Source organism: Melitaea cinxia, chromosome 15 (genome assembly GCF_905220565.1).
Source record: "Melitaea cinxia chromosome 15, ilMelCinx1.1, whole genome shotgun sequence".
NCBI classification, from domain to species: domain Eukaryota; kingdom Metazoa; phylum Arthropoda; class Insecta; order Lepidoptera; family Nymphalidae; genus Melitaea; species Melitaea cinxia.
In genome coordinates, this window is record NC_059408.1 from 7,846,083 (window position 1) to 7,918,171 (window position 72,089).

Below are 72,089 nucleotides of genomic sequence, written 5' to 3' on the forward strand. Positions count from 1 at the left end.
GGACGTAGTCGCGGGCAACAGTTAGTGTATTATAAAACAAAGTTCCCAAAAGCGTATGTGACCGATTCCCTCAAAATCTACTTAACGAATTTTCATGCGGTTTCACAAATGGAGAGAGGGCTTCAAGAGGAAGGTTTACGGAATGGCAAAGCCGATTTTGATGAGAGTTTCACTGGAAGTTTGCCGGGAAAACTTTGTGACAAACTAATTTGAATTTTGAATTTGAATTTGAATTTGAATTTGAATTTGAACAATTAATACTTCACTACACGGGCTAGAGAATTATCAACAAGGCAAGTAAATCTTTACGCATAGTTGTGTATGTCTTTTATAAAAAAATATGTTTTATAATTAAAGTATATGACGAAATTATTAAGACAGTCGTTGTCCAATCTATTATGTATATTTTTTTTTAATTGGTAGAAATAATAAAATGACTTATTCAAGTTGCATTTTAGTGTAACAAAGCCAACGTACCGTGCCACTTTTTAACCGACTTCCAAAAAAGGAGGAGGTTCTCAATTCGACTGTATTTTTTTTTTTTTTTTTTTTTATGTATGTTACATCAGAACTTTTGCCCGGGTGGACCGATTTCGACAAATTTTGTTTTAATCGAAAGGTGGTGTGTGCCAATTGGTCCCATTTAAATTTATTTGAGATCTAACAACTACTTTTCGAGTTATATCTAATAATGCGTTTTTACTTGACGCTTTTTTCGTCGACCTACGTTGTATTATACCGCATAACTTTCTACTAGATGTACCGATTTTGATAATTCTTTTTTTGTTGGAAAGAGGATATCCTTAGTTTGGTACCATGATAAGGAAACCAGGATCTGATGATGGGATCCCAGAGAAATCGAGGGAAACTCTCGAAAATCCGCAATAACTTTTTACTGGGTATACCGATTTTGATAATTTTTAATTTAATCGAAAGCTGATGTTTATCGTGTGGTCACATATAAATTTTATTGAGATTTGATTACTACTTTTTGAGTAATCTTTGATAACGCGTAGTTACTTGACTATTTTTTCGTCGACCTACGTTGTATTACTCGTCGATGTAATTGAAGTCGGTTTTTTTTTTCGTTTGCGAGCAAACACAATTATTCAATTTGTTCACAAGTTCATTTCAAAAACTGTCAAGAAACTATGGCAGACCATAATTTGTAAGCAATGGCATAAGTATTAAAGTAATTTTTTAATCCCGCTGTAATATGAGCGCATAATCGACTGTGCGTCTTCAATGTAAAAATTATTGGAAATTACCTTATCATTGGCTTATACGAATGTCGAATAAGCTGTCTGGCTATGGAAAGATTACGTGGTAATAATATATGTTTAGAATATGTATTAAAAAAGATAATAAAAAGGTAAGAATTAAAAATTAAATAAAAATTATCGTTCTATTTTCACTGTTAATTGCATGTTATGTGTGTCTCATTTGTCTTCATCAAACTATCGTAAATTTACTGCAAATATATATATATATATATATACATATATATATATATATATATATATATATATATATATATATATATATATCGTGTAATAAGGGTTGTGAATATTTAATTACGCATTATAATATAAAAAATAGTATACATTTGAGTCTGATATCTTAATGTCAATTTTTTTTTTTTTTTTATATAATTAACATTATCTTAAAGAGTGTTTGTAGTTATTTAGTTTTATTTGTTTCTTTTACTGTAGAATACTAAAGTATATTTTGTTATGATATCAGTGTTGTTATAAAATAATATACAAATGCCTTTCTTTGTCAGTTTATTTTTGAATAAACATGTTATTTTTAAAGTTATAGTATAATACAAACAATTTGATATACTAAATAGGTGTGCAGTACGTAGATAACAGATACGCCAGTTAAAATATAGCTAAAAAAAGTTGTTGTCTTTATAAAGCTTTATACTATAGGGATTGAATTTTATCTCTCTCTAATTTTCTCAAATTTCAAATTCTCTAATCTTAGTAATTTAGTCTCTTTCTTATATGTGCAGATAAATTATGCTTGTCCTAAAGTAGAGTAATAATAAGGACTACTATTTTCCTAAAGTAATAAGGACTACCATTTCATTTTTGTTTGAAATATGACGTGATAGAGACTATCGACTACTTTATTTTTTATTGGGCTTATATCAGAAGACGGTTTGTATGCAGGGAAAACTTTTGGTAAATTAAAAGAAAAAAAAATTGGTTTAAAAATTAAATAAAATATCTAAAATATTTTTAAGAAACAAAAGACACGCACAAGAAAACGCCCTTATTTTTCTTTTTCTTATGTTTACCATATACTACTATTTATCTACGCGACGACGCGTTGGCGCAGCTGACGACGCGTTGGCGCAGCGGTCATAGCACAGGCTGTTACGCTGACGGTCGCAGGTTCAATTCCCGCTCACGACAGACATTTGTATCGGCCATACAGATGTTTGTTGTGGTCTGGGCGTTGTGTTTGTGTATTGTGTGTGTTTCCGGACCCCCAATACAGGAGAAAATCCTACTGGGGGATCCGTTGAGTGTGAAGCGTGTATTAATAATAAACTGTGTATTAATTTTTATATTATTTATATAGATTATTAAATATTTGTTGTTATTCACTCACACTTCAGGTTATCTCAGTCCATTGCTGAACATAGGTCTCCACAAGTTCGCGTCAAAAACGGCGTGAACTCATATGTTTTGCCCATAGTCACCAATGCTGGGCAGGCGGGTTGGTGACCGCAGGGCTGGCTTTGTCGTACCGAAGACGCGGCTGCCCGTCTTCGGCGTGTGTATTTCAAAGCCAGCATTTGGATGATTATCCCGCCATCGGTCGGCTTTTTAAGTCCCAAGGTGGTAATGGAAGTGTGTTATCCCTTAGTCGCCTCTTACGACACCCACGGGAAGAGAGGGGTTGGCTATATTCTTTACTGCCGTAACCACACAGCAGTTGTTATTGTTAATGGATATTTAAATGTTGCAGTTTTCACTAGCTGTGATGTTTGTACATTACAATAAATTAAATAAAATTCTTTTTATATTTCAAACAATCTTAGAGTTCGTTATTATTCATACCCTAAAAGTATATTTCTTATTCTTGTGTATTTTTTTATATTGCAGTCAAAAAATCAAGTCTAACTATATATGACGACGGTTCTGGTGTAGTACTTGCGAGTGCCGTGTAGGCGCCTAAATGCCGGCGGTCGCGAGGTCGATTTTCATTCAGAAACTATATTTGGATTTCTTAAAATATTTATTTCCGGTCTGGGTGGCTATTCTTTTGGATCCCGGTCCCGGTTGCTATTAAAGGCACTTGATAGCGATCGCTACTTATAGTAGGGAATATATCCATATAAATAATGGAGTCTGCGATTGTTTTAGAAAAATGAGAGTGGCCGTCGACAATGCGGTAAATTAACAATGTAAGTCACACAATGTAAATTATAAAGCATGTAGTGCATTATAAAATTAATGGAGCATGTAGGAAAAAAAAAAGCTAAAAAAAACCATAGTCGTAAGTGATTATTCTAGTTATTATTATTTTATTTAATTCTAATAATTATTCTCATTATTATTATTATATAATTATATATATCTCTCATAGTCAGTTTTGGACTCACCATCGAAATATAGAGAAAATAAGATTTAGTTCGTAATTCGAATGCAATGTTGAAAATAATACGCCTCAACGCTTGAAAATTAAAAATTAAATAATTTGAACAAAGTAAACGTTTACTAAATAATTATGAAGTCGATGAACATTTACAAGCATTAAGTAGCTAAAATTGGTTTTATCGAACATTTATTATGTACTAGCTGTGCCCGCGGCTTCGCCCGCGTTGAAATTAGTGTGTCACAAAGTTTTCCCGGTAAATTTCCAGTGAAACTCTCATCAAAATCGGCTTAGCCGTTCCGTAAACCGGACTTTGTTTTATAGTACACTAACTGTTGTCCGCGACTAAGTCCACGTGGTTAAGAAGATATGCATTACTATTAAGATGGTGAACGCAAATTATTTTTTTTATTTCAGTCACTTGAAATGCTTATCAAACTGAGTAAGTTTTTAAAAGGCACAATTTAGTATAATTTAATAGTTATTTTTATAAAATATCTCTATACACCACATTTTTAGTTTTGTTTTCAGGCTGTATATCTTTCATACAAACTATCAACCCTAATTAAACCACCTTAGCGGTGGAATATTGTAAAATCCGTTCTTGGCGGACGTCTGCTAACTATAATCTACCTCCCTGCCAAATTTTATCTTTGTCCAACCTGGATGGATAGACCATCCAGCGGTTTTTGAGTTCTCGTGATGCGTGAGTTATTTACCTTTCTCTTTTATATATATAGATAACGATGCATTATTTGGACACCTTCTCACCATCTAAAGAGCGTACATTTTATATTTCAAGTCTCTTACTTCAAAAATATAGGACTTTCATACAAACTTCCAACCCCCGTTTTACCCCTTTAGGGGTCGAATTTCGTAAAATCCGTTCTTAGCAGATGTCTACGCCCTATAAAGAGCCTTCCTGCCAAATTTCAAGTTTGTAGGTGTTATAGTTTCGGAGATTTCGTGATCAGTGAGTCAACCTACCATCCCCCGTTCTAACCCCAAAAGGGGGTTGATTGAAACTCGACCCTAGTTTCGTAAAATCATCTCTTAGCGGATGTTTACGCCCTATGAGAAACCTACCTGCCAAATTTCAAGTTTGTAGCTGTTTTTTTATTTCAAGTCTCTTACTTCAAAAACATAGGACTTTCATACAAACTTCCAACCCCCGTTTTATCCCTTTAGGGGTCGAGTTTTGTAAAATCATCTCTTAGCGGATGTTTACGCCCTATAAGGAACCTACCTGCCAAATTTCAAGTTTGTAGCTGTTATAGTTTCGGAGATTTCGTGATGAGGGAGTTAACCTACTATCCCCCGTTTTAACCCCGAAAGGGGGTTGATTTCTAAAGATACATTATTTGGACGCCTTCTTATCATCTATAGAGCATACATTTTAAATTTCAAGTCTCTTACTTCAAAAATATAGGACTTTCATACAAACTTGCAACCAACATTTTACCCCCTTAGGGATCGAATTTCATAAAATCCGTTATTAGTGGATGTCTACGCCCTATAAAGAGCCTTCCTGCCAAATTTCAAGTTTGTAGGCGTTATAGTTTCGGAGATTTCGTGATCAGTGAGTCAACCTACCATCCCCCGTTTTAACCCCAAAAGGGGGTTGATTTCTAAAGATACATTATTTGGACGCCTTCTTATCATCTATAGAGCATACATTTTAAATTTCAAGTCTCTTACTTCAAAAACATAGGACTTTCATACAAACTTGCAACCCCCGTTTTACCCCCTTAGGGGTTGAGTTTCGTAAAATCCGTTCTTAGCGGATGTCTACGTCCTATAAGGAGCCTACCTGCCAAATTTCAAGTTTGTAGGTGTTATAGTTTCGGAGATTTCGTGATGAGTGAGTGACCTTTCGCTTTTATATATATTATAGATTAAACGATAGTATTATGAGACAGTCATGTTTATATTTAAAACTAGAACTGAGTGAAGAAATATAGAAAAAGGCATGGGCACTCAAGAGCCTATGGATGTTAAAATTTAAATAAAAAAAAAAAAAAATAAAAAAAAAATTGAGTCTGCGATAACTTTGTGTATTTTTAGACTTTATTATATTACGAAGATCTCGTAATTAATACGATTTTCTAATTATTATCGTTACTTCTAACAAAAACATTTGCATAGATAATTATATTTATTTTTATTTTTTTAAATCCTCCTTCATTTGTTCTATTTTTAGAATTACAAAAAATAACCATTTACCAATTTTCCTCTAACGTTTTAAGGTTTCAAATCTTTAACAGATCATGTATTATTCCAAATTAATAATAATTTTCGCACTTTTTAACAATTGAGATACAAAATTATAGTTTAAACAAATATTTGGCTCATCAATTTAGGTTTTTTTTTTAAATTTCAAAAAATTAGAATTATTTAAGTTTGTGTGCGTAAGTAGTTGCTCAAAGAATTACGTAAATAAAATATTTTCTCCACTGCGCTAAGTTATTGACGATAATACACGTGAATTAAAAAACATACTATAAAGTTATCACAAATATGTAATAGGTCAGTTTTATTCGATACTGCACAAGTATAAAACTGAGCTGCAGCGAGGAGTGAGTACAGTTTTCGGCACAACGATGAAGGCGGTGGCGTGCTTCGTGTTAGGTCTAGCGGCGCTAGCCGCGGCCCGACCCGATGTCGGCGATGATCAAACATTGGGTAAGATCTATAAAATTGTTATTTGGGTTTTGAAAAAAGAAGATCATATTTTTATTTCTTTTAAAACTTTATCATAAATAATATTAATAGTCGAAGTGAAAAAAACTCAGATTATTTTTGTTAATAATAAACAATTTAAAATTGATCAAATTAAAAAAAAAATTTTTTTTTCAAAAACCTAATTGCAACGTAACTTTAACTGACGTAAAAACATAAAAATGAATAGAATTTTCGTAAGCATAAAAGTGATATTTTACTTACAGCAAACATGGACATTAAACAAAAGCAGGTCTTCATCTTGAAGCTGCTTAACAACGTTATGGGACCTGTCATGTACAAAGATATTGAAGACATCGGCAAGAACTTTAAGATAGAAGACAATATGGAGTTGTATTCTGTAAGTATTTAGAAAAAAAAAACATTGGAGGTTTTTTGTTTCGAAAAACTTTATGTATACTGTCGTCTAAACTATTTTTGATTTTAATTTACAGAAACCTGAGGTAGTCAAAACATTCCTGAACAACTGGGAAATCGGATTTTTACCCAAAGGTGAAATATTCACAATTCACATTGACCGTCAACTTAAGGAGGTTGTCACCATGTTCCATATGCTGTACTATGCTAAAAACTTTAGTACCTTCTTAAGAACTGCATGTTGGATGCGTCTCTACGTTAACGAAGGCATGTTTGTGTATGCCCTAACCGTAGCTGTCAGACATCGCGAGGACTGCAAAGGCATTATTCTTCCCCCACCTTATGAAATTTATCCATACTACTTTGTTCGTGCCGATGTCATTCAAAAAGCTTACATGCTCAAAATGAAGAAAGGTCTTCTCGATAATAAATTGTGCGATTTCTATGGTATCAAAAAGACTGACAAGGACATTTACATCATTGATGAAAATGTATTCGATACTCGCGTCTATTTGAATGATGAAGACAGGCTCAGATACTTCACAGAAGATATTGATCTGAACACTTACTACTACTACTTCCATGTTGATTATCCATTCTGGATGAAGGATGACCTTATCATGAACAAATTCATGATGAGACGCTGGGAGTTTACTATGTACTTCTATCAACAAATTCTTGCAAGGTATTATTTAGAGCGTCTTTCAAATGGTCTCGGTGATATCACCTACATGTCATGGTACAAGCCTATTGAAAAGGGATACTGGCCTTGGTTGATGCTTCATAATGGAGTGCAGCTACCTGTTAGATTTAACAATCAACTATTTGTTGGTGATAAGGACATTGGCTTTGTCAAAATTTTAGAGGACTATGAGAAAATTATCACTGAAGCAGTGATCAAGGGATACATTGAGGTGCGTATGAATATATTTAAGGAAATTTTTTGAAAGCTTTTACTTTACAGTTGGTATTACTTTACAAAATATATAATTTACCAAAACTTTATATATTTTCAGATTAATGGCATGAGACTTGAACTGACAAAACCTAGCGATGTAGAAACACTTGGCAAACTTATTTATGGTACAGTGGAAAAGACCGATTTGACTAAACTGCAAGTGGATTCTTACCGTTACCTTCTCATCCTAATAAAAGCAGTTATTGGTCTTAACTACTGGGAAAATAATGAGTAAGTTACTAAATATAAAACAAATTTTTACTTTACGAAGATTTTATTATACAAATTATATGTCAAAATTGTAATTATACTTTTTTTTCAGGTATTTCGTAGTTCCTAGCATTTTAGACAATTACCAAACTGCTCTACGTGACCCAGTATTCTACCAACTTCAGAAGCGTCTCGTTCATTTACTGATTCTTTTCAAGATGCGCCTGCCTTCCTACACACGTGAAGATTTATACTTCCCTGGTGTCAAGATCGATAATGTAGTGGTAGACAAACTTGTCACCTACTTTGATGATTACTTAATGGATATGACAAACGCAATTACTTATAATGATGAGGAACTTAAGAAGTCAACTTCTGATATGATATTCTTTGTACGTAAACGCCGTCTCAATCACCAGCCATTTAAAGTAACTCTGGACATTATGTCTGACAAGACAGTCGACTGTGTAGTAAGGTTATTCTTAGGACCTAAGGAAGATCATTTGGGCAACTTGATCGATCTCAACAAGAACCGTCTTAACTTCGTCGAGTTAGACTCCTTCATTTACAAGCTCAACACTGGGAAGAACACGATCGTCAGAAACTCCATTGATATGCACAACCTGGTCCGTGACCGTATTATGACTCGTGATCTCTGGAAGAAGATGGATACAGTTACTGACCTTAAAGATCTTTGGGTTAAGGATCTTAAAAACTATCACACCGGATTTCCTACGAGGCTTCTACTACCTAAGGGTACCATCGGCGGAATGAAGATGATGCTTTACGCAATTGTTACTCCTTTGAAATTAGTTGACAATGTTGACGTTTCAATTCTTGACACCACGCGTAAAGATTACGTCGTTGACTTTAGATCTACTGTGCTTTTAGATAAGATGCCCCTTGGTTTCCCATTAGATCGCCATATTGATCTTACTAAGTTCTTCACACCAAACATGAAATTCTTAGACGTCATAATCTTCCACAAGACACAAGTTTGCGATATGAAGACCCACTGGGACCGTTACGTACTAAAGAACTATGACATGGTTGGTAAATCTACAATGACCGACTATTATACTAATGTTGATATCAACACTAAAATTGATACTGACCAGTTTGATGTATAAGAAGTACATGATCTTTAAATACGACGATATGCTGCAAAACATTTAACGACTATGTATGAAATTTATAAATAAAATGAATTATTTATTTATTGGTTTGTTTTAATACCATTTATAGATAAACATGACAATCATTCAAAGTTACATATTTGTACTCAAGTTGAAAATTATTAATAAAACAAATGAAATTTAGCTGACAGTTTCTTCAAATTATAAAAGTCGCATTTTTGAAGATAATTTAGAGCATGATAAAATGCTTTGAAATAAATTTTATTAATAATTATTAATTACACATTTCTATACAGTATAAATAATTATTTTGACTATATCTTTTAACAACCTCATAAGTACAAATGTGATTAATTTTATAAAATGAAAGTTTAATAATAATATATTAAAATACTAACTGTGCCCGCGACTTTGACCGCGTGGAATTCAACAAAATTGTTATTGTTTAGTTGGCAATTTAAAAAATCTAAAACAAAAGTAGCCTAAGTTACTTCTTATTACATCAGCTATCTGCTGGTGAAAGTCCCATCAAAATGGGTCTAGCCGTTTCAGAGATTAGTTGGAACAAACAGACAGACCGACAAAAATGATAAAAAATGTTATTTTGGTATCATTACAGCCTATACAGTCCACTGCTGGACATAGGCCTCCACAAGTTTACGTCAAAAATAACGTGAACTCATGTGTTTTGCCCATAGTCACCACGCTGGGCAGGCGGGTTGGTGACTGCAGTACTGGCTTTGTCGCACCAAAGACGCTGCTGCCCGTCTTCGGCCTGTGTATTTCAAAGCCAGCAGTTGGATGGTTATCCCGCCATCGGTCGGCTTCTTAAGTTCCAAGATGGTTGTGGAACCTTGTTATCCCTTAGTCGCCTCTTACGACACCCACGGGAAGAGAGGGGGTGGCTAAATTCTTTAGTGCCGTAGCCACACAGCACGCATATTTTGGTATGCGTACCGTGTATACATGGATTTAGTAAAAAGTGGTTATTTTAATATTACAAACAATTTTATTTATTTATATAGATAGTATACATTTACGAAGTCCTAAGTTACTTTTTAATCATTTTTTTATTATTATTTATATGGCAGCTACATCTTAATATTTCGATACAAATTACTAATATATTTAATAGGAGTACAACAAAGGTTTAATACATTGTACATACGTGCCGGGTCCATCGTGTGGCAGAAGGAGAAAAAGGGAAAAAAATAACTTACTTAAAAGGACATAAAATAATTAAGGAATGTTCGGTATAAATATATTTGACAATGCTGCTGGCCTTGAAGTCTATGACGATTATATTCGTAGATCACAATCCTGTAATTTTGTTTATATCCAACTTACTTATTTTAAATATGGTTAAAATTTTACGTTCAAACATGTTACTACAGCATAAATAAATATATAAAGAGAATTATCACCCACAACATCAAACACTATAGTATATTAACTGTATTATTTAGAAGTATAAGGACAATTAAATATGGCTGCTGCAAGAAACATTAGAAAATGAGAGTCTAAGAGCTTATTGTGCTAATAACAAAACAATTTAGTATTACAATTATATCATTTTGAGGGCTCGTTGTGAGAGTGGAATGAATAAATACACAAACTATTGAATATTATTAAAAATTTTACTAATCTTCATTATTTTTTAAGTATACATTAAAAAGTATCGAAACTATAGTAATTAAATAAAATGTATGGTACTTAATTTTCTTTTAAAAATTTCACTCGTATAATGAAGTATCTTTCGTTTTTATGAAGTGTCAGATATGATCCATATTTTACTAATGTGATTTTTTCAAATAGCGCTAGCTCTGAGACTAGATTAAATTAATTTATCATTTCACTTATTATTCATTTGACAATGATTTTCCAGGCCATACATTAAATTCCCCTCCACATGACACCATGTCACGTCTCACAATTTGAATCAATAATTTTTCACAAGATAAGAGTGATGACAAAAATAAAAATATTAAAATAGATTTTGTGTCGAAATTTTATATCATATTCGAGTTTTTGTTGGGCTTAAATCGAATTTCCGTCCTTAGTAGTAAAAGAATTTATTACTCTGTTCTAATGAACTTTTATAATGTAGGAATTGTTATAGCGTTTGTTTATGCAAATTTCGTATCTTGTAAATCTAAATACTCCTATTTGATAATAGTGGATCTGGTTTCCGTTTTAATCTGCGTTCCAGTATATAGACTAACTTCTAAAAAATTATTTACATTTTACCAAACGCTAAATGATTTCGACGATAAAATTGGATTTAATAAAAGAACTTCAAAAGAAATACTATATACTCCTGTATTATTAATATTAATAATTACCTTAACGTTAATATTTTTCTATTTAGGCTCCTCTTCATTAAAACCATTATCGACTTTCAACATGCTAATGGTAACGTTAGTGCATTCTGTAGAACTGCACTATCAAGGGCATTTGTTATGTCTTTTAATTCAAAGAGTGAATTTAATAAAAAAATATCATAAGTTTTCTTTTTCTGCTAATAAAAAAAAATGATGACGTTGAAGTCAATAGTATTTCGAATAAAGATAATATAAAAGAAGGAAGAAAGAAATCTTACGTTCAAATGCACGTGTTACCGGATTTTTACAAAAAAAAATGATTATTGTTCACGATAACCTATACGAAGCTATTAAGTGGCAGGTGTGTATTATTTTATATTTAAAAAAATGTATGGAATTAAATTTGTATTCATTAACAATACTATTTCATAACTTTGTTTTTAGATGCTGATACTTATCACGTCGAGTTTCTTTATTACATTGTTTTTATTGTTCTTTATATCAAAAATTATGATTATGAGAAAGGTAAGAATTAGAATAATAATAGACTTATTAAAAATATTCTCAATTTAATTGAATCTCGAGTTTCTTTGTAGCTTCTGTATATTATATATCATTACAAGTAAATCAGCTACAGCTTACAATGGCTTTTTTAAAGATAGCAGTTGGGCCAAATATTATATAAGTCACGATATTGTGGTACAAGGTTTTATTACATGAATGTTGTTGAAAAATAGCAAAACGATTTGGAAACATTTTCAGTACAGTAACCTGTTTAGATTACGTCAATAAAATAAGCATAACAACTGAGTATTTACTTTAAATTATTAATGCCTAACAAGCGAATTTATTTTTCAGTATTCTACGCTCGTGTTTTTTCGGAATCTTTGCTACTTAGTTAGTGAACTATATTTATACCATGACTGGCTGACTTCAATTTAGAGCACGTCAAATAAGAGAATTACTTTCTGTCGAATTCTATTCGAATAAATTAGGTATATAAATAATTATTTTTATATTAATTTATAATAGTATACTAGATATATAAAAATTGCAACAACTTCCACTTAATTAAAATAGCTATAAGAGAATGTTAGACTCTTACAAAAGATCTAAGTGTTTCAGCTACTATATTACAATAGTAAACGAAGGTAACTATATTTTATGAAACTAATGAATAAGAAACCACAAACTGCATGACAGCATAAAGTAAGTTTGTTTAATATACGATCGACTTGTTTTACATACATGCGCTTTTTATTTACCTAAGCGATGTATGTTATAGGAACTATTTTTATGAAGTGCGTATCCAGTATTGAAGGATTTAGACATTTAAAATAGTAAAAAAATTGTTCGAAAAATTAAGGGAATTCAAAAATTGAATAAAAATACTCTTATTGACTTATTTTCTTTGTGCACATATTTAACTCTCAAACGTTCATTCATTTGTTATTTATTAGTGTTATGAAACGTCAATCTCAGTAGTCTCGCCTGTAAGGTAAAATAAACTCATGAGTTTTTGAGTATTAAGTAGCGGTGAAATAAAATTGGGATCATACTATTTTTACAATTTTACTAACGTTACTTGAGAAGTTACATTTATGAAAAAAAGTTATTTATTTATGTTAGAATTTTGTTTTGGATTGGCATATTTTTAAAATTTAACAACAATGATGTACCTACTTTTGATTATGATAATAATTTGTATGCGACAATGTAATTTAAATTACGCCTTTATTGCATAAAAGAGTTTGTTAATTTTTCTTGGATTATTTGTAAAATTAAAAAGAGAGAAAAGTTGCTGTATGGATACGGCAGTAAGAATATAGCCATCCCCTCTCTTCCCGTGGGTGTTGTGGTGAGTCGACTAAGGGATAATACAGTTTCACTACCACCTGGATGACGGGATAACCATCCAACTGCTGGGTTTGAAATACACAGGCCGAAGACGGGCAACAACGTCTTCGGTGCGACAAAGCCAGCCCTACGTCAACCCGCCTGCCTAGCGTGGTGCCTATGGGCAAAACACATGAGTTCACGTTATTTTTGGCGCGAACTTGTGGAGGCCTATGTCCAACTGTGGACTGTATTAGGCTGAAGTGATGATGATGATAAAAGAAGCATATATTTTTGAACGTTCTTTGTCGATAAAAAGTAAGTTTTTGTAGTTGCGCCTTTATTGATCTTCATTAAGCCGTATTAATATGATAACTGTTGTATATTTTTAGGTAAATCAGAATGCAGTACAGCCCGCTCGCTTTATGCCCTGATGGAGACATATAACCTTTCATTTACTCTTTTTAAAATTTTTGACGTCAACATAATGTTGCCTTTCAAATTTATTGCTCTGATTGTCACTTATCTAATTATTATGCTACAATTTGACAAAGCGTCGAAATAATGAACATAGATTAAATGTTATGTGTCTCGGTGTTTTATAAATAAACGAGTATATTGATTAGGCTGGCCGCATACGAAAAAATAACTGACCCCGATTTATAACGACTAGTAATATAGGATAAGTAGTCAAAAATGTAGTCAATGAAATACGTATTATCAAGAAAAACTCAAAAAGAACTCATCAGATTTCTATCAAATCTAAATGGGACCATACGTCACGCACCAGATTTGATTGAAAATGTAATTATCAAAATCGGTGCACCCAGTAACAAGTTACAAGGTAACATCCATACGAAAATACAATATTAAGAACATATTATTCCTTTTTTTAGTGGGTAAAAAAGTATGAATGCACGTAAGAGAGTCCAGTATATATTTACATATTGAATGACCTAAAAATATCATCAAAAAATTTACAATATTTCTTGGTCTTCTTTAAAAACAAGTCTTAAATGTGAGACGAATGTTTTTTTGTACAGTCGTATGTTTTAAGAGAAGTTTTAATAGCTTTCATAACATAATTAATGTTCTGATTATTGTAGAAGTTTAAAATGCTTACTGTGTAATTAAGTATACTGAAAAACTTTGGAGTATTTTGTGTGACACCTTAGAAAAGTAATAATTTTAATAAAGTTATACACAACTTTAATATAAATGAAAGCACGTTTTTGAATTTCTTACGTGAGTGGCAATCTTGATATTTAATAATAGTGGTCATTATTTATATGTAATAAAACTCTTAATTAAGTAATATCACACTACATTATTATTACTAAGTGTGCTCTTGACATTTGTTGCTGTTACTTGTCGTTCTAATACACTAATTTCATGTATTTTACAATGAACAATAGGTATATTCCTAAGTATAGTATATTATTGTATATTTTTTAACTACGCACGATTGCCGTTTTTATTAATAAATTAAATTACCACAAAGTCGATATTTTATTATTTCGCTTCAGCCTGTAATATCCACTGCTATAGGCCTCTTTCCCCTTGAAACATGAAAACCATTTACGATCGATTTATTTTATCTTTATTACAGTTCTATAATTATTCACTACAGTAAACAAAAATATAAGTATTGGTGATAACTTTTTCACCTGCAACATTGTAGCGAACAAAGATACTGTACGAAACTCAGGTCAATGTACTGAGCAACATAATAATATTTATAAAATTATGATGAGCTCATTTGGTAAAACTTAAAACAAAATGATGTGCACTTAGATAAACTATTTTAATCTATTTACCTTAAATATTAAGGAATAAAGTCATTAGTATTTACCAGGATCATCAGAACTGAACTTCATTCAATTCGTAGATGTAGGGCACAGCAGGAATTTCCTGCTCAAAATATGGAGCAGCCCGACTGGGGTAGTACCTCGACCTTACAGAAGATCACAGCTAAATAATACTGTTTTCAAGCAGTATTGTGCTCCTGTTGGTGAGTAAGGTGACCAGAGCTCCTGGGGGGATTGGGATTGGGTCGGTAACGCGCTTGCAATGCTTCTGGTATTGCAGGCGTCTATAAGCTACGGTAATCGCTTACCATCAGGTGAGCCGTACGCTTGTTTGCCGACCTAGTGACATTAAAAAAAAAAAAAAAACAACCTTTATTATTATGGATCTGAATTGAATTAAAATAAGTTTACAATTAAATTTATAGTTACTGTTTATAAGTATTATTTAATTCTTTATATCACTCACAAGAAGCCGTTTTAAGACTTAAAACTAGCAAAAAGTCTGTCGTTTTCTGAAGACTATAATTATTACATGTCGATCAAACTTCGACCTTTAGGAAATTCGATTTTCCTAAAAGCGATTGGATACGAATTGAATTGAGTCCAGTGAATCAAATTCTATTCCTCAATCCATTTGTTTCCTTAGCCAGCTTAAATATAAATCGTTTTGACTTAGTAAAAATATGTGTTATATTGTAAGAATTTCTCAATGATTCTCGAAGAAAAATCTATGCGGCTTGAAATATTTTTGTATTTTCTAATAGTAACATGATATAGTCTGAACCGATGAAAGCTTTACCTTAACAATAAAATTCGGTAAAGAATAGTAGTACTTTGTAACATAATGATTTTAAAGCCTATTTTTTTTTCTAATGTCTTCGAAAGTAACTCAACCAAAACAAGAAACAATAAAAAAACAAAAAGCTCTACCGGAAACATCGGTCATCATATACCGGTCGGTCATAACTTTGGGTGTTTTCTGTTAACGTATGTATTTTTTGCAAAAATATATTTTTCGTAATTTATAAATATAATTAATTTAATAAGATTGAAATTATTATATTTTTATTTACTTAACAATATAATACGAGTAGATAGGTATACTTCATAACCTAGTAACAAGCGTTTTTTCGTTTCCATTTTGTAATATATCCAATTTGATACCCATATGACCTACATATTCAAAATTTATTTATATTTAAATTTAAACCATGTGCAGCTCTTAAAATTTTATTCGTGTCCAAAATTTGTCAGACGAATGCAATAGCCTATATTACTGTATCCTGTGTATAGTATGTATTCCTTTGTGTTCCGAGTAAATCGAATTTGATAGTGCCGTCCTTGCGTCACTTTATATTTTCGATAGAGAACCGTTATCATTTTAAAAGTTGCAAAAATAAATATAAATTTCACGAAAGTCCGGCTTAGCTACGAAAATAAAGCACCACTATAATTACACCGGCACACAAAAAAAATGAAGTGGAATGTGCATTTGACCGGACCTACTTACGGGTACGTATTTTGGTCCGCTGAATCCGAATTTGAGGTCAGTTTGACCTGTACACCCTCAGAATTTCGAGAAAACTTAAAAAAACCGTAAAAATGATGAAAATCGACAGTTTTAATGATGTAAACAATTTTTTAGAACTAAACTAAGAGTGATTTTTGTGTATTTCGATCCGCTGACTACAAATCTTATGTGGAACCCACGCTGAATCCAAATTAGTAATTTGGCGACCAAAACATTCTTCATAAATTTGTTTGATCTTATCAGTTAACGATCTTCGATTCCTTTCCAAATTGAATTCGCCACAAATGTAACAAAATGAATCAGGATTTTTATTACACAGATGAGAATTACTTCTTGTAATAGTATACTCTCCAGTAGCCAAGTTGCCCACTTCTAAAGAGCTGCAGTCGCTTGATGACGACGCCTGCGAGCCCGCTTTCTCACTCTGACCAGACGCCGATACTGGGGTTCCGACTCCCTGCATCGTAAAGTACTTATCACTTGTACCTGCCATGACGGCACACACGCCGTTTACCCAGGGACTCTGCCAGATGGTTCTGTTGCCCACCGTCACCACGTGGAGGTGCCCTGGTTACAGGCACAAGCAATTAAGCCTTCAAAACCAACAAAAGTGAAAAAGCAAAAAAAAAATACTTTTTTTGGAATTTTCGAGGGTTTTCTGCGATTTTTTTGCATTTAAAGCGGCCCATGGTCTCAATAAAGTTTCGACACATATTCAGCGGATCGAAATACACAAAAATCACTTTTAGTTTAGTTCTAAAAAAAATTTTACATCATTAAAACTGTCGATTTTCATCATTTTTAGGGTTTTTTTTAAGTTTTCTCGAAATTCTGAGGGTGTACAGGTCAAACTGACCTCAAATTCGGATTCAGCGGACCAAAATACGTACCCGTAAGTAGGTCCGGTCAAATGCACATTCCACTTCATTTTTTTTGTGTGCCGGTGTTATGATATTTTAGTTAAAAATACTGCGACAGTATCAAAAAATAGCAAATGCCACTATAAGCTAACGTAACAACTTTAATTACTACATTGTAAAAAATAGGTAAATTATATTATACTGCACTTTATCTTACGGGTCTCTTAACTTTCTTAGCACTTTGTGATAGCTTTTAGCTCATTATAAATATAAATAAACCAATATAATTATCAACAATATCACAATTTATGGAGTAAATATTTTTATATAAATAGGGGTACTAATTTGCTCCACCTGTCAGTTGACGCTTGAGAACCAGCCATGAAGGCAGCCTTGTGCTTGCTTCTTGGCCTTGCGGCTCTTGCCGCCGGCCAGGATACTGTGACGACCATTGGTAAGACATTAAAACTTTTTACTTTCTTTAATGGATTTCCTCCATACCGTATTGTTTTTAGTATATAAAAGACTAAAATAGAAACATTTTAAAACTAAAAGAATAAATATTATAACAACAATTAATACGTGCGTTTTAATCTTAAAACATTTCTCCTTTAAGGAGACGAAATAGGAAATAAAAGTTTAATGGAAGTCGCATAATTATTTTTTAAATATTCATGTTTGAAACTTTGCTCTTACACTTAGACCTAAATAAAAATAATTTTATGCTAGTTAATTGACTAAAAGCATGAAACGTTATTTATTATCTTTTCAAAAGTAAAGCCGAAATTAAATTAAAAATATAGTATTACAGTAATAATAATTTAAAACGAATTTTCATAAAAAAAACGTTTTACTTTTCAGGTAACATGGGTATCAAGGACCGTCAGATATTCATTTGGAAGCTTCTGAACCATATTCTAGAACCAGTTGCATACAAAGATATAATTGACATTGGCACTAATTTCAAAATTGAAGACAGTATGGAATTGTACTCCGTAAGCATAACTATACAAAATATTTTCGTAATTTAATTGTGCACATAAAGATGTTCTTTTTTCAAGAATACATAATATACGAACAAATAAGCTTAGACAAAAATAATTAAATAATGAAAATTTATTTACAGCGACGAGATGTAGTCAAAACATTCCTCAACAACTGGAAATTTGGCTTTTTACCTCGTGGCGAAATATTCACTCTTCACGTTGACCGTCAATTGAAAGAAGTTGTCACCATGTTCCATATGCTATACTACGCCAAGGAGTTTGAGACTTTTATAAAAACCGCATGCTGGATGCGTCTCCACCTTAACGAAGGTATGTTCGTTTATGCTCTGACTGTAGCTGTCAGACATCGTGAGGATTGCAAGGGAATTGTTCTTCCACCGCCTTATGAAATCTACCCTTACTACTTCGTGCGTGCCGACGTCATCCAAAAAGCTTATCTGCTTAAAATGAAGAAGGGTCTAGTCGATCAAAAATTGTGCGACTTTTATGGAATAAGAAAGACTGAGAAAGATGTCTACATTATTGATGAAAATGTATATGATCGTCGCGTCTACTTGAGTGATGAAGATAAACTCAGATACTTTACAGAAGATATTGGCCTTAATACATACTATTACTATTTCCATGTCGACTACCCATTCTGGATGAAAGATGATGTTATAAACAATAAGGTCGGGTTCAGACGGTGGGAGCTTACGCTTTATGTATACCAACAAATCCTTGCTAGATACTATTTGGAACGTTTGTCGAATGATCTTGGCGATATTACTACTTTCGCTTGGTATAAACCAGTTAAGAAAGGATACTGGCCTTGGATGATTCTTCATAACGGTGTTCACTTGCCTCCCAGGCTTAACAACTTTGAATTCAAAGATAAGAAGAACACTGAAGTTATGAATCTTGCCCAAGATTACGAGAGGCTTATTAATGAAGCTATAATTAAAGGTTACGTCGAGGTATGTCGACTTTTAAACAATATTACAACTCTAAGCAATAAATTTATCTAATTATTAGATACAATTATACTAATAATATATTTTTATTTTGTTTTATAGATAAATGGAATGAGATTAGAGCTCACTAAGAGTGAAGACATAGAAATGTTAGGAAAACTTATTTATGGTACAATCGACAAAATTAACATTACTAAAAATCAAGTGGATGCTTACCGCTACCTCCTTATTTTAATGAAAGCTGCTGTTGGCCTCAACACTGTACATTCAGATAAGTAAGTATCCAATTTCAAAAGGCCTCTTTTCAAATAACACAATAGAAATTATTGATGTGTACGTATATTCGAAAAATGTTTATGATGTTTGAAAAACGTGGTTTCGTTTATCTTATCGTTAGCTAAATTATTAATGACTTTTTTTATATTGTTTTAGGTATTTCGTTATGCCAAGCGTTCTTGACAACTACCAGACAGCACTTCGTGACCCCGTCTTCTATCAGCTACAAAAACGTCTATCTTACTTCTTAACTCTCTTCAAAAATCGTCTTCCCAGCTACACACGAGAAGACTTCTCATTCCCAGGAGTTAAGATTGACAATGTTGTAGTCGATAAACTCGTAACATATTTTGACGACTATCTCATGGATATGACAAATGCGGTAACACTTACTGATGATGAACTTAAAAAGACTAGATCTGACATGGTCTTCTTCGTTCGCAAACGCCGTCTCAACCATGATCCATTCAAAGTAGTTCTCGACATTCAGTCTGACAAGGCCGTTGACTGTGTGGTCAGAATGTTCTTGGGTCCTAAAATGGACCACTTAGGACGAGTAATAGATCTTAACAAGAACCGACACAACTTTGTTGAAATTGACTCTTTCCTATACAAGCTTAACACTGGCAAGAACACTATTGTCAGACAATCTATTGACATGCACAACTACGTTCGTGATCGCATCATGACCCGTGATTTCTGGAAGAAGATTGATACAATCAACGACATGAAGGATCTTTTTACAAAGGATCTCAGAAACTATCGTACCGGTTTCCCAATTAGGTTGCTGTTGCCTAAAGGTAAAGTTGGCGGCATGAAGATGTTACTGTACGTCATTGTTACACCTCTAAAATTAGTGGATAATGTTGATCCCAATATCTTAGATACAACAAAAAAAGATATGGTATGGAACTTTAGATCTACTGTTTTACTGGATAAGATGCCTCTTGGTTTCCCATTTGACCGTCATATTGATCTGACTAAATTCTTCACCGCCAACATGAAATTCTTGGATGTTACAATCTACCACAAGGTGGATGTCTGCGACATGAAGACTCGTTGGAATAGGTACGTCCTGAGAGACTACAACTTGGAAGACAAGACATATGATGATCGTATGTACACAAATGTAGACATCAATATGAAAGTTGACCATAACGTAAATGTTTATGATTTGTAAGGACCACGAAAAATACAAACGGTACAGAGAAATATATTTATATAATAAATGATTTAATCAACTAATATGCGTTTTTTTTACTCTACACAAAACTACTATAGATTTTTAACGAGTAAAACTGAGGGGGAATTTTGTTTGAAAATATTTTTGAAGAATGGTTTAAGTTAAAAGTTCTTTTATAGTTAAAATTGACATTCAATATTTATTGATATTCGATTTTATTTGCAATTAAATTCTGCTTTTTATGAAATTAAAATGGATTAGAATGTAATAAATAACTAATAAATAAATAAATGTCTACACAATACACACACGGTCGTCTGTTCTACGGTTGTTATAACAAAGCATTAAGTTGCTTAACAGCCGACTGGTATAGTTACATATTGTTTTTTTAAGATAAACGATAAGTTTTTTTTAGTATTTTAAAGCTAAAAGATATTTATAAATAATACATATATAAATATACGCCGCGTTGGCGCAACGGTCATAGCCATGGATTGTACCCGTTCTGCTGGCGGTTGCGGGTTCGATCCCCGCACATGACAAACATTTGTATTGGCCATACAGGTGTTTGCCGTGGTCTGGGTGTTTGTGCAGTCCTTGTAGATCTCCCCACCGTTCCTCGGAGAGCACGTTAAGCCGTCGATCCCGATTGTTATCATATACACCTGATAGCGATCGTTACTCATAGTAGGGAATATATCCGCCAACCCGCATTGGAGCAGCGTGGTGGATTAAGCTTTGATATTATCTGTACTTAATATTAATGCTTAAGAGTTTGTTTGTACGCAGTAATCTCAGGATCATCAGATCTAAATCAAAAAATTCTTTAAGTTTTAGTCCATTACCGGAGAAAGATATATAAAGAAAGAATGAAATAAGAAGGGTATATAAGGGTACATAAAGTTTTAGTATGATTTTTCCTCAAATTAACGCGTGTGAAACCGCGGAACAGAGATAGTTAAGTTATAAAGAGTTACAGAAAATATTTATACTTATTATCATTTATTGTTTTATACTTTATTGCACATTCAGAATAACATTCAAGACAATAACAAAATTTTAATTAAAAAAATATATATATATTAATTAATTGTAATGAGATTTTTTTTTCGTTAACTTCAAAAAAATTATAAGCTCATATTCTTAGCCTGATACATGATATATTGATTATGGGTGTGTGTCTTTTATTGAGTAGATGTAGCCCGCGACATCGTTCGCATAGATATTTTCATATTGTTTCGTATTTTATGCTGTCAAATGGTAAAAATTTTCCAGTTTTTGCGATAGTTTTCATTGATTATCAGTAGGTACTTCCTGAGATTACTACGTTGAATCACATAAACTTTTTAACTTTATAATATTAATATTCAAAATTAATATAAAATTTTATTCAACTTCAATTTCCTTGCTTAGTTAAGATTTGATAACGCAATATTTTTAAAGTTAGAACAGTTTATCCTTTTACGAGTATTTATTACAAATGTATGAAACATGAACCAACAAACAAGTTTTATTAATACATGAATAACAAACAAGTTTTATTATGTTTGCTATCTAACGAAAAATAAAACCGATTTTTTTTTATACCTATAAGATATATGGTAAGAGATTACCGTAGCTTATAGACGCCTGCAACATCAGAAGCATCACAAGCGCGTTACCGACCCAATCCCCAATCCCCCCAGGGGCTCTGGTCACCTTACTCACCAACAGGAACAAAATACTGCTTGAAAACAGTATTATTTAGCTGTGATTTTCTGTAAGGTCGAGGTACTACCCCAGTCGGGCTGCTCCATATTTTGAGCAGGAAATTCCTGCTGTGTCCTGCCTCTAAGAATTGAATTAAGTTCGAAATAATAAATGTCCTTAGACGAAAACATAGTCAAGTAAATACGCGTTATCAAGATTACTCATAAAGTAAGTAGATCCGGAAACTACTTACTACTTGTGAACGCTTTATAACGTTTCACTTCAATTTTTATTTTCTTTTAGCAGACTTCCTACTTCTTCAATGATGTTTTGATAATTTAATCTTTGATTTAAGAGCAAATTTTTGAATTTAAACTTTTTTACGCAGCTTGACTTGAGGAGTGAGCTGGTGAATGCGTGGCGAGAGCGTTACCAAAAGTATGATCGGGCGAGGCGAACGGAAATTGAGATCCCTCTCAACGAAATACAAGTTAGTGAAGATAAAGAGTTTTACTTCACTCGTGTGGTCTAAAGCACACTCCTTTTGTTGGATATATCCATAAATCAGATACAACGTTATACACTAAACGACAGAATAATCCTAAATAATGTTTTTCTAAGTTTACTTTAAACGTGCATTGTCATCCAAACCTAACGTGTATACAAATTCTCAGCTCAATTAGTTAAGGATGTATGCTGCAAAATTGAGTTGAGAGAAAGAATTCTACACAACAAAAATATATACACAAGTACATACTTACATACATTACAATTTAAATAAAAGCTTTTAAAATGCTTAAATTTAAAGAAGAGTAAAAAATAAATGTATAATAGTGACATCTATATTTTAACTTATGAAACTGTAGGGTGACAGTTACAGTTTGATAATAAATGTACTAACTTGGCGGCGTACAATCCGTCTCTTCATATTGTAGTGCAATATGTTTTTAATAGATGGCGCCTATAAAATATATCTGTACTACTAAAATTTTAGACTAATAATTTAAGTTACTACTAATACTTAAAATTGTAAAGAAATATAATTCAGTAAATACGTAAATACATATTTAAAATTAAAATACTATTAAAATCATATTATTGAATCTTTTTTATCCTATTGAGTGAGATATCCTGCGCTCAAGCCTAAAGTTGGACTGTTTACTTCTTTTTATTTCTACTTCACTTTTACTAATTATAAACTAGTTAAAAATTCTGTCTCATCATCATCATTCAGCTTGCAACATCCCACTGTTGGGCATAGGCCTCTTGCCCCATGTAGGAAAAGGATCAGAGCTTAATCCTCCACGCTACTCCACTGCGGGTTGGCGGATATGTTGTCTACTATAAGTAACGATCGCTATCAGGTATTTATGATAAAAACCGGGATGGACAGCTTAACGTGCTCTCCGAAGCACGGTGGGGAGGCCCACAAGGACTACACGAATACCCAGACCACGGCAAAGGCTCTGCTCATGCTCTCCAAGGTACCCCACACCAACAAGGACAAACATACAAACCGGATAGAAATATGTGGTGTAAATCCGAGTGGGAATCAAACTCGCAAACCATCGGTGTATTAGGCGACTACTCGCACAACTTCACCAGAGCTTTTGCTTCTGGCTATCTATCAGAAAATCTTCCTCAAACTATTTTTTGTTTTTTTTTTACTAACAAGCTTGTTTGGTTGCTTGAAAATTTATTCCTTAAAGAATAAAATAGAATTTAGAATTATGGTTAAGTAAGTTTGTATTAAAAACCTGACCGCTATTTGAAGCTTACTTGTTTGAGAGATAGGCCCCTCCACTGTTTTCCGTCTTATTCACCTCTCTTTCTACCCTATATGTCTGTCTCTTTCGCACACATCCCCACCTACCACCAGGCAGGGCCACGACATTTGATGTAACGGTCGGAGGCCCGCTCGCGTCATTGGCGTCCTGTTTTCCGTCGAGAAAGGAAGTCAGATACCACCTTTATCTGCGTATTACAAAAGTGTTCAATTCTGGTTGAACGTAAGTGTAAAATATCTTCTGTGCTTCAAGGTGGGTTCATTGCGGTGAAATGTAAGTACAGCTTTGAGTTTTTGAGTGATTTTAGAATAATATAACGATTTTTTCGTTCGGTACAAATTAATTAGTCATTAATTTGCAAAAGTTAATTTGATTGTACATGTTACTTTCTACCCTCAAAATTTTTATTTTTATTAAAATGTTATAAAAAGATTTTTCAAGGCGATATTTTACTACCCGTCTCTTATTATTTTTTTTAGCCATACATGTGATTTTAAAGTATGTATTTAACGGAAATATTTGTATAGGATGGACGACTTTATCGATGAGCAGCAAAATGTGGAGTACGTTCCTGCATTGGCTTCGACAAGTGCAACGTCAACGCGTGAGACACGGCAACAAGCAGAAGATAGACGGTGTACTAAGCCCACGGATGCTTCAAAATCTAAAAGAGCCAGGTCAGTGGGTAGCGCGTCATCAAGAAGTAGTAGTAGTTCAAGTTTGTCTACATCATCTTCCGATGCAAAAGCAAAACGATCTCGTCGCCGTAAACGCAAGCATGGTAAAAAAAGGAAGGGAGGAAAAAATAGTTATGATAAGAACCGCCTGGATAAATTAACGCAGGATATAGACGAACTGCGCCGACATTTAAATTTTAGTGCTCCTAGCAACGAACAAAGTTCTTACAATGACCAAGAACCAATTTGTAGATTTAGAAACAAACGATGAAGTAAAATCTTATGATCAATTGCGTAATTTGTCATATAATGATAAAGCTTATGCGGCTCTTTCTTTTTGCATTCTTAAACAAAGGGAGGCCCTGCAAGCCAGCCTTAAAGACTTAATTTCCTGGGCTAGTAATGAAACGAATTTCAGTGTTGAAAATATGCATGATAAAATTAACGACTTATTCTCAAAAGGTGAATATGCCAAAGTTTCTGCGGATTTATTACAATTAGTCTGTGGACATCGTGCCGAAGCCATACAGATGCGTCGGCAAGGTTTGATTAATTCAGTACGTGACCCACTGCTGAAGAACACCTTACGTAAAATACCCCCTTCCAATAAGCACCTTTTTAATGAGGAATTATTCACTACATTTCTGCAAAAGAACAGCGGTGTCAAAAAAGTCTTTATGCCACTGAACAAGACCAATACTGGCCCTGTTTCGCAAGCAGGATCCAGCAGGTCAATACGCCACCACTCACAGGGGTCGGCTGCTTTTCATGGGTCCTCGCAGGGTACCACAAATCAAGGATGCTGCTCCGCCCGAGCTCATTCACAACATTTTTGTAATCAACAACCCTCGCAGGGTATTTTCTGTAACCAGCCCTCGCAGGGCTATCACTATAATCGTCCCTCGCAGGGACAACCTTCGCTAAATGCAACAAATCGCACAGCACAGGCGACTAGAGGTTCCTTTCGTTCGCGAGGAGGTAACACGAGCAGCAGAGGTCAAAATAAAAACGAACGTAAGCGCCCTGGAAATAGAACCGACTTCGACTCCATTAACAAAAGACGAAAATACTGACTCGACGTTCTAGGCCGGGCAACTGCTTCATTACTACCGCCAGTGGGAAGAAATGGGAGCTCCAAAGTTTTTACTACAGATAATAAAAGGGTATCGGATACCCTTTCGCAAAAAACCTCCCTTAGTCTTCCCCAGCATCACAAGCGTAGCTTATTGCACTCCAGAATCAGATGCAATGACGGAGATAATAGAAAAGATGAAATCTCAGAGAATTTTAGAAAAAGCTCAGCTCTCCCCAAGTTTCTTGTCCACGATGTTTCTGATAGCAAAGAGCGATGGCTCGAACCGGCCTATATTCAATTTAAAAGCCCTGAACCGATATGTTATAACCGAACCATTCAGATTGATAAATGTATTTCGAATACCAGAGTTCCTGCAACAGAACGATTGGCTGTGCAAAGTGGATCTTTCACATGCTTACTTTCACCTACCTATAAAAGAAAGTCACAGGCGATTTCTTCGGCTGATTTACAAGGGAGAACTGCTACAAATGACTTGCCTTCCCTTCGGCCTAAGTACGGCTCCGAAAGTATTTGCTTCATTGACCAATTGGATTGCTCAAATTCTGAGGCAGAAGGGTCTACGAATAATTGTGTACCTGGACGACTTTTTAATAGTCCATCAGGATCGATCCACGTTACGAATTCACGTACAAATGCTCCTAGACCACCTGCGTTACCTAGGCTGGCAGATAAATCTAGAAAAATGCTCTCTTGTTCCCGAAAAGAGTCTAGTCTTTTTAGGTATCCTTTGGGATCCTTGGAAGAACAAAAAATTCCTTCCAGAAAAAAAAATGAAGAATATAACAAGCAAGATACTTCCTTTGCTGAAAAGCAAACGAGTAAAACTTCGAGAATTACAGAGTGTTGTGGGGCACTTAAACTTTGCAAGTTTTGTTGTGCCCAACGGCAGGTTGCATTTTCGAGAACTCCTAATATTCCTCAACTCTTTACTGAACAAGCCTGCAGTAGCAGCACAGTTACCAGAAAAAGCTATAACAGACCTAAAATGGTGGCTCCAAAATTGTCATCAGTGTTCAGCAATTCACCTACCACCGCCGACCCATTTTATAACGACAGATGCTTCCGATCTAGCCTGGGGAGCACAAATCGACGGACATTCAATATCAGGGACATGGACCGACGAAGAAAAAGCCTTACATTGCAATATCAAGGAGATGCTTGCGGTCCTGAAAGTTCTAGAGAACCAAGGTTACCTACTGCGTCAGTCGACGACGTTACTCCAATGCGACAATCGCACAGTTGTGACTTACTTGCGGAACGAAGGCGGAACAAGATCTGTTCCTCTGTTGGAGCTGACGGCCAGGGTTTTTCACCTAATCAGTCTCAATCAGATTCAACTGTCGGTTTATCACATTCCCGGTCTCTACAACAGCCATGCCGATCATTTATCGAGGCACCGGCTACCGCCGGAGTGGCATCTCCTAGAACATTGCGTAGAAAAGATATTCCGCAAGTTCGGGACACCAGTAGTGGATCTCTTCGCATCTCGTCGGGCGCATGTAGTAGCCAACTATGTGTCACTGGAGATAAACGATACAATAGCCCTATATCACGATGCTTTTTCTCAAGTATGGAACTACAGCCTAGCTTGGATATTTCCACCACCATACATAATTCCGAAAGTCCTGTCTCATTTGAACTCGGCGATCGGAGTGTACCTGATAGTGGTCCCACGCTGGGAACGAGTTTTTTGGCGAGCCGATCTAAAGTCACGAGCGCTGGCAGCTCCGTACACGATATACAAACTGGAACAGAACCTCATAGATACAACGACCAACCTTCCACCTCCCAAAGTCCAGGAGATGACCTTGGAGGTCTGGAAGTGTGGGGGTGGTCAAGGAATTTAATCGAGTGGAGTAAAAATCAAAGGCAACTACTCTTATCTTCCTGGCGTCCTTCAACTCGCAGAACGTATCGAGCAGCCTGGAATAGATGGTTAAGCTGGTCTAAGAAACATAAATTAGATCCTTTTCAACCGGATGGTTCTATATTAGCTAGATTTTTAGCTGACTTGCATATAATTGAGAAATTGTCTTATAACACAATTTTACTACATAAATCCGTAGTTGCTACACTTTGTAATGCGAACCAGCCTACTGACTTAAGTTCTCATACATTAGTTAAACACATTATCAAGTCGATAGCTTTAAAGAAACCAGCTAATCGAAAGCCTCCTATATGGGACATCAACGTGCTAGTTGATTACATGCAGAGTATGCCCATAGATGAAAACAATACTTTCGATACGTCCAGACATACGGCGGCGCTACTGTTGTTATGCTCCGGTAGACGAATTCACGATCTAACATTACTTTCAATAGATTCACAGCATTTAGTCGAAAACAATAATAGTTTAGTGATGTGGCCAATTTTTGGGTCAAAGACGGATAGCTCTGAGCATAGGCAGTCAGGTTGGAGGTTGATTTCTAACTCTGAAAACAAAAAGTTAGATCCAGTTTTTTGGGTTAAACAAACTATGAAACTTCTTGAACCGAAACGTCAAGCTTGCAACTGTACAAATCTTTTCATTAATATCAGAGGCAAACCCAAAGCAGCCTCACGTACCGTAATTGCCGGCTGGTTTAAATCGTTGCTGAAAGAAGCTGGTATATCTGCCTCGGCTGGTAGCGTAAGATCAGCGGTAGCATCTAGAAATTGGGCTGATAATCTTCCTCTAGACGAAATTTTATCACGAGGAAATTGGAAGACATGTAACACATTTGCTCGGTTTTATAAGCGCGAAATCCAACCACAACCAGCTAACAGTAGTGTTACCAGTTTATTTAACCCAATTGACTGATTTTTTTGTTAAAATAATATTGTTTTAATTATTATAATTATTTTTAATGAAAATTACTGAATCACATTACTTTTTAAATACATTGAGTATTCTTTGTTTTGGTTATACATCGATTACAATAATTAAATACCAATTTTAAAGTTTATTTAACTATTAGCTTTCAAAAGAAGAACTTAAAAGATTTATTTTTGTAAAAGTTAATATGGTATAATATAGTATACTTGGTTTTCAATAAATATTTTTTTTATCACACATCCCATTTCGTGAACCTTTCTCTTGTGTTCCTTTTAATTTATGTGGCTATCATTCACATTGGCGTCCACTACCACCAGGCGATAACAAACAAATCTCAAACAAGTAAGCTTCAAATAACGGTCAGGTTTTTAATAGCAGCGTTTTACCTGAAAATAAAACGCTTATTAAATACTTACCTTATTTGAAGCTTACATTTTTAACTCTGCCTGGTGTTTTTCGATCCAATAACGCGAGCGGGCCTCCGACCGTTACATCAAATGTCGTGGCCCTGCCTGGTGGTAGGTGGGGATGTGTGCGAAAGAGACAGACATATAGGGTAGAAAGAGAGGTGAATAAGACGGAAAACAGTGGAGGGGCCTATCTCTCAAACAAGTAAGCTTCAAATAAGGTAAGTATTTAATAAGCGTTTTATTTTCAGGTAAAACGCTGCTATTTTGAAGCCTAACATAATTATGTAAAATTATTTTTTACCATCTTAGTTTATTTTTCTATTTTCGTTTTGTATTGTTTTTTTTTTGTCGGTTACAAAAAAAACAACAGCGAATAGCCTATGTCCCTCTTTTTAACCGACTTCCAAAAAATGAGCAGGTTCTCAATTCGACTGTATTTTTTTTCTGTATGTTACTTACTTCAGAACTTTTGACTGTGTGGACCGATTTCGACAATTTTTTTTAATCGAAAGTTGGTGTGTGTCATTTAGTCCCATTTAAATGTATTTGAGATCTAACAACTACTTTTCGAGTTATATCTAATAATGCGTTTTTACTTGACTATTTTTTGGTCAACCTACGTTGTATTACTTTTCGATATAATTGAAGTAGTTTTTTTTTTTCGTTTGCGAGCAAATACAATTATTTATAAAACTTACGAGCATATTAATTTTATGAAGTCAATTGTTTACTTACTATATTTCACTTTATCGACGTTTTTAGGGCCAAGTAAAATAGTATTAGACCTTTATGCAGAAGTACATTTCCAGAGTAGCTCGTCTATTTAAACAAAGTTAAAATTAATTGGAATTGGCTAGAATTTTTTTTCACGTGGAACGTGATCTTTTACTCCTACAGAACCCCTATATGAAGGACTCGAACTAATATTATATTGTTATAACTTTTATTAGCTGCGTATTGATGGTCATCAAACTTTTCTTCCAAAACAAATCAAATAAAGGTAGCGAAGACATATATTTAGTAAGTATCTCGATATTGCTGTAATATTTTTATGTGGTTTTGAATTTCGATGCATCAAATCATAAGGTACACTATCTGTACTTATTGCACACACTGTGAATAAAACATGTCTCTTCTCGATACATTAATCATGCACAAACAGTAGGTTATCTATATACCAATAATTACTACTACTATTATGTTATGGTATTATGAACCCCAAATCCGAAATTTTTTAGAATATATAAGTGGGTAATGTTTTTAAAAGTTTAATTTGTATTATTCAAATAGCTGATCTTAATACAGTGAAAAATGTACAAATGTTATGTACAAAGAGGCGAAAAACCTGAATATTTTTTTAGGGACCCTAAGACTTTTTAGTCAGTTGTTTTTACAACTGATTTATTTTAGCATAAATAACTAATTTAATATAATTCGAGATATATATACCAGAGAATACTGCTCTTCGTTGATACCACTGTTGAATTAGTCTTTATAATTATCTCATCACAAGGGTAAAAATCTTGAGGGAAAAAGATATATGATGGTCGGATGTGAAAACATACAGACAGATGGATATTTTTATTTACTTTGAAATTGGTCTCAAAAAGGCAGCAGCAGCATATTAAAAACAACTAAACGTATTTTTTTACGATTTTGCATTTTTTTAAATAATAAAATCAAAATCAAAATCAAAAACAGCTTTATTCAAAGAGGCCCCAAGACCACTTTCGAATCGTCATTTTACAAATTAAAACTTTAAAAATAAATTATTATTTTTGTAAAAGTTAAGCACCGATTCGGAATGTAGATTCTGCAGAGAAGAATCGGCAAGAAACTCCGCAGGACAGTTACTCTTTTGAAAAATAATATATAAACTGTGTTTTAGTACAAAATTATTAACATGTTACATAAAATACAGCGTCAAATATGAGTTCACGCCATTTTAAGCGCGAACTTGTTGAAGCCTATGTCCAGCAGTGCACTGCGATAGGCTGAAGTGATGATGATGTTGTGATCTTGTGAGTAATGCTAAAACAAATGTGAAAAAAATTATAAGAACAATTGATTTGGTCTTGGTTGCATTCATAAAGACGACATTTTTATAACTTTTATTCCTTAACTATTCCTATGTAAAAACATCGGTTGGTTAAAATTTAAACATTATTTTAATACAGAAAAAAAAATTAATACTCTTACATACTTTTACGTAAAGAGATAAACTTAATCATAAGGTCATGACTCGTGAACGATAATAAATAATTACGACTTCGGTGACTTAATAATATATCATTATTTTTAGTAAAAATACAAATACCGTTTAAAATAAAATAGGTAAATAATTGAGTGAACAAAATAAATATATTTGAATTGAAAATTGCTAAAACTACAAACAAAAAGTTATTACCAGAAATCGCTATCTTTACTAATAGCTCATAATTAATTAATTATGTAGGAACTCTTTGGAAGACAGTAGGGAAAATTTACCTTTGTATATCATACGATATAATAATAAAGCAGTATTAATAAATACATACTTATTACCTCAAGTATCATTGGTAACAATAAATAATGTCAATATCAACGTAATAGTAATAAAGACATATATTACTTTCTGTCAAGCAAAAGTTAGGTAAGATCACAAAGTTGGATATTTGTTACTGTTATTCATAAAAACTAGTGAAACGCATCAAGTAGACGTAATTTATATAAGCCGAGATTCAATTATATTATAATAAATTTATCATATTACCCTGTAAATTTCCATGAGACCTGAATTTTTCCGGACTAAACCACAAGGAATAGTTTTTTCATACGCCAAAAAGTAGTGAGCTACTTTCAATAATCTAACCCATTCAAAACAGGCAAAAACTTGATAGAATTTTAGATAAATAATTGTGTTTGCTGGCAAACGAAAAAAACCGACTTCACTTACATCGACAAGTAATACAACGTACGTAGACGAAAAAATAGTCAAGTAAATACGCATTATCAAAGATTACTCCAAAATTTGTTATCAGATCTCGATGAAATTTAAATGTGACCAAATGATAAACATCGACTATCGATTAAATTAAAAATCATCAAAATCGGTACACCCAGTATAAAGTTATGTCGATTTTCAAGGTTTTTCCTCTTTCCCTCGATTTCGCTGAGATCCCATCATCAGATCCTGGTGTCCTTATCATGGTAATACGACTGGGATATCTCCTTTCTAACAAAACATCGAAGTTATCCTCGAACATTTTTATGCCAAGACAAACCCAATAAGGGTTTAATGGCATTGTTACTGCTAAAATAAAAATATGTATGTATATATAAATAAATAAATAAAATAAATAAATAAATAAATAAAACATACATAATATATATGTGTATATAGACGCTGCTGCCCGTCTTCGGCCTGTGTATTTCAAAGCCAGCAGTTGGATGGTTATCCCGCCACCGGTCGGCTTTTTAAGTTCCAAGGTGGTAGCGGAACTGTGTTATCCCTTAGTCGCCTCTTACGACACCCACGGGAAGAGAAGGGGTGGCTATATTCTTTAGTACCGTAGCCACACAGTACACTGTACCGTGTATATTTATATATATATATATATATATATATATATATATATACGGTCGAATTGAGTAACCTCCTCCTTTTTGAAGTCGGTTAAAAACATCTATGAAAACGAAAGAAATGTTATGTGTTATTAAAGTAAAACAAAATATTTGCGCTGATAACTTAATAATTTTTTCTGATAATTTCTAACCCATTACAAACCGCAAACTTTGCTTATATTTGCTAAAGTCATGACCTCTTATTAAATTAAACATAAAGTTTGTTTTTTTTTTTTTTTTTTTTTATTTACCTTTTATAATCTTATATAATAATATATTTCACATGTCAATAACAAATCTTTAGCTAACAACCCGACTTGAAAAAAGGTCAGGCTCAACCAGATAATGTATCTGGACCGGATCTGGATAGAATGAAGTATGCCAGATCCGGCAAGCTCTATCAGGACCAGGTCTGGTCCAGACAAGGACAGCCTGATGTGAAATATAATCAAGTATGGTAAGGCATACTGGATCAGGACCCGGTCCGGTCCAGATCAGGATAGCCTGATGTAAAATATAATCAAGTATGGTAAGGCATACTGGATCAGGACCCAGTCCGGTCCAGATCAGGATAGCCTGAAAGAAATTACGCGCACTGAGCCTGAATTATTACTATTAATGTTTTTAAGCGCACTTAGTATATATACAGTTATCAGGACAGTCTAGTAGGGAGTCCATTTCTACACAGTGGAGCAGTCATAAGTAATAGGAAATAGTTAATTAGTAGTTAATTTTTAGAAGTTAATAAATAAAATTTAATTAATAATAATGGGTGGGTGTCGTAAGAGGCGACTAAGGGATAACACTGTTCCGGCTACCACCTTGGAACTTAAAAAGCCGACCGGTGGCGGGATAACCATCCAACTGCTGGCTTTGAAATACACAGGCCGTAGACGGGCAGCAGCGTCTTCGGTGCGACAAAGCCAACCCTGCGGTCACCAACCCGCCTGTCCAGCGTGGTGACTATGGGCAAAACACATGAGTTCACGTTATTTTTGGCGTAAACTTGTGGAGGCCTATGTCAAGCAGTGGACTGTATAGGCTGTAATGATGAATTAATAATAATAATTAATTAATAACATAAAAATAATTAATATTTAAAGTAAAAAGATAAATAAATAATACATTGGAAAAAATGAACGGAAATAAATATCATAATAATTATGTTAAGTGACATTTATAATATCAATTCACTTTTTTTTTTGTTAAACAATTGTTTCAAGAATATACATTTGTGTTTTTTAAAAGGAACGGACCGAACCGGCTGATCAGGATGAGATGAGATTTCCTGATCTGGACCCAATCAGAAAATCTCATCTCATCCTGATCAGGTCTAGACCAATCATCTTTATCACACGTTACATGCCTTATCTATCCTGATCAGGCATGCCTGGTCCGGTCCTTCTAAGGAAGACGAAAAAATTTCTACTCGGGCGGTCCTTCTAAAGAAGACCAAAAAAATTTCTACTCGGGAAGCAGCTAGCTGTTGCTAGCTGGCAAGAGTATTTTCAAAAAGGTAAAGTGATGCTTCGCGCCTGAAAAATGTTTGTCGTTGCATCAAAGACAAGTTTTTTGACTAATCTTTGTTTGATCCAAAATGGTCGTGAGGATCTTGCTCTGTCAAGTATCAGCTGGATTCATTATGGAATTAATGCATGAGATGGATGAAATATTAACCGGGTAACAAGAAACGTGTGAATATGTTCCACATTTTTACGAAGGTCAGCTTACACTTTCTTTATTCAGAACAGATATCTATCCGTCGTTCTGACGGTAGTTTTTTGGAAGTGAAACTTATTTAGAATCGTTCTGATTTAAAACTCTTTGAAACGAAAATGCGTCACGATAAATAAACAAACACATAAATGAGGATTAATTCGACAAGAGAATGAAATAGAATATATTACATAGTATTTCATATTCTTTGTGAAAAACATATCTTGTAGGCTGCTTTTCAGAAAATGAAAAGCTACTTCTGACGTGTGTGAATAGCACAAATACACTTTTGTAGATTAGTAAAATAAATAAATTTAATCAATCCAAAGAGTAAATTTTTTATTCCTTGCATGTGATAATCCTGAGAGTTATGACTGTCAAGTGACAAAAAAAGTGTCAAGTGTCAAGTGAAAAAGTCCTTACGAAAATAAACGAAAAGATCCTTACTCATTACCTGACTAATTACAAAAATTCAAAAACTGAAATAAGTAATAAAATGGTAAAACTTTCGTTTCACTCCAAGATACCGTGGGTAAATTCGTCGAATCATAGCTGTTAGACTATAATAAGTCGAACTTAATTTACTGAAACAGATTTCGTATAAACAACTAACTTATTGTGAAATTTTCTTGAGTCAAGTGTAGATGATGAAGTTTCTCTTCTCTTCTCGTTATTTTAAATGAGAGAATAAAAAGTAAAAATCTAGATAGGATTACTATTTCAAAAATAGTACAAGCTTCAAGTATGTACTTCCATAGAAGGAAGAGCTATCCCTTATTCTATATTTCCATACTTGCTGCACACTAGTCAAGAATAGCAATAATAAAATTTAGGTCAGCGACACCCGAGGGGTTCTTGAAAAAGCTATCAGGATTTAAATCAATAAATTACCTTTGTCATTGAATCGTTTGACGAGTCTAGATTGGATGATGCCCTCGATTACATCGTAGGTAACACCTACTCGTGCTAAATTTAAAACTATCGTATAAATCGACACCAGCAACTTATACTAAGCTAACTCATAAAAGTGAACTTTTTCAGTAGAGGCTTATAAAAGGGAAAAATGTGCTACCTTTTATATTAATTAAGATACTTATTTGAAAATTTGTACCCTTAAAAGTTTATTACGCATAAAACACATTTTATGAAACTTGGCATTAAAAAATCAATTTTACCTAAAATTCAAGTAAGCGTAGTTGTCGAAATTACAAGCTCAATATTTCCATTTACGATTTTTTTAATAGGTTTGTAACAACAAATGTTTTGGTAAGCATGTTGTGACTATTTATTACGACGAAAAAAAAAACATGAAAAAAAAAACAAGAATTCGTCAAGCGTTACATCGTTTAATCTTTGGAGTTACTGTAACACACTACAATTATTTACAGCTTAAGAGAAAAGACCTAAAATAATATATAACCTAATGATAATAGTTTGAAATTTGTTTTTACAACTAGGTCGGCAAACAAGGCGCACTTGATGGTAAGCAATTACCATAGTTTATAGACGCCTGCAACGGCAGAAGCATTGCAAGGGCATTACCTACCCTATCCCCAATCTAAATCAGGATCTCTGGTCACCTTACCGACCACAGACTACTTGTAAGCAGTATTATTTCGACAGCATACCTATTGCTTTTATACAGTAAATGTCACATAAAAAGGGATTTTTCGAAATTTATTCCCTAATTGGAATAAAAAAAATTGTATGATTTTGTATGTTTATCTTATTCTTCTATAGTGTATGTATATATGCTTATGTGTATGTATGTGTATATATGCTTTTATGTATTTATAATTCTATTTATATTTATCTACTTTTGCACAATCCCGCACTTTGTTACTAATAAACTCCTTTTACCCGGGGTTGTCTGGAAGAGATTGCTTAAAGCAATAAGACCGCCTTTGCATGCTGCCTTTTGTTTAATTTTATTTCTGTACTGCTGTTTTTTTTTCCTTTTTTTACTGCGTAAAAGTGTTTGACTATATTTATGCAAGAAGTAATAAATAATATAAAATAAAGATTCTTCGAATACTCCTTCGTTTTGCAACAAAATACGTATTTAAGAATTTTCAAATTTTACCTTTTAAAGGGAAAAAGGCGGTTTTTTTAAAGTGAAAAAATAAACTGTTTGTTGTTGAAATTATTCAGAATGCACGTTCTTCAATATAAATAAAAATAAAAGACATTAAAATATATTAGTTGGATTTCAAGTTTTAGCGGAATTAAGACTAACTATAAAGACGCAAGTAAGGAAATCAACAATGTTTATATGTCTTTATTTTACTATGTATTAATATAATTAATGTAATAAATAAATAATGTCTGCCGCCCATGATCAATGAAGATTCCACTGGGATATTCAAATTTCCACTTAGACGAAGTTAAAGGAAACAGTCTATACATAGGATAAATTGCAACTGGCTGATGTATATATGTTAAGGGAAAAACGAATTATGAGATCAACAGGATCGGAAATAATTATTTTTAGAATTTTGTATGTACGTTTGTACCAATCTGCACAGTTAGGTAAATGGCAATGTTGTATCTTGATATACTCAAAAATAGAAATTATTTCTCTATAAACGCTGTAGTAAAATAAAAAAAATTAAATAAAAGTTTTAAATTATTGCACAATAATTAATTTATAAAAAATTAAAATTCATAATATGTAATATTGAAACATATAATCATTTTATTTCAATTAAATAAGATCCACATAATTTATTTATCTCAAAAGTCGAATAATGTAATAAAAATTAGGATTATTGACCGGATAAACTTTTGTCATTTCAATGTAATAGTTGTGTCCTACAAATAATTGGTACGTTCAACTACTTTATCAATATATAATTGAAACAATTAATCACAGTATATATGGAAATGAAATAATTTTATGTACTCAGTCCAAAAAGAAAATGAAGAAGTTAACACTATTACTGATTTCGGTTCTGTATTTACAGACTGAAGGATACGTTATACAAGTGCCTACGACTTCTGCGAGTGTAAAAACTGGTAAGTTTTATGGATATTTTTAGTTTAAAGTCGCGAATTACACATTAATTTACGAAATATAAATCAATGTTAATCTCGAGACTCTCTTTTAGGTAGAAAATTATCTTGGTATTAGTTTTAAGTTGATTTTAACATTCTATTTTAATAAAGATCTTATTAAATGATTAATTTAATAGATTTTTTTTTGTGTCAAAAAGCCTGCTTCGTGAAAATTCCAGGCTATAAAGATATACGGAAATAAAAGAAAAGTAGTTAACTTAAACGCGTATACAACCACCTGGGTTGTCTATTTCCAAATACTACTATTTAAAAAATTAAGGAAAATATAAGTAACGTTATACCTATAATGGATTTTTTAGGACGAAAAGATTAGAAAATAATTTTTGCAGCATTTGCTTTTCTTAGTAGTTGTAAGCACTCGATTTTTCTCACCATCATTTTCTTGTATTTTATATGGATATTGATATTAACTTGTTAACCTAACTTCATTAAATAATTACAGCTCCAGTAGGATGGGTCCACATACAAAAATTATTGCTTCCATTATTCGAAAATGTTTGTGAAGAAAGCACAGACCCTGTCGTGATAAGATTAAATGAAGAATTCAAATTAGATCCTTCGTACGGAACTTATTTGGTAAATATATAATGTAATATGTACAAAGCGGACACAAGCAACAGGCATTGAACTAAGCTACGTTTACTACACTTCTAATTATCAATAATCTGCAAAAAAAAAAACAGTATTATAGGAGGATTATTTTAGACAAGAAATATCTAGTTTAAAAGTGTTGCGTAAATAAAACATCTGATATACATTAAAAACCATATTTCACTTAGTGTCTCACGATTATATCTATCATGTATAACTTAATTTCATTATTCCCTTTACTGTACTGATGTTATTAATAATTTACTACTTCTTTTAGAAACCTGAAGTTATAAATAATTTACAAAATCTCAAAGCAAACAAAGGTTTGTTACCTAAAGGGGTAATATTTACTGAATATGATACAGATCATCTTAATGAACTTAAGATTGTTTATGAAGTACTATACTATGCTAAAGACTTCGATACGTTTTTGAAAGCTGCAAGCTGGGCTCGACAGAATGTCAACTGTGGATTATTCGTTGACGCGATATATCTAGCGATACTGAACAGACGAGACACTGATAGAGTTTTCATACCAGCGCCATACGAACTTTTACCTAACTATTTCATAAGAAAAGATTTTATCCTAAAAGCATCATCATTAATTAGAGGAGAAACTTTTACCCCATCCGATTACGTTCGCAACGAAGGTAATGCGTATGTACTGGATGTTAATTATACAGCTAGTTACGATGACGATGGTGACGACAAATTGGCTTATTTCCATGAAGATGTGGGCTTAAATTCTTATTATTATTTACACAAACTAACAAAGCTACCTTGGGTTACTGATTTTCGCAATTTACATAAAAATAATTATGGAGAATATATCTATTATTTAATCAAGAAGCTGATGGCTAGGTACAATTTGGAAAGAATATCAAATGGATTACCCGAATTAGAAATAATTGATTGGGATTATATAAATGATTTCTATTATGATCCCATGCTAATATATTCGAACGGCGAAAATTTTAGCCAAAGAAAGGGAAGCGATAGTAACGAAATTCTTACCATGATTAAGACCATTGAAAACAATCTTCCAGCGCTAGTTACTCATATGGTAAATATATTATTACTTTTAAATAATACGTTACGCGTTCCATTGCATCTGTAATTATTTATATAAGTACAAATATTTGCAGAGAGATGGGGGATATAATAAATCGGAGATCCTTAACCACTTAATGGAGGTACTTGTGACAGGTGAAAAAAGTTACGAAAATTTAGCTATCACATTTCTAACTGGCGATCAGGAGATTTCGAGGTAAAATTTTCCATAGTAAGATTTTAATACAAAATTTTAAAGTACGTTAATCATTTGTTTTAAACTACATAAAATACTAAAAACATAACGTAAAAATAACCTGACAACCGTTCTGATCTAGTATAAGTGAGTACTTAGATTGTTTGTAAAAGTGCAATTACTTAATTCCACTTGTACAAAAAAATGCTGTTAAGGCATTAAAGAATAAAGCCACCCCCTCTCTTCCCGTGGGTTTCGTAAGAGGCGACTAAGGGATAACACAGTTCCACTACCTTGGGACTTAAAAAAGCTGACCGATGGCGGAATAACCATCCAACTGCTGGCTTTGAAATACACAGGCCAAAGACGGGCAGCAGCGTCTTCGGTGCGACAAAGCCAGCCCTGCGGTCACCAACCCGCCTGCTCAGCGTGGTGATTATGGGCAAAACATATGAGTTCACGCCATTTTTGGCGTGAACTTCTGGAGGCCTGTGTCCAGCAGGGGAGTGTGGTAGGCTGAAATGATGTACAAAAAAAACCACCAGTGGTGTCTGTTCTTCTGGATCTCCCACCGTGTCTTGGAGGGCACGTTAAACAGTCGGTTCCAGTGCTATCATAGACATATGATAGCGATCACTACTCATAGTAGGGAATATATCCATCAACCTGCATTGAAGCAGCGTGGTGAATTAAACTCCGATCTTTCTCCTACATGAAGATAGAGGCAAATGACTAGCAGCAGGATGTTTCAAGTTGAATTAATCAATCAAAACAACATAACCGAAATATTATCTTTAAAATAAAAATATTTTGTAGATAAAAAGTATACGTTGACACCTTTTTCGCGTAAACATCCTGTGCGTGTATTTGCATTATTTTCATCACTATTATTATTTAATTTTAGTTATAGTATGATTTTTTTTTTAGTTATGTAAAAACAAAATGAAAGAAAACTTTAGAAAACACCTCATTAAACATGTTTATTAAGATATTAACATTTTTCAGTGTGCCTTCCGTATTAGAACACTACATGACGACTGCTAGAGAACCCATATTTTGGAAATTAAATAAAAAAATCGTTGATTTAGTTGATTCAGCCCTACAAGTGCTACCAAGTTACACTACAAATCAGCTTTATTTCCCTGGAGTTGAAGTACAAAATATAGAAGTCAAGAAAATAATGACAACATTTGACAATTTTGAATTTGATGTAACTAATGCTTTGAAAAGTGAAGGAGAAGAAACGAAATTTAAGGTCAAAATTAATCAACCTAGATTAAATCATAAACCTTTCAGTTTCAAAATATCCGTGCTATCTCAGGTAGCACAGAAATGTTTAGTAAAAATATTCATAGGTCCGAAAGTACTGCCTGGTGAGCTCGTTGAGAAAAAGAATATGTTTATGTTATTAGATTATTTCGAATACAACCTAAAGATAGGAAGTAATGTAATTACAAGAAATGCAAATGACATGAAACACATATCTGATGATTTCAATTCTCTTGAAACAATGCATAAAAAAGTATTAGATGCTGAATTCGGAGTTGATACATTAATTTTCAAATCCATATGGTCACAAATTGGATTTCCTTCCCGTTTAATCCTTCCAAAGGGTACTCCAGAAGGTTTACCTTTACATGCATTTGTATTTGTGGCTCCATACGTGAAAGCAACTGCCAGTGGTCCTAGAAACACTTGGGATCTAAATTTGGAAGCCACTTCATCACCTGGTTATCCTCTGGATTTAGGTATTGAAATTCAAACCTTATTTAATTTACCCAATTCTTTGGTTAAGGACTTTGTTATAACACATAAGATGGCAAGTGGTACAAATAAAGGAAGCAATTACAATTCCGGAAGTAACAATTTTGGAGGTTTTAATTCTGGTGGTTACGATTCTAGTTATAAAAGTAAAACATGGCAATCGAGCGATAGTGAATATGACAATCCGGGAAAACCATTAGCTTTGTCAGCACGTCCAGAATTCACAAGGAAAAATTTTGACTATAAATCAAAAAATAATCAGTATGGTAAAAAATTCGACTACTCTTCCAAAAAACATGTAAAAGATGAGGATATGACGACACGATATCTGGATACAAAGGATAATACGACAAATACTGAAAATGATAAAAAAGAACCTGATAATATGGAAATAATTAACAATATTTACATCAGTCCAGATTTCGAGCGCGAAAAATCTATCGAAAATAAAATGGATGAAGATAAGGTATATTATAAAATATCTCCAGATAATATTTATAATACTGATGTTGATTTTTTTTCAACGTCTGATCTAATAGACACCACAGTAGACAAAAATGGAAAAAAAGAAAATGTTGTGATAAAACCCCTTAGGTTACTGAAATCGCCACATAAAAGATTTTCAAATATGTTTAACATTGTATTTAAGCCCGTCAAACCTGCGGACGAAGAAATTTATGAATAGTAGTTTTATAATAAAAACATGTATTTGTTTTTTTAATAATAATAAATAAACTTAATTAATAAGTGACTTTTATTCGAAGCTTATTTTAATTTATAAATAAGTAGAAGTAAAAAAAAATATTTAGTGACTAACTTGTTAGTCATAGACCAGTCTGGACTATTGAAGCTAGTTGCCTGTTTAAAATTTCACAAGTACAAGTTTTTAGTAAAGTACATGTATAAACAATACATAACATCCGAATACGAATGATTTCTTGACATAATAGTGAATGAGTAGAGCGTCCGTGAATTTAAAGTTAGAATCTCTTTAAAATAGTACAGTATGAAATATTAATTTCAGCTATCAGGTATTAGAATTACATTATAAAATCAGTTGTGCGTATAAAAGAAAAAAAGAAAACATAGTTGAATAAGAGTTGTTTGAAATAACAAGATTATCAATGTGCTTGTAAAAGTTTCTGTTATTGAAAAGCGCAAGTACCTATGTAGAGCCCTTGATTTACAGACGACGTAAATCATCACGAGCGGTCACTCGTATCGGTGGCAGTCCACCCATACGAGCGACACCTCGATTTTTGAAAATACATGTAACAGAACTATTTCTAGTATTGGACGTCTACTAGTTAGACTAACTAGGCTGACAATGACATCGGCGATACAACAAATCTCATATACTCGTAAAATACTCATTTTCATATTATCTGGGACACAAAAGATATTACTGTTTTTCGATTTTCTATCATTATTTTTGGATCAGGTCCAAATATTTTACAACGACGTTACGCTTTCCCTATTTTCATCGCGGAAAATTTAAAAACCATCGGTCACATATGTGACAACGGCTAGAATACAAACAGATATATTTTACAGTTGATTACAAGGTTTCCTTAATGCGCGTGATGTATTTGCAATCCATATTAACATATTATCATCGTCACATGTCTATTTTAAATTTATTTATAAAATTTAGAAATTTTCCAAACATAACCAGAAAAACGTATAAAAGTGTGTTTAGAAATTCTATTACTTTTAAAGTTATTGAAGGTAAAAAAATGTTCAAAACTAATTAACTCTATATTTTTGTAGTTAGTCATGAAATATTTATTTTTGCTACTATTTTAAAATATGTAAGTAGTACATAATAACAAATTTTTACTTTTAATAAACTCACGAATTAAATAATGTCTATCTTTCATATATTTTATTTAAAAGAAAAAAATATGACAGCGCATAAAAATAGTAGTTCTTTAAAATATATGTATATGTTAAAAATATAGAAGTATGTTTGAATATTCACTTTTTTTTTTGCTAAACAATTTTTTTAAGAATATACATTCGTGTTTTTTAAAAGGACCGGACCGAACCGGCTGATCAGGATGAGATGAGATTTCCTGATCAGGTCCAGATCAGGAAATCTCATATCATCCTGATCAGGTCCAGACAAATCATCTGCGTTACATGCCTTATCTAGTCCTGATCAGGCATGCCTGGTCCGGTCCTTATAAGGAAGACAAAAAAATTCTACTCGGGATTACAGTGGTGATCTCAGTTTCTTCTTAGTACGATCTCGATTCGGTAAAATATTGTTAAACAATAAACAATATGTATAAAACAAGAATGTATTCATACTATACTATATAAAAGTCACGTTCTGATCAAATCACACTCCAGCAACGATGCATCTATTGTTTCTTGTTTACCGAATCGAAATCGGACTGACAACGAACTGAGATAAGCACTGTAATGTGGATCGGGTCTAAAGCTTCATGGCACATCAATTAAGAAATTATTAATGTCATAGAACACAAAGTCAGGTAGCTCTAAAAAAATTGTAACAATACTAACATATGTCTATTATTTTCGCCTTCTAAATTAAAACTATTATTTTACCGTTTAGCATCTCTATCAGAGCGTTACGTTTTATAATAAATCCGGATATAAAGGATTGCTTTTGTCTGTAAATCCCGAAATGAGCACCTTAAAAAAATTAAGATATTAACGAAATTAAGAAGTTAATATTCGAATTGTAATATGAAAATAGGTTAAAAAAATCACAACCACATGTTATCAATATAAATAACTGAGGTAGGATACAGCAGGAAATTTTATGCTTAAAAATATGGAGTAGCCCGACTGTGGTAATACCTCGACCTTACAGAAGATCACAGCTAAATAGTATTGTTTTCAAGCAGTGTGTAGTCCTGTTGGTGAGTAAGGTGACCAGGGCTCCTGGGAGGAATTGGGGATAGGGTCGGCAACGCGCTTACGATGCTTCTGGTGTTGCAGACGTCTATAAGCTATGGTAATCGCTTACCATTAGGTGAGGTGTAAGTTTGTTTGCCGACCAAGACGTATAAGAAAAATCAACAAACATTTCTAACCTTACCAAAAGAAATAAACTTGTTAAATATTACGGCACAAATATTATTTTTCTTCGAGTACTTGATTTACGATAAGCGATTTGAATTCTGCAACTCGCCAGGCTATAAATGTGAACGTATGATTTACGATACCGTCAGTAGTAATAAAGATCCCGTGATACAATTAAAGCAAGCAAAGATAACATTAAATATACAGACACCTCGTTATTAATGAAATATTCATTAAATGATATAACTATCATCACATTACTCATTAGGCGTCTTGTCCCATTGCCATGTATAACACTTGTCAGGATTAAATATGTAATGATGCTATAGTAATATGCAATATAAATTTATAGAAACTATGAACAGAAAGACATATTTATATTAATCTTGAAGAGCAAAGAAATGCATGTAGCAGGTTATCTATACATTCTAAATACTCGTACATATAAATAGAATTGAAGTGTCTCTTTGTGATATTAATATTATTATAAAGAGTGTGAGTTATAGAGACTGTTTGTTTGTTTTCTTGAACGCGCTAATATCAGGAAATACTGGTCCGAATTGAAAAATTATTTTAGTGTTAGATAGCCCATTTATCGAGGATTGGTATAGGCTATATATCATCACGCTAAAACCAATAGGAGCGGAGTACCAATGAAGAATGTTTCAAAATCAAGTTTTTTTTTTCCTTTTGAGAGTTTTCACTGCGTGCGCTGCGTAAACAGTTAAAGTTTCACAAAAATCATGTATGACAGAATTGTTCCTATTTGACGCGGATGAAGTCGCGGGCAGAAACTAGGTAGTCATATGCACTATAAGAAAACACGAACTATTTTAAAAATTTTGTCTGTCTGTCATTTTTGTTTGTCCGGGATGGTCTCTGGAACTGCTGAACCAATTTTTATGAGACCTTCACTAGAAGATAAAGGAGGTTTTGGAGTAACATATGGAGGCTACTTTATATACCAGGATTACCGCAAAACAGGATTTACGTGGGATAAATCACGTTTACCGCGCGTGAGTACCAACTGCCCAGATAGATATGTAATAACCAAACATTTTTTTATTAAATACGATAATTTTTGACACAACTTTGAAAACAACTGAAATTTACACTTATATACATATATTTGTCGCTGGAACGGTTGAAATAAGATAAAGGATCATACGCAACATACAGTTTTTATCCCATAATCCCCATGGGATCAGGATCGTGCTGTTAAAAATAATGAGTATCCAGATAGAATCTCCCATGCGAACGAAATCACGAGTCAGGTATATACCCTATTTAAAGAATTATTTACATTTGGCATGCATATTCCACAAACAAATGCTGCAAGGAAAACAGCTTGTTCTGTGCCAAAATGAAATTATATTTTACACTTCATTGACACCAATATGAATCATCTACCAGAAGCAAACTGTCGTATGTTTGTCCCAGACGATAAGGTCCAACTATTTTGAGTAAGAATCCGAAATAAATAACTCAAATGTCGGTTATGCATCTTACAGTAGATTTAACGCTGTGACTAGTCTTCCAGTGTATTTTAGAGACAGCATCAACTACAATGTGTCTCTTTGAAAATTACCTAGAGTAAATTCGGAAAACATTGAGTCGGTGATGAATTAAAATACCTGACGTTAAGATTACAAATTTATTATTAAATAATTAGTAACAATTTTTAGGTTTTAGATTCTTAAATTGTAAAATTTTCTAAAATTATACATAAAATCGACACCTGATATAAAGAACATTGTATCTGATTTTGTTAAGTTTTAAGAAGAGCGTTTTACAATTTTCTTGCATTTAAGCCGTTGCCAAGTGATTTTAAATAAAGCCGCATCTGTAATGAAATAAATTGTTCTACTATTAGTTTTTGCGTTCTGTAAATATGAACTTGACCACGTTGTGATACATCAAACGGAAAGCTGTTTTTGTCCAAGTTACAATGATTAAAAATTCGATTGTTTTAGTTTAAAAACATTGTATGAACGGTTCTATTAATGTAGAATATCAACTTAATGTATATTATAAACTGTTGTTATGTTGAAATTTGAGTTAAAAAAATGGTATTTGTTATTACATAACTGTGCTCAAAGAAGACCAATATTATCGCTATTGTTATTTATTTTATTTTCGTAACCGAAAATACAACGTTTTTAGCAGAAATCTGTAATTATCTTGTATTACAATGATTTTTTTTTTTCATATAAAAATTGTTCTATAAATAATCCCAGATTAAACAGATTAAAAGATATCTTTTATCCCCTCAGTATTTTGATGGTTTAGTTAGAAAACATTGTTTCATTAGTTACAATAATCTTCATATCAGGTGTCGACGTATAACAGTAATCAAATAATGATACTTTCATAATTAAAAAAAAAAACTAAATCAGTATTTTTGTTAATACTTAACGTGTAAATTTCTAATAGCTGAAGAGTTATTGAAATCGATTTTTGTTGATTCAGAATTCCTAATTCAAAATAGATTTTTTTTTTTATTTATAACTTTAGTGAAGTGAAAATTAAATTAAGATGTTTAGATATTAAAACACTTTGTCAACGCCATATCATTAAATGACGCTAAAATAGTTACATACCGTTAATTATTCCCCTTTGATCTGTGAATACTGTTTCTTCTTGTCTAAGATAAATTAGCTTTCAATTTTTCGATCACAAATATTTCGACACAGTTGCTCATAAGTTTTTACTATTCATAATCGAATACGAATCAAAATCAGTTTAAAGAAACGACAACAATAAGAATGTTACACTTTTTAAATGATTTGTTTACATATCCAAACTTTACTGAATTGCATAATTGTATACGCAAATATTGCCTGGCTATTGTTTTGCATGGCAGAAAATTGCTCAACTCGATAATAAAAAACTTCAAAAATCAACTAAATTTGTGTAAATATATGTTAACAGCGAGTAATACAATCTATATAAAAAATATCCAAAATTTATGTAGCAGTGTATATGTAGCAAGGTATATGCAGGACTTCCGAACGACGGAATCAAATTGAATAATTCCTTTCCGCGTTCATTACTGTCATGACAAGATTTATATAAAAGAAAATTTCAAATAAATCGACATATTCACGATAAAAATATATGATAGTACGAAGCTTGCTGGGATAGTTATAAATAGAAACGAACAATGAGATTAACAGATGTGGAATTCTAACTCGCGACTCGAATCGTTTAATTTGTCATCAAATTCAACCATCTATATTTATAACAAAGTCAGTATGCCAAGGAAATAGAAACATTGAATGGAGCTGAAAGCGATAGTCCGACTAATAGCCGCCTACAAACAGTTATATTGACGTTTGGATCGATATAAATAAAGTGTATCTCAACATCATTAAAATAAATCAGAAATAGTTTGAGGATGTGTGAAGCCAAGTTATTCCCATGTCATTTCTATTTCTAAATCAAATAAACTGGTACATAAATGTTAAACTTATCCGTAAAACTGTATTAGAAAATAAGTTGAAACATAATACATAAATCATTTTCTTACAATAGTTATTCTAAAAAGCTAGTTTTCTTTTTTTATAACTTAAGATATTTTTTCTAGTAGAAACATTTACACATATTAAAAAGTTAAATACAGTGACAACACTATGATATCATTTACGAATATATGTTGTGGACCAAGTGATAAACTGAAACATTTTAAGCGACTTCAAAAAAGGAGGAGGTTCTCAATTCGACTATGAGACTTTTGATTCGAGTACTTTTTACCCGACTGCCAAGAAAGAGTTATGTTTTTCGCGCGTATCTTGTATGTATGTATGTATGTATGTTTGTATGTAATATTCTTTACTACCTCATATTTCCAGAACCACTGAACGGATTTACATAATTGAGGTATCGTTAGGTTCGTCTTAGCTGCCCGAGTGTTCTTAGATAGGTGACATTAAAAAAAATCAAACATGGCGGCTGCGCGAAGCCATTGTATTTAATGAAAAAAAATTTTTTTTCTCGAATACTACAATATGGGTATCAAATTGAAGGGCACAATACAAGGATTTTAAAAAGGTATATCATGATTATTATTACCGTAATACTAATACATAAATACAATATTAAAGTTTAAAAAATGTGGACTTCGCTCTTTCCCACGCCTATGCCATGACAAAATCGCCTCTTAGGCGACGATCAACTTCGGGGTGTAGCCTTTCTAATAAAATACAATGGTTAAAAAATCCATACAATTAAAATTACAAATAAAAATTAATAAATGCCACACCAATTTAAAATTACATTAATAAAATCAATAACAAATACATAATACCAAATACAAACAAATAATTTTAATAATAATTTCATTATATTAAAACTAATAGTTGTTGACTTAAGCAGTCACCTATTTGCTAAAGGTTAAGCTTACGTTGCTTTGAGCAGAGTGAGATCTTTCTCCGGGCTTGCTATCAGTTCTCTTGACCCTAAAAAATTACTTAATCAACCACATGATGTAAACTGTTTTAATGAATTGAACAGATTACGTAATTTGTCTGACTAAAAAAACATAAATAAAATAATAATTAAAAATTAACATAAACCCGCCTGCGTGAAGAATAACTAATAGAAAATCAACTGAAAAAGCTGGAACAAGATAAAAATTCAATATGCACACAAAGTCGGCGAAATAAATAGAAACAATATCAAACATATTGTGCTGTACATTTAAAATATATTAATACGGTAGTCCTTCGAAACTTTATGCAACGTCGTACATAACATGCTGTCGGAGACATGCACAAAGAGAGAATGACTTTGTGTGCATATTGAATTTTTATCTTGTTCCAGCTTTTTCAGTTGATTTTCTATTAGTTATTCTTCACGCAGGCGGGTTTTTCGTTTATTTTTAATTTTTTTTTTTTTTTTTTTTGTAATATATGTTACCTAAGAACTTTTGAGTAGGTGGAGCGATTGCTTATTTTTTTAGTCGAAAGATGAGTGTTGTGGTCCCATTTAAATTTAATTGAGATCTGACAAGTACTTTTTGAGTTACCGCCAATAATGCGTATTTACTTAACTATTTTTTCGTCGACTTATGTTGTATTATACCCAATAATTTTTACTGGATACACTGATTTTGATGATTGTTATTTATGTATTTTGATTTCAATTTGATTGAGATTTAATTATAATTTTTAAGTAATTGTTGATAACGCGTGTTGACTTGACTATTGTTTCGTCTACCTACGTTGTGTTTTTTGTTGGTCCAAGTAATTGAAGTCGGTTATTTTTCGTTGTTTCGTTTTGGGTCGGCAGCGCGCTTGTGATGCTTCTGGTGTTGTAGGTATCTATAAGCTACGGTAATCGCTTACCATCAGGTGAGCCGTACGCTTGTTTGCCGACCTAGTGACATAAAAAAAAAAAAAAAAAAAAACAGCCATTTAAAGCAAGACGCGTTTAATTTGATAAATAATTCGTTAGATTAGGATTGGTTGTTTTTTTTAAATAAATGATTATAAACAACTTTTTTAGGGTTCCGTAACTCAAAAGAAAAAAACGGTACCCTTATAAGATCACTTTGTCGTCCTACTGTCTGTCAAGACCATTTTTCTCAGGAATGCGTGGAGATATCAAGCTGAAATTCATATCAAATACTCGATTCTACTTTTCCTTGGAGCTGTCAAAAAATCAAACTTCTAAGCCAACGTAATCAAAAGATACAGTCGTTTAATCTGCAAGTTTACGACACTCGCAAGGGAATCCAAACCCACACGGTACTTCCCGTGAACTCAGAAACTGGAAATTTGGTACGAAGCAACATTTTATAGAACCGATGAAGGAAAATTGCGAAAATCATAAATGTTTAGTTACATCATATTATAATAAAAATATTTTTAATAATTTTGTTTTTATGGAACACTCGATGCGCGAGTCCGACTCGCACTTGGCCGGTTTTTTAAAGTACTATTTTTGTCTATTTAGATAATTAGTTCATTAGGTTAGTTTGTGTTAAGTTCTTTATTTAAATTACTCCTCTGCTTCGGTGAAAAAGACAAGGATCAAAGGATTGTGGCGTCGTGCTACCGAGGTTGTCGATTATTTTCAGTGTGTATTCCAACCTATCAGACTGACGTGGATTCTTAGCACCCGGAACTCACACGTACCGGCCGCTTCATAGCGAGATGTGTAAATGTGGGTAACATTCCATATTCATCACATATCCATATTGTGTGATGCTATATTAATCACTTTGTCCATCATACATACATATAATCAGTGTAAATTCCTAGCGTTAATGATATCACAATACACAATACACACACGGTCGTCTGTTCCTAAAGTAAGCAACTTAATGCTTGTGTTATAGGTTACAGCCGACTGGTATACAGCTACATTTTTTTTTCGATAAACATACTTATAAATAATACATATATAAATATATAAATAAATATTTATATTACACCCAGACTCGGGGTGAGAATCGAACCCACAACCCTCGGAGCAGAAAGCAGGGTCACTACAAACTGCGCCAACGGGCTAGAAATATCATTAACATTATACCTACTCCTTTGTTTTATTGTATAACACATAAAGTTAAAGATAAAGAAGAGATGTGTAATAATTTAATATTTATTTAATCGTTTAAAAGATATTTTACTTGTCAAAAAATTTGGTTCTGTGTCTTTTTTACATTACATTATTAACTCAAACAAAAAAATATTCTCAAACTTGCTAAAGTGTATAAAGTAAGCTATAAAACAAAGCTCTTAAGAATGTGATAATTTCATACGAGTTACATACGTTGTAAACTATAAAGAACAGCACAAGCGTAATAATGGTCCATATATTCACGGCAATGATATAAAAACCAAAGAAGATGTAAACGTTAATGTAAACTAAATCTAGATACTTTCATCTACATTTGTTTCAAGAAGTCAGAAGTGTTTATAAAGCTTCTTGCTTCATTGTGAAAAAGGAAGTCCACGTGAGCGCTAATCTCACAAAATCGTTCTCATTGTGGCGCTCGCATGAGAAAACAAAAATTATAGCCGATCACTAACATTCTATATCTGCGCTCGCGCCGCGTATAACCCGTTGCACGCGCCAGTGGTCGCAAATGAATGGCGCATTATAAAACGTCCGTCCCAACCTAAATATTAAAAAATACATACAACAAATTCTTAGCACATTTTATTTGTGTTACTGCTATATATAATAATGTATACCAGATTTATATGCAATAACGTAATGAATAAAACTTTAGTACTATTTTTTTTTGTTTTTGTCATCAATTGCAAATTATTCTCAGGTAATCAAGTTATTGTTTTTATTTTGATGTTAACGATTTGTATGATGTTTTTACAGTACTTGTTGTCGTACTGCAAATATTTTATTACATTTATTAATAAATTAAAATATTTTAATTTTTATTGGTAATACAATCTGTATTCTAAAGCCGGATATTGTAAATACTTATATCAAACAGTTTGCAGCTTCTGGCGCCTGGAGTCTGTCATTCCAATAGTCTGTGACGTTGCTTCACGTCATATTTTCATTGGATTGTTGTGAACCGGCGGCTGCTTTTAAGGAATTTCCTGTTCTTAATCGGGAAACTGCTTAATAAACGCATACCTCTCGATTTCTGGAACGTTTTAATCTGGATGTATTAGCAGACCCGCGTGTAACGATCAAGGATTTTAGTAACCGTTTATCAAACTCGATGAGCAATTAATTAAACAGTTTGTTACTACAAACGGTATTTACGTTTTCTGGAAAAGGCAAGCATACTCTCACGTACCTTAGATATAAAAGATACTATGCAAGATTGTCTATGTAAAATTAATATTTGTCTAAACAGCGTAGAACATTAATAATTGTTCAATTAGAATTACCGTGAAATAGTTACGATTTCAAATTTAAATATGATAACCTAATTTTTTAATTCTACGACATTAAAGAATATAGCCACCCCCCCCCCCCCTCTTTCCGTGGGTGTCGTAAGAGGCGACTAAGGGATAACACAGTTTCATTATCACCTTGGAACTTATAAAGCCGACCGATGGCGGGATAACCATCCAACTGCTGGCTTTGAAATACACAGGCTGAAGACGGGCAGCAGCGTCTTCGGCGCGACAAAGCTAGCCCTGCGGTCACCAACCCGCCTGCCCAGCGTGGTGACTATGGGCAAAACACATGAGTTCACTCTTTTTTTGGCGTGAACTTTTGAAGGCCTATGTCCAGCAGTGGACTGTGATAATGATAATGATGATGAACCTAATTTTATTATGAAAAATATCTAAAAAAAGCAAATGAAATAGTGAAATTCAAATCTGACAAAACACGTAACAATCGATTTAAGACAAATTCTATAATTATGATAATATTTTCATCTAGTGACGTATCGATTCTGACGATAGGCACGAAACGTCATCGACGCACTACGTGAGAAGACACTAGCTGATTTTTACTTATTTTTGTATTCCTACGCCGGAGGAATGGTCTATAAATAAGGGTACCACATGAATGTAAAATCCAGTGTAACAACACTCGCACTCGAATTCGGTTCTTGTTACAACTGCTATCACAACTTAAACAACATGGTGAGAATATACATTTTGTGTTGAATTTTTGTAGTGTTCTTGTGATATAGTGAAAAAAAATCAAGTGATTTCAATTACATTTTTACTAATTTTATTAATGTTGTTTCGAGTTCAAGAATCATCTTTTAATAAAATATTCTTTGTGATAATTACTACAATTAGAAATAATTCGCTAATGAACTTAAATTTTTTTCTTTATCTTCATTATCTTGACTATTATACTTATATAAAGGTTGGGTGTTTTAAAATAAAGTTATTTCCTATTATTTGTAGGACACTGATGACGACCAGAAGATGGCCATGCTCCGCAAGGCCTTCCAGATGTTTGACACCACCAAATCTGGATACATTGATGTCCTTAAGATCTCCACCATCCTAAACACAATGGGTCAACTTTTCGACGACTCTGAATTACAGGCTCTCATTGATGAAAATGACCCAGAAGGTAATAAAATTGTTTATTTAAAGCGAGCATAAAATCCTTTACTTTTAGGAATATAGAGGAAGATCAAAGCTTCTTAAAAAACAATTATAATTAGTTTTATTATGTGTTACAATTATAAAGTGTTTAAACAGAATATTTAACATCAAAGTCAAATTTTACAAAGGATAAAATCTTATAACGACGCCTCGTAAAATTACCTGACACTTAAAAATTGCGACAAGAAACATTACGTTGTTTATTAACCTCGTAAAAATAACGAGAGACATTAATCATTAAAACTGAAACAAGCCATCGTTGCACGACGACATCTTCAAAGATACAGGAATATTTTTACACGCGGTCATTATAATGAGTCTATTTTTGTGAGACTGTCTCCTCAAGATTCCAATACCGTCAAAACTATTCTCTGCTATTCAGATGTTCTATTGCAATGACTGTCTGCGTTATAATTTTAAATGCAATGACTGCGAGTTTTAATTTATAATAATAATTATGATTTATTATTGTTAATTAACTCACGTAGTCGAACATGAGAGAGCCCAAATGTTAAATTTTCATTTTTAATACTTGTTGTTGTTGTACACGGGCTATTTTCCGCAACTCGACGTCTTGATGCGCCTTTTTTGCGTGATCATTTTTAATACTTTTATTGAGCTATATATTGTTTCCTGTTTCTATTATTAAATTATGATTTTAATATAAGATAAATTAAATTTTGTCTAATTTTTTTTAAAGATGTGGCAATTGCTATAATTATGATAGTTAATTCAAATACAAATCTTTTCTATAAGTATATTGTATTGATATGGTCATTTGGAAGGTACGCTACGCTTCAGACAGTAATATCCCATGGCTGGGCATATTTCCCCATGTAGGAGAAGGATCAGAGCTTAATCAACCATGCTGCTCCAATGCGGGTTGATGTATATATTTCCCACTAAAAGTAGGTAACGATCGCTATCAGGTGTACATGATAACAAACGGGACCGAGAGTTTAACGTACTCTCTCTCGGTGGGGAGACCCACAAGGACTAACGACCAGGTCAGAAATAAATATTTGTATAAACACCATATCCACTTCGAGAGGGAATCGAACCCGCGACCGTCGGTGTTTAGGCGCCGCCAACACGGTACACGCACCATTACACCAGAGCGGTCGTCACGTCATTTGGAAGGTAATAAAGAATTAAAACATAATTTTTAAGTTTATTATTCATTTATTTATATTTTTAGTTTCAAAATAGTATAGTATTTCATAATAGTATATTTTTTTTTCGTTTCGCAGGCACTGGCAAAATCAACTTCGACGGTTTTTGCAACATTGCCTCCCACTTCTTAGAAGAAGAGGATGCTGAAGCCATGCAACAGGAACTGAAGGAAGCTTTCAGGTAAAATATTAAAAATAAATTTTTAATATATGAAAATAGAAGCCTTATATAATGAATACGTTTTTATATAATAACACTAAAAGACGAAGTTTAAGTCTACAAGAGCTGTATCGATTGTCATACCAAAATGTATACTATAAAAAAAGGATTACGACTACGAAAATATGTCACGGACTCGTACTATCGATAATAGATAGAATAGATAGAATATACTTTATTGCACAACACTCAGAAAAAAAAATTATATAAAACAGTTATTTACACATAGAGATAGTAATGTACAAAGACGGACTTAGCACTTAGTAGCGATCTCTTCCGACAACCTTTAGAAATAGGAAAATAAGCATTGAAAAGGTAGGAGCAGCAGCGCAATTATCTGTATAAAATATTAAGATATTCCTACCAAATATAAATTCAGATGAAGAATTTGTAAATATATCTAATGACGCTATATTAAATTTATTTGATGAACCTAATGTGCTCAAATAGGATGTTTTGAAAGGCCACCAAAAATTATAAATGATTTTTAAGGAGTCAATTGTCATTTAATCAAGTGAAGCCATTCTCTTAATAGTTCTATATTTTCTTTTGTTCTAATTGTAAACTATTTCCATTTAAGATTATACGACCGTGAAGGCAACGGCTATATCACCACTTCAACTCTTAAGGAAATCCTCGCTGCGCTTGATGACAAACTTAGCAACGCTGATCTCGATGGTATCATTGCAGAAATTGACACTGACGGTTCAGGAACCGTTGACTTTGATGGTTAGTATTAATCACATATCTTTATATATATATATATATATATATATATATATATATATATATATATATATATATAAAGATATGTGATATATAGAAGCCTTATATTATATATATATATATATATATATATATATATATATATATATATATATATTGTAAACGTTAAGTCAATACTGAATATTTTAATACTTTAAAGAAACTTAAATAAAAGAAGATGAACTAATTATTATAAATTAGTTGCTGTAAGGTAGAGTTTAAAAATTCGTTCCGATACAAGTTACATTTCTACTAGAAAATTACAATTTAATATTTAGTTTATTTTATTGAATAAACAAAAACATAATAGACAACAAAATTTATTTATTTAAAACCTTAAAAAATGTAATATCTATTTTTGTCAATATTAATTAATATTTATTTGTTTCAGAATTCATGGAGATGATGACTGGCGATTAAATCAGCAATACTTATGCAAATAATATAATTACAATTAGCTTTTTTTATATATTGTACACAATTGAAATGTAAGACTTTATTAGTACAAACTGGTGCGGTATTAGCATAGCATGCATGTTAGAAACTCTAACTATGCACACATTAAATCTATCTTATAGATAGGTAATTAAAATTATATAAGTATTCGTTCCAATTAATTATTTCTTTAATAATTTTAATGTAACGAATTTCATGTGACAATTATATGCTAATATTTATAACGCGTAAACAAAATGTGTTTTTTTAAAGAAATTTACCAATTCCTAATAACTTCACGTAGTGATGTGGCTTATTTTGTTTCTTTATAAGTTAGATCTTGTATATTTAATTTTTTTCACATATTTGATTAATACATTCTGTATAATACAATGAAGGATCTTTTGAGAAATTAATAACTCACATGCCGTATTTCACTTGGCAAGAGATCATCTACGACGCGTCTGCAAAGCTTCAAACGCTATGTGGCCTTGCGTTTTTGCATGCCTGGTGTTATCGTCTATACAAATGTATTAGAAAAACATAATATAAACCAACACAAAGCATTTATGCTACATAATTCTAAAATTGTATGAAATAAATCACGTATTATCTTAATTAGCAATAGAACACCAAAGAATGATAGTGATATATTGAAACGACTAATAGTATTACAGTATACGTTTTACAGTGAGAATTTAAGTAGTAGATATACAACAGAAACCCTTAATATACTTCAACTTCGAATAGTATGTAGTGTGATTTTTTTTTACTTTGGATTATATTTTTGAAGATAACTTTTTTTAATCTCGTAAAATGAAAATCTTTTCACCGAAACTAACTTAACTCCTATATATTTCTTCTACGTTAAATGAAATGACTTTTCAAGAAATGTGTGTATACGAAAAAATATTACGTAGTATGAGGTGAGGATTTACGTAGCTTTAAGTTTTTTTTTTTTTTCGGTAGCAGTCCAGGCGCGTAATAATAAAAATAAACGTATAAATGAAATGACTTTTCAAGAAATGTGTGTATACGAAAAAATATTACGTAGTATGAGGTGAGGATTTACGTAGCTTTAAGTATTTTTTTTTTTTTTCGGTAGCAGTCCAGGCGCGTAATAATAAAAATAAACGTAAAAACGTAGCTAAAATACTAAATGGGGTTGTTCTGACCACCAGTTCAAATATTCAAATATACGTTTGTTTTTTGTAAATATTCTGCATACAAAAATTACTATAATAAAAAAAAAAAACATATTTATAATGTACAATTAGAGAAAAATTATGCACAGATAAAATTATAGTAGATAAAATCAAATTTCTATATTAAACATTAACCACCCATTCTTCACCAGTAAAGAACGAGGTGTGGAATTAAATATTTAAAAAAATCGAATTTGTTCAGCGTTGGAATTGGGCGTAATTTGGACGATGATAATCATAAATAAGTTAGTGATGTTTAGTCAGTTTATTTTTTCACAGCGGATTTTAATCTAGAGAAAGAAAACGGTTGCACTGCAGCAACGGAAAGTGCGTCCTCAAAAAGCACTTCTGTCATTACTTTGGGAAATTGTGTAAACTCATCTAATCTTTTTTTATAAGTAATACATTTAATTCTAAAGGCCTAACAAGGTATCCATCACTTTTTAATTTTTTTAGTATTATAATTAGAGATAGAAATAATATAATGCAGGTTATTCCGGTTGTTATTATTATTAACAGTCACTAACTCACTCACTGCCTTTTGACTAACGGTGGGTATTGTTACACACATTTTTAGTTATAGTACGTATTTAAATAGTTTAATCGCTTCACATACAATTTGATATCCATGTTCTCGTTTGACCGCCATAGCATTATAATGATTAAAATGATAATTAAATAAAAGAAACAAATATTATAATTATTAATATACAATTTTGCGCCCCATCCCACTTCTTATTTAGTCCTCTGCCCAAAGGTTGCCTGGAAGAGATCGCTGTATTAGCGATAGGGCCGCCTGTTGCAACTAGTGTTGCCCAAATGCAAGAACAAGACGAGACTTAGCCAGTCTTGGTCTTGGTCTTGCGCCAATACACCTGGTCTTGGTCTTGGTCTTGGTCTTGCGCTCCCAGTCTTGGTCTTGGTCTTGGTCTTGCAGCAAGAGTCTTGCAAGTCTTGCAATTACCTATTAGTCTATTACTATTTATTAAAGTTTACTTTAAATCTTAGAAAAACGTATTAGAATTGGAACATTGTGAGCTTGAATTAACATAGCCATAGTAAAGATCAAGCAGATTAATAAATAACTGAAGATTTGATAAGAAATTCGAAAAATCAACTGACCTATATGTCGTTTTCCATGGAAGTAACTGTTTCTTAATAAACATTTATGACTTACATTTGCTAAAACATGTAAAAAAACAAATTAATTACAATAACTTGACTGTATTTTAAAGAACAATACTTATCTGTCTAGAAAGAGATTGAACCCTCAACTTATAAGAAATTTAATAAAAGAGTTTTACGATTTATCATTTATTTGAATAAAAAATAAAATACAACACAAATCAACAGCTTTATCATTAGGTTATGATACTTTATATCAATTTTGTTGACCAAGAATTAATACAAAGTAACCATCTGGCTGACTCATCACTTAACCTATTTCTATGTTTTCTAATTACTAATGATGCTTTAGAAAATAACCTCTCAGCAGGTACTGAAGTTGCAGGTATTGAGAGAAAATCACGGGCCATTTTCGATAAAATCGGATACTCTGTCTCATGCGTCCTCCACCAATCTAAAATGTCTTCCGAGCTGGCAGTTCTTGGTTTTCTCAGGTACTCCTCCAACTCGTCTATCACTAAGCCTTGAAGACAAGATCCAGATGACGTCGAGGGACATTCATAGAGTTTATCAAAGTCTATTACGTCTTCATCTTCATCACATACTTTATTTTCTTTTTCTGGTAATTCCAGAGATTTGTTCAGTGAGTGTAGACTTTTATATTCTTCATAAAGTTCATTGAACTTGCGCAGACTTTCTGTTTTAAGTTGCTTCCCCCACATTGTCAGGTCAAAAGTCTGAGCCTTATGCCTTGGGTCTAAAATTAAAGAAGTACAAGTGCTCGAAGCACAGCTCAATTGGAAATGACTGGAATTAAAATAATTCCTTTATTTATAGTACGTTTCCTTGCTTTCTACCGCGCCGCCTCGCCACGTGCCGGCTCTATGAAAAGGATGCCGCCGCAAATCAAACAATGCCGCGTGCGGCGTACAAACACACACTAAATATTACCTACTTGTACAGACGCGACGCGTGAATAAAATCCCACCAAAAACATTTTCATGTAAAATGTTGCCAAGACGAGATCATATGGCTCGCACTGTCAAAAAGTTATCAGATCTCATGTAGAGCCAAGCTTCTAACTCTACACGCCCTAACTCTACAAGCCCTAACTTCACAAACTCTACACCTTAGTCAAAATATGTGGCTTGGCCGTTTCGTTACTACCGGCTGCCGATGTTGTAGATGACGACTTTCTTGTCTCATTTATATAAATATATTTTCTCTTTTTATTTTTATTTGTATTATATGTATATCAATTATTCTTCTTCTTTTTATTTTTTCTTTAATAGAACTATTGTATGACAGAAAAGTAAAAAACAGTGAAAAAATTTTTCACCTTACGCCCGCCCACGTGACGGTAGCGAAACGGCCAAGCCACATATTTTGACTAAGTTGTAGAGTTTGTGAAGTTAGGGCTTGTAGAGTTAGGGCGTGTAGAGTTAGAAGCTTGGCTCTACATGAGATCTGATAACTTTTTGACAGTGCGAGCCATATGATCTCGTCTTGGCAACATTTTACATGAAAATGTTTTTGGTGGGATTTCACTTCTTTTTGTAAGCTGCTTATGACAATATTATCGTTGCATTTTACCTCCGAGACATTTTATACCATAAATATTATCCAATCTTCACCATATTCGGTTTAAGCACGCTGTTTTTGATTTTATGTTGAACTGATATGCAAACGGTGATCTCCGCCAAAACTTAAATACCAAAATTACAAAATGTAAATTTTCGACATAAACTAATAACCGATTTTTATTTTTTATGTATTTTATTATTATTAATAATAACAAGGAGTCCCTATATCAATTTTCAGACCTCTAGCATCAAAATTTGCGGAAGTCTCATACAAACTTCCATCCCCTAGTTTAAGGGGTTGGGGGGTAAAAGTTCCAAGTTTTAGAATTTTTTTGTTGTTTTTGTACTAATATTAGCTTACATACCAAATTTCAGCTTTCTGGGACTTCAGGAAGACTCTAGGAATTTTGATGATCATCAGTGAGTGACGAAATCGGGGTTTTTTAGATATCAATAAAATCTAAAGTATAAGAGCTATGCAATTGAAACTTTATATGTTTAATAAGTCCACTATCGATACCATATCCCCAGAATTTTGTTTATCTGGTATAATCCAAACCCAAGTTATGAGGGTTCAAAAAAACGACGAAGCACTTCGAGAAAAGATAGGTAGTGCTTTTCGTTTTTTTTTTTTTTTTTTGGTTCGTCTTGGCGGGGGCACTACCGTGCCCCCAGATATCTTCATCTTCATCACATACTTTATTTTCTTTTTCTGGTAATTCCAGAGATTTGTTCAGTGAGTGTAGACTTTTATATTCTTCATAAAGTTCATTGAACTTGCGCAGACTTTCTGTTTTAAGTTGCTTCCCCCACATTGTCAGGTCAAAAGTCTGAGCCTTATGCCTTGGGTCTAAAATTAAAGAAGTACAAGTGCTCGAAGCACAGCTCAATTGGAAATGACTGGAATTAAAATAATTCCTTTATTTATAGTACGTTTCCTTGCTTTCTACCGCGCCGCCTCGCCACGTGCCGGCTCTATGAAAAGGATGCCGCCGCAAATCAAACAATGCCGCGTGCGGCGTACAAACACACACTAAATATTACCTACTTGTACAGACGCGACGCGTGAATAAAATATATGTAAAGAATTAGTGCCAATCACTATTCTTTACATATAAGTGAATGTTTTGGCGTAGATCTATACTAATATTATAAAGCTGAAGAGTTCGTTTGTATGTTTGATGACAGAAGTTTTAAAATAAATAAATAAGTCCTGAACGTCACTATACCTCCAAAGTTACTATTCCTCGTGGACGAAGTCGCGGGCACAGCTAGTAAATACTTACTCTCATCATCTCTCTCAGAGATATTCGGGCTGGTAAGTAATACAAAACTCTTATCGCAGGCTTTTTATTTTATTAGTAGGTAAGTACCTACGCTTTTTATATTATTTTATTAGTTTTGTAGAATTTTTTTACACGTTTCAAGTATATTTAAAAGTGGCTACAATATTTATTAAACGGGTGATATTTGAACACTTTTTGCTATTTTTTCTTGTAAAAACTTAAGAAATATAATGACTAAATGTACAATAATAGTACCTAAGTAATTAGTTTAAAACCATATAAGTAATCAATATTATAATATATACTTACTAGAATGAATTAATATGACATCTACTACCTATCCTTACCATTTTATCCTAATCATAATACTACTTGCGTGATCATTATAATGTATTCATTTTCATTCTAAGCACTCTGAAACTTATTTATTCTTTGGAACACCTGTAGGTACTCTTAAAATTCGAAATTATTTTGCATGAGTATACCTACGCCCTATGGCGGCAATCAAATAGTGTCAAATGTTATGATTTCGGCGTGGCGGCAACGATTGTTTTAGATTTCAAAAGAAGCCGCCGGCGCGTGTATCATAACCATGTACTTCCGAAAAGCGGCAAATTTCTTTGAGAAGTAAGTACAAAACCTTTGATGCCGCATTATCAAAGTGCCGATGGTTAAAACATAACTATGCATGCGCTCAGTTTGATTTTAATAGATATTTTTTTATTCGCTATGTTTATGGTATTAGTCGTAATGCGCATAGGTCCAGTTTTTCATATTCTTTGATACAGTTTTTTGCGTCTCATAGAATTCCTAAGCGTACCTACCTATACACCGAACTGTTACACCTAACTACTCAGTGAAATAGCGCTAAGTCCTAGCTGCAAGACGCAAGAGTCTTGCAGGCTATGTCTTGTTCTTGCTCAAGTCTTGCACGGTCAGTCTTGGTCTTGGTCTTGCTAAAAATACGCGGTCTTGTTCTTGGTCTTGGTCTTGCAAAAACGCAAGAACAAGACCAAGACTGCAAGACCAAGACTGAATTTGGGCAACACTAGTTGCAACTGATGCAAATTCTATTTTTATATATCATTTGTAATGCTGTTAAAACCTTGTATTGGTGTACGAAAGTGTAAATAAATAAATATGATTCATATTTTACAAATTTTAGAAGACCTTTAAAAAATTGTTAACGCAACTTTCATACCCACATATTTACTATAGAAATTATCAGACTATGTTTCTGGCAGAACAAATTTTAAAATATTAACGAAGAGTCATTTAAAAGCTATGTAAAAACGTGTCCGGTTATCCAGATATTTTAGGCGCGAACGCTCTGATGAACACTACGAAGCATAATGTGATAAATCAATTATTATTTATAGTTGTAATCGTTGATATAGTTAAATTTTATGTAATTAGTTTTAAAAGGTAAAAATTGAGATAAAGAATTTATTATATTAACACTTTAACAAAGTGGAGCAGGACACATGACAGAGATAACTGCAAACAGGAATTTTCTTGCTCAAATTATAGAGCAGCGTGGGGTTAGTACCTCGACCTTACAGAAGACCACAGCTAAATAATACTGTTTTAAAGCAGGCGTCTATAAGCTACGGTAATCGCTTACCATTAGATGAGCCGTACGCTTGTTTGTCGAGCTAGTTATATATATATAAAGAGATGCAGGTGCGGCACGATGACACGAAGACACGGCGCTACAAAGAATGAACAAGGAGGAACACAATAAAAGAGGGACTTTGCGCTAAATAATGCTTGTTCTAGCGTGTTTAATACAGAGTTGTATTGAACCTGAGACTTTCCGAGAGCATCTAGTCAATAGGCACAGCAAGAACATTCGATGAAAGGCATGCACAATTTAAGCGCTAGAAACTTTTGTACCACCAGATGTGCATATAAAATAGTATCCTATTTTTTTTTTTATTATGTGATATATCCACAGGCTTATTATGCCCGTGCTTTTGTTATTCCATATATTATTAAAAAAATTTTTAACATGCATCGGTACTTCACCGCAACTTTAGAATCCAGAAGCCTTAATAACTAGTCTTAAAATTTCTAAAAGTCGACGCGAGTCCACTGATCAACACTATTCTACATATTGCTTTTTTATATTTTTATATAATAATTATTTTTATTATATTTACACTTATTTGCTAACTACAATATATGTACACTTATTTTCTAACTACAATATATGTACACTTATTTGCTACTTACAATGTACACTTAACCTATGTTATTGTTAGTAGTTAGGTACTTTTTTTTTGTATGTTTAGAAATCGTTTTATCCATTTAAATTTGTTTTTTTTTTATTTTTATTAATATATTATATGACTAATCCAATCTTATTAAGTAAATATATAAAGCCTTAATGACAATTACATATTATATATTGTAATGACAATTACATTATCCTATACCTATACTATAACATTCAATTTTATTATTTATATTACTTACTTTACACTTTGATCTACGCACAATTTATACTTACAATACAATGATGTCTTCACACCACTATATTTTCCAACATTTTGAGCCCATTCTCAATGACGGCAGCATCTCTATGGTGAATGGCCATCTTGAGACTATGCTCAAGGATTTTCTTGTCCGTCATCTCCGCTGCCCTCGCCACAAAGCGACCAATTGCGTCGTCACGGTCGTCGGTGTAATAGACACAGGAGTTGGTGTGTCTAGTCACCGCGCCTACGGCGTGCGAAACGCCGTCGTGGATCTTGAGCCTCCTTGTACTTGTCTGGAGGACGATGACGTCCTCATAGGTCTGGCCCTGCGCTTCATGAATGGTTAAGACGCGCGATCCCTTACCGGACCCGTATCCCTGGTCAGTCAGCAATCTCTTCTCCTCTTGCGTAAATACCAGGTACAGGGTTCGGTCCCTTCCTACGGGAATGCGCGCGCCCGTGAGACTCTCCACTCGCAAAGATCGGATCTTTGTGTTTGAGCTGTACACGGTCTTGTAAACCTCACTGATGGCAAAGGCGACGTTTTTGGGGTTACGATGCGTGCACGACAACTCGCACGAAATAGTTGTTATAAGGGTTGGTCTACAATACCGCATTTCGAACAGGTTATCCCTGTCGATGTACGGCAGTTGGTTTATGTCTCCGATGGACGGAGGACTAACTTCTCAGCTCCCGATAGTCGTAATAGTATCCTATTAGTAACTCCTTTCTCATAGACCAATTAGGTAACCGGGAAGATATATTTGTCCTGCCGTATAATTTTAATAGCGAGTGAGGAGAGCGCTATTCTTGTCGTATTTTATTTTATAAAGTTTGTTACGGTCCCTTCTGGTGGTCTTCTTCTACGTCGTTCAGGCTGTGCTTTCAATATCCCATGTTTATCTTTGGTGCTTCTTACAAGACAGCTGTTTGTATTGGACAAGATATTTGACACCTTGTGCCGATTCTGTACAATTTATAGCGACGACTGGACCAAAGTCAAGTCTTTTTGTCTTTTACAATACGTAGTCTTCACAATAAAACCATCTTTGGGTTCAACGAGACCTCGCTGCTCACTGAAAATATCGTGGATAATCGCTCGCGGCGAATCCTCGTGGCCTCAGTGGCCGTAGAATAATAAGTACCTACTTCTCCAGTAATTCAGATAAAGTTATTTTATTTCAAAAATATAAATGTTTATGTACAAAGGTAAATCTCGCGACAAGCTTGTATGTCATACAAATTGTGTAATGGCGTTATATATTGATGATAAAAGCTTAAAGTAAAAGTTCATTTTATTGTTTTTAGTGCATTTAAAATAAAAGTTGTTGTTTTAAAAGTATTTTACATTTTTTTTAAAGTTATTACTGGACAGGTTTCTTAGTCTGGTATTTTCAGCAAATCCTTTCATTTGATAACCATATGGGTACTACCATACCCTTAGAGGAGTTCATTAAAAATAACTATTCCGCTATCTCGGATGTTCCGCCGCGTTGAGTTTAGAATGACGTTACATAGCTAATCATACATTGTCATCTAAAATAATCTTAAGGTGTGTAAAAAATTTTAGCTCAATCGGATGAAAATATGTGCTTCGAAATTGCGTTGCAAGATTCCAAACATTGCAAGTTAAATAAAAGATCTTAAAAATTGATGTAGTCTAGTCCTGAAGTTTTCAAATGCCAGAAAGTTTTTTTTTTCAGCGTTTGTTATCATTTGAATTTTGAAAAGAACACTTCTAGGAGAACGCTTCTAAGCACATTCATTTGCTTCTATCATCCTTCACACGGACTCTCCTGATTGAAGAAATTAAAATCTCTTAATTTTTCTATCTTATGCTAAATTATTAATCGTTACTCATAGTAGGGAATATATCCGCAAACCCGCATTGGAGCAGCGTGATGGATTAAGCTCTGATCCTTCTCCTACATGGGGAAAGGGGCCTATGCCCAGTAGTAATATCCCATTACAGGCTGAAGCGTATGCTACATTATTTACCCGTAATTTCTTCGTCGTCATGTATTTACATGTCGCAATGTACTTTCTATTGCAGAAACACAAACTCTCCATAAAATAATTATAATTGATTTTTATTGATTCAACCTGTAACATCCCGCTGCTGTGCATAACCCTTCAAACCTTGGTCGTATAGGAGAAGGTTTGAAGCGTAATCCACTATTCATCTGTCAACTAATCTACTTGTCTCTCTACCATGCCTCGGAAAATAATAATAAATAGTTATAACGAGTCTATTATTTAAAAAAAATCACTTGGTAAAACTGAAATTGATTGGTTGAATCAAGGTTTTTTAAGCAAGGTAAATTGATTTGTTTCCAAGGAATTACATAAGTCAATAAAGAAATTATTGAAGATTACCCTGACACAAGAGGTGTAATAGAACTTGTTAACAGCGAGTTACCTCTCGTACGAAATTGGACTGGTGCCATGGTTCAAATTGGAAAATTGACCAATTGCATTTAGCATCCTGAAGAATATACAATTTTGTACTGTTGTGAGGAAAACCTAAAAATAAAAAAACATTAAAATCATACATAAAAAATACAAATTGTACCGAAACATCGTTACTTTTTTCAAGCTAAACTGTAACAAAGAGATTATGAATAATTAGGCTGATTATAGATGGTGCGAAAACCGGACGATTTAAATAAAATACGATCAAGGAGAGTGAGAGCAGCAAATTGCGTACGATGTACACGCGAAACTGAACATTTATCAATAAATGCATAAATTACATATACCAATTACATAAAAAGAAAGATGTAAATTAACCGTAACTTTTATAAGTTACTACAGGTACTATACCTGGGTGACCGAGCTTAGCTCGTTATTTTTTAGTAAATAGCGTTTTTTGCAAATCATATTTAAATAAGAATAACATTTGAATCGTGGTCTTCTCGGTCGCTCTCGACCGGCCGATATCTCACTTGAGCTATTACAACTTTATTGTCAATTGCCTACCTTCGTATTCTAACGATATTGTAGCCATATTTTAATTACCAAAAAAACAGTGATAGCATGGCATTTTCTAAAAATGAATCCTAGCTATATTGATTTATCGCCCCCGAAATCACCAGCATACTAAGAGTTTCATGAAAATCATGGAGCCGTTTCTAAGATCCAGATTATATATATATACATATATACAAGAATTGCTCGTTTAATAGTATTAGATTATACAAACATATCTTTTAATTTTATTTTATTTAGCAATTTTGTCACAAGACCGTATGAAAACCGTATGAAACCGTACCGAACCGACCGACCGTACCGACCATATGAAAATATATACAAGTAAAATACAAAAAATTAGATAATCATTCAAAAGCAATTAATTTAGGAACTTGCACATGAGTACAACTAATTGCCTGAAAACTGTTTTATGCAAGACATTGAGAATTATTTTATTGAGTAACTGTTGAATTTCTTGCCAATTAGTCTGTCGAGTCCGACTGGGGAAGTACCTCAAGTTAGTGAGTAAGGTGACTAGAGCTCCTGGGGAGAACCAGGGATAGGGTCGGCAAGGCGCTTGCAGTGCTTCTTGTGTTGCAGACGTCTATAAACTACGGTAATCGCTTATCATCAGGTGAGCCGTACGCTTTTTTTTTTTTTTTATGTCCCTAGGTCGGCAAACAAGCATACGGATCACCTGATGGTAAGTGATTACCGTAGCTTATAGACGCCTACAGTACCAGAAGCATTGCAAGCGCGTTGCCGACCCAATCCCCAATCCTCCCAGGAGCTCTGGTCACCTTACTCACCAACAGAAACACAATACTGCTTGAAAACAGTATTATTTTGCTGTGATCTTCTGTAAGGTCGAGGTACTACCCCAGTCGGGCTGCTCCATATTTTGAGCAGGAAATTCCTGCTGTGCCCTACCTCAGTTAACGTTTGTTTGCCGACCTAGTTATGTATAAAAAGAAAAACGTTCAGAATCGTTTGTAGCTTCACTTTAATCATAGCTAATTTATTAGCGACTAATATAATTATATTTTATAAAATGATGATTTAAAAGTGCTTTCGAAGCCTACTTGAATAAAAAAAAATCATTTTGATATACGTTTGATTTCAGCTTCTATTCTGAGCGCAGTATTATTATATATTTAAAAAAAACATAATTATTAATGCGTATGCCAGTCAGCTGTTACCTACACATATAATACAGACATTGCGATAACTATAATCAATAGACAATAATTCGCGTATGTTTAACGTATTCGACATAATCCATAGTAAATAGATATATCTATCTAGCTAAGGAACTCAACCTTTGAGAAAATCACAGCAATCATTCAAGTAGTGCTGCGTTCCTGTGGTTAGTAATTTAGCCAGCTCCTGAGGAACTGCTGCGCTGAAAGCAAGAGTACAGGTAGGTGTAGTTAGATATTTAACATACTTGTGAAAAGTCATAAGTTGACCATACTAAAGCTACAGTAAGTTGTAATATATGGCTGACCGTGCGCTTGTTGACCACCCCAACGGTATCGAAAATTAAGGTGTATTTAGTTTTTGTCCGCTTTCCATGCGGTTTCGACTCGGTCCGACGTCTGGCACAGACAACAATTCTGATCCCATTTAAACTATAGCTCCGTCTACACTTAGCCTTATTTGAAGTAACATCACTAAGTACTGTAATTGAAATTACGTGGAATATACGACAATTATGCTGTGGTACATTCAGTCCGCCAATGCTCGGCAAAGATAATTAAATGTTTCCTTTTGCGAACTTGTCTTTTTAGACGAACGCTTAAACATGTAAAGATTGTCAATAAGTGTACCTCGAAAATTGTTACCGTTTAAGCGACCCCAGGATTTCAATTGAGGGCACAGAAATAGTGGCAGGGAGGTGCATATAAGATGTTATATTCTATTTACATAATTTAGTCGGTGTTAGAACTGCATCGGATATGTGCCAGAAATATTCTAGAAATATGATTATACTATGGCTAGTTGCATTGGGAACTGCACTATGCGTGGCGAGTGATGAATTCCGTAGTCTCATCCACGAAGGAGGTAAGAGTTGAATATTTTTTTTCTGAATACAAAAACATATTTTTATACTCAGAAGATTATTCACTTCTATGAAACCCGATTTATATTTATTTATTTATTTGGATATAAACAAAAACCTTTGTATAACTTAAAATGTATTATTTCGCTAATGCGAATACATAACTCTACGTTTACCTACTAAGAATACCACCTAAATAATTCATTTGTTACTGTTACTTTGTGACATTAATTACACCCGACAGACGTTGTCATGTCTTGCGAACTGTCAAATGTGTAAACTTGAAATAAACGTTACGTTTTTGAAATTTAACAATTACCTATCTCAGTAACTTTTTTATATATTCATGCAGTAAGAACCTTCTACAATGTATCAAATGATTTAAAAAAAATTAGCCGAAATGGTCGAGCCGTTATCTTTTTTTTTACAAATGGTTTCCTTAGAAACGTTATTGTTTTAATTAACCATCTCAATATTCATATACATATAACATCTATAATGCTGTTGCGAACTTGTTCCATATAGGTAATTGCTTCATAATTTATCAAGTATTTTTGTAAATATGTGAGCGGATACTATTTGATGTTGAAATGTCTATGTACCAATAATAATTATTATTATTGGTACATAGACATTATTATTGGTACGTAGGTATATTATCATTGGTACATAGACATTTTAACATTTGTGAATATTATTTCTTTCAGATCTCAAAATATCTGATGATGAATATACCAAGTACATCATACCATCTGGTTATCCTCCACACAAATTTCAAAAACAACCAAAACTTTTTTTAGAAGACTTCATCAATCAAGTAAGTCTAAATATTAATTTCAATTTATCTTACAAAATATCAAAGGACGACTTATTTTTTCAGGACAATGAATATTACAAAGTACTGAGCCGGCATGTGGAAGCTGGTCATACTATGAAGGGACTTACATTTAATATATATGACGACAATATGAGGGAAGCCACCATTGCATTATTTCGCCTATTGCAGTACTCTGAAGAAGACAAAATTGACAGCATAAAAGAATGGGCCTCTCAGACTATCAACAGTGATATGTTTAATTATGCATTGATCCTGACATCGTTGTTTAGAGTCGATGTACTCAAAGAACTTGAACCTCCTTTTATAACAAAGCCTTATTACTTTGTTAACAGTGAAACCATTAGGAAAGCGTTTAAACTAAAAGTTAATAACGGCAAATTCAATCCACAAGAGGCACAAGTACAACAATTTTATAGAACAAATGATTTAATATCAATCAACACGAACTATTCAAGCTGGAACCTGTGGAATAATGAGTGCAGAGACAATTTAGATTATTTCAGAGAAGATATAGGTCTCAATAGTTACTATTTTGGGGTCCATATCCTTTATCCGTTTTGGATGAACAACGATGAGTTGACTGGAATTGATTCAAATTATGCTGAAAAATATTACTTTATTCATCAACAATTAATAGCAAGATATAATTTAGAAAAAGAGCATCTTAAATATCTCAATGTCTCCGACCAAAGTAAATGCTATGATGATTTTACACCACATCTGTCTTATGAGAATGGGCTGTCATTTCCAACAAGAACTAATATTCGTAGAGAATGGAGTGAGGACTATGGCCGCATAAAGTCAATCGATATTGCTATCAAAGAATGCATCACAAGAGGTTTAATATTTATGGTAAGTATAAAGATTCTAAAACTTATTAACGCATAATTATTACTTTAAGTTAATTATCTAACTTTCAGGACAACGGAACGAAGATTTATCTTAACGAAGACAATTATGTTGATCTACTTGCAAAGCTAATTCGAGCTAACTTTGAGGGCACACAAACAGCTAAAATACTAAGATCCCTATTTGGATACGGAGGCGATGGTTATCCGAGTGACAGGTAACTTTTACTGTTTGACTAGCTGACCTGACAGACGTGACGCTTTGCGAAATGACGAACGTGTGGAGTTTAAATAAAACTGTTCTCTCTTTTCAAAATTTACAATTTTCTACACAATTTTCTTAATTTTTGAAGTTGTGGAATCCGTATATATTTCTATGATTTCATTTTTTTACAGATATAATCCTGCCCCATCAGTTTTACACCATCCGCAAACATCTTTGCGTGACCCGATATATTGGTATTTGATCCAAAGTTTATTGAAATACTTTGAAGAGTTTTCAAAGACATTAGAACCTTACAACTTTTCTAAATATCAAAGTGATGAATACAATATTATTGACAATACTTTTACAAAAATTACTACGTATTACGAATTCTATCAATTTAATATTGGCAATATTTTTAATAGTGATAATTATGATTTAAGAAGTTCGTCCTTGACATATGCTGCCAGACAAAAAAGACTTAAACATACTCCAATAAGTTTTTCTTTTACAATAGATGCCAAATCTAATAAAACGTCATTGATTAAACTATTTTTAGGCCCAAGGTGCCATGCTCTAAATTGTTTTGATGAATTTTCTAGATTCTTTGAATTAGATTCATTCACTTATGAACTTGATGAAGGTTTAAATATTGTAAGATGGTCACCTGAGTATACGGGTAAATTTTCATTTGATGATTTATTTAACTTAGAATTAAAATCAGTAAGAAAAAATAAATATTGCTTATTCAGATTTCCTGAAAATATGATTATTCCGAGAGGTTTGGAACAAGGTTTAAATTTAACATTATTCATTTTAGTAACACCTATCGATGAGAATAGTGATTTTGAATATCTTTCAAATCCATTAGGATTCCCCTTCCACAGAAAAGCATTAGTTAATAACTTTTTCGATTTTAATAATTACAAATTCTTTAATATTACAATTTATCACAAAGAAAATTCGAAACACGCTAATGGATACTTTTCATCTCATCTCAACTAAATTATGGAATGGAAAAGGATAAAACGATAAAATGATTCATTTGTACTATTTATGCAGTTGATACATTTATGCACACATTTATTTTTTTTGGAAAAAATTGGATGAAATAATAAAATGATTTATTTATACCGTTTTTTATTTGTAAATGTAAGTTATAACAGTATTATTACAATTACATAATGAGTCATTATTATATTATTATATATAATATTTCTCTCTCCTCTTAATGTTTGGCCACTTCGTTGTTGTGAGCAGTGTAATAAGGTACGTTGTATTTGTATGTGAACTCTTCTCCCTCATGGTATACTTCAACATCTTCGAAGAACATGTTAGGCTGCACGAAGTATGGTTCATAAGCTGGGCGGTCAAATGGATAACCGAAAGGCTTGCTGTCCCATTCGAAAGCTTTAATGGTGTCATATTTTTCGGCAGGCGCATAAGGATAAACCACTACGAAGAATTGGTACGGGAAACCACTCTTGGTGCCTTTAGGCAGAAGTAATCTCTTAGGGAAAGCACCAGACTCG

At 33.1% G+C, this 72,089-nt stretch overlaps 7 protein-coding genes across 7 annotated transcripts in view; 6 read left to right on the plus strand and 1 right to left on the minus strand.

The window, feature by feature from the left end:
* The first annotated feature begins 6,212 nt into the window (after positions 1-6,212).
* Positions 6,213-9,095, plus strand: LOC123660393 (basic juvenile hormone-suppressible protein 2-like). The gene is made up of 5 exons (XM_045595483.1): positions 6,213-6,294; positions 6,558-6,691; positions 6,786-7,622; positions 7,725-7,897; positions 7,989-9,095. The coding sequence occupies exons 1-5, from the start codon at positions 6,213-6,215 to the stop codon at positions 9,004-9,006; spliced, it is 2,244 nt and encodes a 747-aa protein (XP_045451439.1). The 3' UTR covers positions 9,007-9,095.
* An 8,654-nt stretch (positions 9,096-17,749) lies between these two features.
* LOC123660360 (basic juvenile hormone-suppressible protein 2-like) lies at positions 17,750-20,849 on the plus strand. Its single transcript, XM_045595455.1, has 5 exons — positions 17,750-17,822; positions 18,230-18,363; positions 18,495-19,331; positions 19,431-19,603; positions 19,761-20,849. The coding sequence occupies exons 1-5, from the start codon at positions 17,750-17,752 to the stop codon at positions 20,782-20,784; spliced, it is 2,241 nt and encodes a 746-aa protein (XP_045451411.1). The 3' UTR covers positions 20,785-20,849.
* A 3,942-nt stretch (positions 20,850-24,791) lies between these two features.
* On the plus strand, positions 24,792-25,211 carry LOC123660648 (ADP-ribosylation factor-like protein 6-interacting protein 4). The gene has a single exon (XM_045595704.1). It carries the CDS (start codon positions 24,792-24,794, stop codon positions 25,209-25,211), a length of 420 nt encoding a protein of 139 aa, XP_045451660.1.
* Positions 25,212-37,498: 12,287 nt separating this feature from the next.
* On the plus strand, positions 37,499-42,000 carry LOC123660517 (hexamerin-like). Its single transcript, XM_045595578.1, is given in 6 exon segments — positions 37,499-37,595; positions 38,098-38,231; positions 38,524-39,309; positions 39,392-39,528; positions 40,498-41,318; positions 41,367-42,000. Coding segments are annotated over 6 exon segments (2,550 nt in total). The 3' UTR covers positions 41,942-42,000.
* Positions 42,001-52,773: 10,773 nt separating this feature from the next.
* LOC123660681 (troponin C) lies at positions 52,774-56,208 on the plus strand. The gene is made up of 5 exons (XM_045595732.1): positions 52,774-52,883; positions 53,157-53,328; positions 54,614-54,716; positions 55,336-55,484; positions 55,912-56,208. The coding sequence occupies exons 1-5, from the start codon at positions 52,803-52,805 to the stop codon at positions 55,938-55,940; spliced, it is 534 nt and encodes a 177-aa protein (XP_045451688.1). The 5' UTR covers positions 52,774-52,802; the 3' UTR covers positions 55,941-56,208.
* A 12,331-nt stretch (positions 56,209-68,539) lies between these two features.
* LOC123660539 (arylphorin subunit alpha-like) overlaps positions 68,540-72,089 on the plus strand; it is an 8,378-nt gene continuing 4,828 nt past the window's right edge. The window contains exons 1-5 of the mRNA XM_045595595.1: positions 68,540-68,668; positions 69,374-69,483; positions 69,547-70,356; positions 70,425-70,570; positions 70,749-71,562. Of these exons, the coding sequence (XP_045451551.1) occupies positions 68,563-68,668; positions 69,374-69,483; positions 69,547-70,356; positions 70,425-70,570; positions 70,749-71,562 (1,986 nt within the window). The 5' untranslated portion in view covers positions 68,540-68,562. The remainder of the gene's footprint in view (positions 68,669-69,373; positions 69,484-69,546; positions 70,357-70,424; positions 70,571-70,748; positions 71,563-72,089) is intronic.
* Positions 71,704-72,089, minus strand: part of LOC123660540 (arylphorin subunit alpha-like) — a 2,884-nt gene continuing 2,498 nt past the window's right edge. Inside the window, exon 5 of the mRNA XM_045595597.1 lies at positions 71,704-72,089. This exon is cut by the window's right edge and continues 585 nt beyond it. Coding sequence (XP_045451553.1) covers positions 71,786-72,089 — 304 coding nt within the window. The 3' untranslated portion in view covers positions 71,704-71,785.

What these genes read in the sequence shown, in the direction of transcription:
- LOC123660360 (XM_045595455.1), top strand. Translation starts at nt 17,750, where the DNA reads ATGAAGGCAGCCTTGTGCTTGCTTCTTGGCCTTGCGGCTCTTGCCGCC. An exon ending in GGATACTGTGACGACCATTG is followed by an intron (nt 17,823 to 18,229) that starts GTAAGACATTAA and finishes TTTACTTTTCAG; the next exon opens with GTAACATGGGTATCAAGGAC. An exon ending in AACACTGTACATTCAGATAA is followed by an intron (nt 19,604 to 19,760) that starts GTAAGTATCCAA and finishes ATATTGTTTTAG; the next exon opens with GTATTTCGTTATGCCAAGCG.
- LOC123660648 (XM_045595704.1), top strand. Translation starts at nt 24,792, where the DNA reads ATGGACGACTTTATCGATGAGCAGCAAAATGTGGAGTACGTTCCTGCA.
- LOC123660681 (XM_045595732.1), top strand. Translation starts at nt 52,803, where the DNA reads ATGAATGTAAAATCCAGTGTAACAACACTCGCACTCGAATTCGGTTCT. An exon ending in ATCACAACTTAAACAACATG is followed by an intron (nt 52,884 to 53,156) that starts GTGAGAATATAC and finishes TATTATTTGTAG; the next exon opens with GACACTGATGACGACCAGAA. An exon ending in GAACTGAAGGAAGCTTTCAG is followed by an intron (nt 54,717 to 55,335) that starts GTAAAATATTAA and finishes TTTCCATTTAAG; the next exon opens with ATTATACGACCGTGAAGGCA.
- LOC123660393 (XM_045595483.1), top strand. Translation starts at nt 6,213, where the DNA reads ATGAAGGCGGTGGCGTGCTTCGTGTTAGGTCTAGCGGCGCTAGCCGCG. An exon ending in ACAATATGGAGTTGTATTCT is followed by an intron (nt 6,692 to 6,785) that starts GTAAGTATTTAG and finishes TTTAATTTACAG; the next exon opens with AAACCTGAGGTAGTCAAAAC. An exon ending in TGATCAAGGGATACATTGAG is followed by an intron (nt 7,623 to 7,724) that starts GTGCGTATGAAT and finishes ATATATTTTCAG; the next exon opens with ATTAATGGCATGAGACTTGA.